Source organism: Meles meles, chromosome 4 (assembly GCF_922984935.1).
Source record: "Meles meles chromosome 4, mMelMel3.1 paternal haplotype, whole genome shotgun sequence".
NCBI classification, from domain to species: Eukaryota; Metazoa; Chordata; class Mammalia; order Carnivora; family Mustelidae; genus Meles; species Meles meles.
Window position 1 is genome coordinate 77720618 of NC_060069.1, and position 72089 is coordinate 77792706.

Here is a 72089-nt window from a genome sequence, read left to right on the forward strand (position 1 = left end):
GAAATTGGGGGCTCGGAGCAGAGGGGAGTGTGTCAGGGACCATGTGACAATTTCGGTTTTTCACTATCCATTCCTATTTCCTTCAAGAATTCCCTATCCTCTTGCAGCATGAGGAATTTGAGAGGCAGGGCAGAGGGGCGTGGCGGGTAGGGAGTGAAAAAAGAAACAAGATGAAACCAGAGAAGGAGACAAACCATAAGAGACTCTTAATCTCAGGAAACAAACTGAGGGTTGCTGGTGGGTGGTGGGGGGGAAGTGATGGGGTGCCTGGGTTATGGACATTGGGGAGGGTATGTGCTATGGTGAGTGCTGTGAATTGTGTTAAGACTGATGATTCACAGACCTGTACGCCTGAAGCAAATAATACATTGTGTGTTAATAAAACATAAAATAAAATAAAATCTTAAAAAAGATTCCTCTCTTAGCACGGGCTTCGCTGGCAGCGAGCCATAGGGAGGTCCATCTCATTGGTCTGGTGGGATTTAGGTAAAGAAATGGTTTACCTCTTACCTGCCCCAAGAGCTGACTTCTGGGCAGAGATCTTTGGGTAAATTTGTTTCCCCAAGACCCTGTAGGAAAGAAAGCCTATTTGTTGGGAGGAGCTTCTCAAAGATAGAGAATGTATTTAAAATTACAAAATTGGGGCCCCAGTGTGGTTCAGTGGGTTAAGCCTCTGCCTTCAGCTCAGGTCATAATCTCAGAATCCTGGGATGGAGTCCTGCATCAGGCTCTCTGCTCAGCGGGGAGCCTGCTTCGCCCTCTCCCACCCATACCCCCGATGCCGCCTGCCTCTCTGCCTACTTGTGATCTCTCTCTGTCAAATAAATAAATAAAATCTTAAAGAAAAAAAGAACCACAGACTTATTTCTATAAAAAAATAAATAATAAAATTACAAAATCTTTCCTGCTTCTCAATGAAACCAAATTGGAAGAAATCCTGATTGAGTTCGACTGGTTTTCCATTTTTGTTTCTGTCAGCAACTACATGCAATTGAGCTTCTAGACAGGACATAGGAAAATGAACCGTGCTGAATAATTGTATTATTTTGGAGCAGTCCCGTGGGCAAAAATAGTAAAGAGCATCAGAACATTAGCTCTAATGGCTTTCCAGAGCAAAGTGCAATGGCTATGAAGACACACAATTAGTAAAGTCATTTGCTCTGACAGATACTGGTGACCAGTACTTTGTATAGCACCAGAGCTGTCATTGACTTCTTCTCCATATGAAGTTACTGTTATCACTGAAAGTTCTCACAAGCACACTGTGTGCCTCTAATCACAAAGAACCCAAGGAGGACTGATGGTTCCTTTACACCAACGGCCCTGTCTCCTTCAATTCAATTACAAGCCTCCTGAGAGAATGCTGGGCACTTGGGATCTGGGCCTCATTTCCCATTCAACTCTCAACTCCCTGACAGCTTGACCCTCTCCTCCTCCAGCCTCCCTAATTTTTCCATTGAGCTCATTTCACTTGGGAATTTGCTTGACCTCAGGAGCATTTGTCATTGTCTACTACTCCCTTATTTCGGGATTTTCTCTTTCTCTTTGTCTTCTGATTTTCCTCAGCCTCTCTGCCTTTCCCCTTTGCACTAACTTTTCTTTTCATTTTCGCTTCCCCTTAAATTCTGATTTGCTTTTTGGTTCTTTCCTTGGCTATTGAATCTCCTCCCTTAGCACCCTCTCTATATTCAGTTTCCATGACCTTATCTTCTAGTCTTTACCCAGTAGCCACACTTGAAGGCATCCAATCTCTAGCCCTGGTCTCCCTCTTGTTGTTCCAGGTCCATATAGATACCCAGCTTCCTTCAGGATGTAGAAGACATTATTGATGTTCTGCCCAGACTCCCTTGGGTCCTTTTAGTATTTCTGTGTGTCACAGGTTCATGCCCCACTCTTCAAGCCTGGCTTGTGGCTTTTTCCGAGGGCTATCTTAGATTATCAGAGCAGCTCTGCCGACACACTTTCTAGGTGTTTATGTGCATGCCCACCCTTTCCCCTAATCTGCCTCATTGTCACCCTTTAAAATGACTCTTAATCTCACAAAACAAACTGGGGGTTGCTGGGGGGAGGTGGGATTGGGAGAGGGGGAGCGGGCTATGGACATTGGGGAGGGGAGGGGAACCATAAGAGACTATGGACTCTGAAAAACAACCTGAGGGTTTTGAAGGGTCAGGGGTGGGAGGTTGGGGGAACAGGTGGTGGGTAATGGGGAGGGCACGTTTTGCATGGAGCACTGGGTGTTGTGCAAAAAGAATGAATACTGTTACGCTGAAAAAATAAATAAAATGGAAAAAAAATTCTTTATTTAAATTCAATTTAATTTTTTTCCCCATTTTATTTATTTTTTTCAGCATAACAGTATTCATTGTTTTTGCACAACACCCAGTGCTCCATGCAAAACGTGCCCTCCCTATTACCCACCACCTGTTCCCCCAACCTCCCACCCCTGACCCTTCAAAACCCTCAGGTTGTTTTTCAGAGTCCATAGTCTCTTATGGTTCGCCTCACCTCCCCAATGTCCATAGCCCCCTCCCCCTCTCCCAATCCCACCTCCCCCCAGCAACCCCCAGTTTGTTTTGTGAGATTAAGAGTCCTTTATGGTTTGTCTCCCTCCCAATCCCATCTTGTTTCATTTATTCTTCTCCTATCCCCCTAACCCCCCATGTTGCTTCTCCATGTCAATTTAATTAACATACAGTTTATTGTTAGGTATCGGGGTAGAATTTAGTGATTCATTAGTTTTTTTTTAAATTGTTATGTTAGTCACATACAGTACATCAACTAATGTTTTTTGGTTTTTTTTAAAGATTTTATTTATTTGACAGAGAGAAATCACAAGAGAGGCAGGCAGAGCTGAGCAGAGAGCCCAATGTGGGACTCGATCCCAGGATCCTGAGATCATGACCCGAGCCGAAGGCAGCGGCTTAACCCACTGAACCACCCAGGCGCCCCACAACTAATGTTTTTGATGTAGTGTTCCATGATTCATTGTTGCACAAAACGCCAGTGCTCATTACATCAAGTGCCCTCCTTAATGCCCATCACCCAGCTACCCCAACCACTCCCCCAATATCCCCTCCAGCAACTCTGTTTGTTTCCTAGAGTTCAGCATCTTTTATGGTTTGCCTCCCTCTCTGATTTCATCTATTTTATTTTTCCTTCTGCCCCATTGTCCCTTTTAGCCAAGGATGGGTGGGTAGAGTATGAAAGCCCAGCTCCCTTGTATTGAGTGGTACGTTGGGTTTGCCAGGAAGTGGATGTCAAGGTGAACTTAAAAGTGGAAGTAATTCTTGGAGGGTAACACCAATGAATGTAAAGGACAGAGGAAGTGAGAGTAGGCAGAGAAAACCTTCACAGGTATGACATCTGGGAAATGAGAGAAAAGAAGATTAGATAGAATGAGCCTCAGACTTCAGTGTGGTGCTGAGAAAGTCTCAGCTAGTCCAGTGGGATGCTCTACTGCAAGGTCTGTAGAGGAGTCCCAGAAATGCTGAGTCACTGTAATGATTCCTCTGCGCTCAGTTGGCTAGAGGCTGCTTGGGAGGCATATGGCTTCTCTGCTGGAAAGCGCAGGCTGAAAACACCAATAATCGATTGCTAACAGCTACTTGCTTTCTTGAAAAGAGGACTTAGTTGCTTGTTCAGCTGGTTGCCCCAGGTGGGGGAGCTGTGAGATATATCTGACCCATCAGAATTTAGGCTAAAGCCTGTGTTGCCTCCTCCATGCCCTTATTAATCTCCCCTGGGAGCAATTCCTTTATAAATAACTTGCACATGAATTCTTGACTCATAAGCTGTTGGGGAGAACCCAACCTAAGACATAGACAAATCCAGTGTGATATTCTACAGACTCTTAAAATACAACATTATCAAAACTGAACACCTTGTCTTTTTATCTAGATTTTTCCTTCTCTGCAGTCAGTGGCACCTCTGCCCACCCAGTTACCCAAGCCTGAAACCCGGGCACCACCTTTTGATTTCTATCCTTATTCCGCACATACAATACATGACTAAATCGTATTTCTTTTCACCCATTAATATTTCTCAGGTCCGTATCTCCTCTCCAATCCTACTGACATGGATGCCACATCATGATCTTTTTGCTGGAATATGGAAACAGCTCCCTCACTAGTTTTGGCCTCCAAGATACCCTGCTCTAATCTATCCTCCATATTGCAGCCAGAATGAGCTACCTAAAAGTACAGGTGGTATCTGGTGGAGGCAGAATCTGTAAATTGTGGGAAGAGCACAGTGGTCATTCTGAAGGTTGCAAGCAGTCTTTTTATTCTACAGTGCAAAATAAAATTTACTTTGAGAGTAGTCTATCCCTTGTTCTGAGTTTGAGTTGTTTCTTTTGCTGTGTAGATAAGTCTTTTTTTTTTTTTTTTAAAGATTTTGTTTATACGAGAGAGAGGGAGGGAGAGAGAGCACGTGCCTGCACACAAGCCAGGGCAGGTGAGGATGGGCAGAGGCAGAGGGAGAAGCAGATCCCCACAGAACAGGAAGCCCATGTGGGGCTCAACCCCAGGACCCTGGGATCATGACCTGAGCCAAAGGCAGTCGCTTCACTGACTGAGCTACCCAGGAGCCACTGCCTGTGTGGATATAAGGCAAAAGCCGACTCACTGTTTTTTGAAAAACTCAATGTGATGGGTACTTGCTTCTTGGCTCACCAAGATCCTATGGCAAGGAAACTGCTGGTGAGTATAACAGACAGCATTCCATGTTTCAGATAAGTCTGATCAGAGAGTCAAGCTTGGGTGGCAGTGGGGGTAGGGTATTAATTGGAAGGATCTGTTTCAACTTCACAACTGAGTCATGGATTTTCCAACTCTGGCCTGTATGAATTGTCCTATTCTCTTAAGAATTTCTAAAAATGAAAACTGGCCCTTTTTCTCCATTAGAATAGTGATTTGTTAGATTAAACAGAAAACAATATCAAGTTATATGTATGTTTTTAGTTAAGATGGATGTTCTCTACTTCAAACTTTTGGGGGTTGCTGGCCTAGCTATGCTTTGGGGATCAGTCATTGGGTGGGGGGGTACAAAAATTAAGCTCAACAGTTTCATTACAATCTTCTTCCCAACTAGAGTGTTAGCTTCTAGGGAACAAAATTTTTGTCTGCTTCAGTTTTTATTACCTTAAATTCCTAGCATACAGTAGTTGTTCAATATTTTTGTCTTGATGATAATCTGATTCTTACTACTCCCTGTTGCAGAATGCTTATATTCCAAGTATCACAAGATAAATACAGAACTTGAAAAAGTAAGGGAAAGATAATCTTGTGATTTTATAAAATGATGAAGTTAGCTTTTAATCTGAATTTAGTGAGCATAATTCAGTCTGCAGAATTGTGTTCTACTTTGTTTATTTTGGAGCAATAAGTACCTTTACAGACCCATTTATTGATCAGTGTGAGAGGAGCTAATCTTATTTCAATCCTTCTGTGGTCACCAGTGCCAAAGAAAAATGGCTCAGACACAGCTCCAAATGGATAAAGAGAAAAAGATCAAGAAGGAATGTGGCTGATGCCTTTGTATCACACTAGCATTACTGATAGCCCAAATAAAGCACAGAAAATAATCATTTGTAGAATATCAGTCTATAATGTGTACCCCAGTATTTACACAATTCCTGATTAATAACAAACCAGTTTCAACATGTTTGGTAGGCTGTAATGATGGGCCAAAGCATGCAAAATGAAATTTAATTGGAACAAATGAAAAATACCAATCAAAAGCTTGAGATATGTAGATTAACTTAAAAAGACAATTTTAGAGAGTTTATCCGAAGCTCAAGATAAATTAACAATGCAAGTTTGCTGCTGAGAAAACAAATTCTATCTTAGGATACATTACTAGAATATAATACCCGAGAAAAATGAGTGGACAGGTTGTAGTTTCTGCAAGTGCATCAAACCATACTAGAAATACTGTGTTTGATTCCAGGTGTGACTTTTTGAGATGGCCACTGACAACCTAGAAATGTCCCTATGTTGAATGGGGAGAGGGAAGAGTTTAAATTCACTGCAACTGTTATTAGTAAAAGGGGGCTATGAGGCAGACTTTGCCCTGTTCATCTATTTCTGCCCATAGATAAAGTAGGGAAATCTAATAGAGCTCTTAGAGTCAAACCATAAAAGTTAACACAAATCGGATGAGAAGAGAGAGATCCTAGGCTTCATGAAATGGTATATAAAGTGCTATTTATACAGTATTAATATACAGTAAACAAGTCTGAGAAAGAAAGCATCTATTAGAGAGGTAGGAACATGGAAAAAATGAGTCATAAAGGAAACAATGAGTCATTCCTAGCCAAGCCCAGTTCAAGACAGAAGGGGTCTAAAGTTATGGAATTTTGCAGATAGTCAAGCATTTCTACTGTGGCTGAAGAATACAACCAGCTCTCGTAATCTGATGCCGTTAAACATTCAAATCATCTATTTCCTTGTGTTCTGATTCTGCGCTCACCAAGCTACCTTCTGACTACAAACTGACTTCCCAAATGGGTTTGCCTACAGGGAGGGAATGTGCCAGTGTGCCATCTGAGTATTCTGGGATGTGTGACAATAACGGGTCTCATTGTAAATGAGTCTGTTGGCATTCTGTATCTCATGCGCTTGGCTAATATGAGTCTGCCCTGGAGGGTCAGAGCCACTTTTGACATGCTCACAGGATCTGGTTTTAGAAATTGCCAAGCAGAGCCATAGACTCTGGATCACAGTATCTTCACTAAGGTAATAAATTCCACTTCACTGAGCGTTCTTGGGAAACAAGAAAGCCTTCTGGAAACCAGAACAATAACCTTCTTAGGAATACCCACAGCAGGTATTGTCATTTGATTTTTAGATAGTACTTCATTAAATCTTGACTTCTCTTCTTGAAGGGGCTAAATTTGATTCAATAGCCAGCACATAGAAGTTTCACCAACTAATAGTCCATCCTGACCGCCCTAGATCTGACCACCACTAATCTTCATGTTCAATGCTTATTCACCTTTCTATCCCTCTATTCCAGTAAAACAACTAGGACTAGCCCCTTCCTCAGCAATCTCCCCACCCCCACCCTAGAGCAGTTATTCTAGTTAGCGTTCCAGCCATTTCTCCATTCTCCTCCTATTTTACGCTACAAACCTCATACTTGCTTCTATTTTTTGTTTTGAGTTCTTGTATTCCATACCATCTCCCATCTGCCAAGTACCTTTGGTTTGCTGGCTTCTATAAGGTCCAAGAGGCCATTTCTCTCGTTGAGTCCATAACCTGATGCCTGTGGGAAAGTAGTGCTCCGTCCCTGTGTCTAATCTAATGTTTTACATTGCTAGATAAAGCATTTAGTTTTTAATTCCAGCCTGAACCTTACAACTTCTGAACCTCTGCTTGTCTGAGATAGGTGATCAGGCAGAGCTATCTTTAAGAGCCTTGCACGGGATAACCCTTCATTGAATGTTTGTTGACTGAATAACCATATCATTCGAGAAATTTATAAACACTCTGGAGAAAGTTAAAGAGATAAAAAGCCTTAAGAAGAAGGAGTTAAAGTCTTCATGCATGGAGTGTTATGTTGTGTGAATAAGGAATTCTGTTTGTTATGCACAGAACCAAATGGAGGTATAGACAGAAATCTCATGGAGGTGGAGGCAGGTGTATATATAGGGGCAGGGAGGTTTGAACACATTGCAGAAATCTTGGTACCAGTATTACTAGTATCCCTATTCATAGTAATATTACCACATTGACATTAAAGCTTGTTTAGCACTTTATAGTATATGAAGGGCTATTTACACATATTGTTTTATTTAATCCTCCTAATAAACAATGAAATAATTGTATTGTGCTTTGCTATTTTACATATAGGAAATAGAATCTCCATAAAAACCACTGATCATAGAGTCCGTAAACGGCAGAAACGGGATTCAACATCAGGTCCTTGGGTTTTAAATTTCCTCCTCCGCATTTCCCCTCAACTGCTTACGTGATAAAGCAGCAAGAATGAACTCTGTTTGGAGACCCAGCTCAAGTTGAGATCATACATGATAAAAATCGTTTAATATAAAAGTGTAACAAAATCATCCCCTTCTTTTGCTTTAAGGTGGACTTCCTTATGCTACAATAAAATGTCCATAAAGAATTTAGCACCGTATTTTCTTTCCTCAGACACTGCCATTTGTTTTTCTTCCTTGGCAGTCTATCCACTGTGTGGAGTGGGCCTCTGAGTATTTCCCAGCATGCTGCAAACTGCACACGTGCCACCCATTTGGGTGAATTACACTCACTTAGGAGCCAAGGCAAATGTCAGATGCTCATTCCGTAATCTACGCTTGCAATTTTTCTGAATTTCCTTTGAAACACTGCCTTATTTGGGTGTCATTTCTGAGATAGGTTATGGGTTATGGTTGCCATTTTCAAATGAAGATTTGAAAATAAAAAAAACACTATTCAGATCCAGCCACAGAAAACCATTTAAACTCATCTCCATGAAATTCATGTGGAAATTTAAGAGCATAACTGTATTAACTCTTGAACAAATGAGAAAATAGAAAAGACTTTTGGAGAATATTGCTCTATGCAAATACAGGGGAAGGCATAATTGCTAAAACTTACACAGAGGTAAATCTTCAAAATCTAGCTTTGCAGCAGCAAAAATCATTAATGCTAAATAACTAGTTATCCAAGAGAATATAAATCCAAATTAGTGACAAATGATTCTAAAAGCAAATTCTGTCAAAATTCCCGGCTGAGAGGATACAGTAGATCTAGGAATATCAACCAAAACAGGAAACTTGATTCCATGATATGGCTGGTGCAGATTCAACAACACCTATTGAATGGCTACCATCTAGACATTTCTTACATTTGTTCTCTCAATCAGGTCTTCCAATAAATCTATGAGGTAGGTATTATTTCTTCCATTTTACATATAAGACAATTGGAGCTCATATGTTAGGCTCTTACTTAATGTCACATCAGTAGTAAGTGAAAGGCACCAGGATCTGATTCTAAGTCAGGTGTCTATCTACTTGCCACTTTCCAAACAGACCACACACAATTTAACCGTTGTCTTTCTAATGTTCCAAAGAACTGCTTCAGAACTCATTAACCTTATATGTATTTCTGTTCAGAGGGAGCTACCAGCTGGAGAGGCTGCTCTTTGGAAGGCATTTCTGTCCCCACAGGGGTGCGGAGTGTGGGTCTCCCTGGCCATTCAATGGGAATGCAAACAACAGCCAGGGTGGACCTCGCATTTCAGGGAGACATTTCAGCCATGTCAGATTGCAAGGCTGTACTTTTTTTTCTATCTGACATTTTTGAGGAATCTGATTTCTTGTGTTGGGACTAAAGATTAAAATTCAGGCCCAGGTTTCTTACAGATGAAGGCAGAGAGTTGCAGAGGAGTGAGTTGACCATCTTTGCTTTTCGTTCATGCATGCATGCACGCTCTCACACAGAATCTATCTGGCCCCATATGGAGAGAAAAACAAGCTCCTTGCTTCCCTCTCAAGAAAAAGATAAGGTTTATCCCCAAAGATGAAGGCCAGAGGATTACCCAAATCACCAAATGGAGAAGATTAGACTTGACCCCCAGATGCAGAGACCTGCATTGTGGAACTGACCTGAGAAAGGATTTGCCGGTCTGTTGTACACAGTCACTAGTATAATCAGGATTAGAGCACCTCCATTTCTCATTTGTACCTCAGAACTCAAGATAACTTCAGACCCTGGGAATCGATGTTCTATATGCTGGAAAAGTGGACAGGACTGCACAAACGGACTTTTTGTTGTTATTGTTATATTGTTGTCAAACTATGTTATCTTTAACCTCCAAAATAAAAGAAGCATTACAGTATCATTTACTTCTATGAAGGTAAATAAAATTATCAAAGTGTAGGAGATTATCTGTATTAGTCAATGGATAACTATTGAATACTTACTCCAGAGAAGATATTATGCTAGGTACTAAAAGGGAAGGAGAAAGAAAGAAAGTTGGGACGGGGGGAGGAGTGAGAGAGAGAGAGAGAATCTTTAAGGATTTAAAAGTGTAGCCCAAACATTCGCCATTTATTGAATGTCTGCTGTATTCTAGGAACTGTACTAAGAGATTTATAGACATGCCACCTCCACAACTTGTTGTGGAGTATCCTATTTTGCAGAATATGAAAGTAAGACTCAGATTAAGCAAGTCAATTGTTCAGGGTCACACAGACAGCTAATGATGGGGTGGAGGCTGGAACTCTGGTTTAAAGTCCTCTGAAGGCTGTGGCCAGCACACCGCACTACTTTCCAACCTAGGGGGAGAGATCTATGATGAGGGTCTATGATGAAATAAAACAGATTTTTTAAAACCATAGGCTTACGTTTCCCTTCAATATGTAAAGTGTTATACACTGATCATAAAGACGCCCTCAGTCCTCTTTGGGTTTACTGTCAGAATTCCAGAACACATCAATTTAAATAGTCTCAGGGATGGTAAATCTTTGATCTTTTCTCTTTAGACAAAAACTTCATTTCTTTTTTGTATGTGTCTGATTTTTGGAAGTAGTCAAGTTATTAATCCAGTAAAAGAATTTAACTAATAAGATAAAAAAGGAAAAAAAAAGGAAAGAAAATAAAGTGTGATCATAAAATAATGAGAATACAATTATATATACTTCTTGGAGTGTTTGTTTCTGAACCAGCACTACTGTCTTACCTCAAACACATGTAAAAAAAAAAAAGAGAGAGAGAGAGAGAAAGATTTTACAATAAGAAGGAGACCATATTCAAGATCCAATGAATGGTAGAGAAAAATGAGTGATGAGGGTGAGATTTTGGAGGGCTAGGATGGGTCAAGCTTCGTAGTAACAACTTGATCTGAAATTATTTGCCCCTGTGAACTTTTCCCTCAGTTACCTCTCCCCCCGGCCTAAAAAGGTGAAACTGACCACCTCACATAAACATATCAAAACTCATGATATAGTTTTCTAAATATTTTAATATTTTGAATAAGAGATTACTAAGAATCATAAAAGATTAGAAAGGAATAGACTTAAGATGTAAATGTGTGGTTCATTCAGAAGAGTTAGCACTTTTTTTTTTTTTTTTAAGATTTTATTTATTTGACAGAGAGAGCTCACAAGTAGACAGAGAGGCAGGCAGAGAGAGGGAGGAGGGAAGCGGGCTCCCTGCTGAGCAGAGAGCCCAATGTGGGGCTCGATCCCAGGACCCGGGGATCATGACCCGAGCCAAAAGCAGAGGTTTTAACACACTGAGCCACCCAGGCGCCCCAAGAGTTAGCATTTTAAAGCAATTGTCTCAAAGTAGGGCACTTAAAGTAACCCACAAGGGTTTAGAAAGAATATTGTAACTTCCACTTCTATTAATTTTTAAAAATCTCTTCCTTTTAAAGTTTCTATTTTATATATATATTTTATAATCTATATAACCTGTTAGTTCAATATTACATGAATATGATTGATAAAAAGGCAAACACAATACAGAAATATAAGAATATACTAAATCTATACTATCTGTACTGTATCAATAAACTATATTTATGGATGAGGTGGTATGTGATCAAAAATCTTTGAGGACCACTGCACTATATCCAGTCAAGAAAGACTGAATAGAGCAGGGACAATATACACGATATAGTGCTATCAAATGGTAGATCCAACGCCCCCTTTGTGTGATTATTTTTTCCTGAAATAGAGCCATAGACATTTTTCAATGCTTTGGCTGTTTACCATCTTAAGAGTCTTTCATGTTCTTTCTGCACTTGACTTGGACTTAGGCTGATGAAGTTCAACGAGCCACTCTTGTTGGGTGAAAGCCAATAAAAGAAAGCCTCAATCTAATGTGCTCCACTTGAGTACGGAAAAATATGATTATGATGGAAGTGAAACGGACAAAACAGGCTACAACTAATAAGACGTTTGATGTCCCTGGCTGAGATGCATGCTGAAGAAGTGGTTTCATTGACTGGTGTTGGGAAATCATTACGATGCCATGTTTGGTATTGTCAAGCATGAGATTAAAAGAAAAATTGTAAAATAACCATTGGAGCTGAAAGAGCTTAGAGGGTCATCTGGTCCCCCCTCTCATTTTATTATAAGGAAACTGAAATCCACAGAGTTAGAGTTAGGATGTTACATAAGATTATGTTATATGAGACTTTGTCTTGTTAATGCAAGAGGTCTTCTGGGCCAGCGCAACTCCTAGTTGGGCTTAGAGAAAGGAATTGGTACTTGAGAACAAGAGAATGTTTTACTTTATAAGGAATGAAAATTCCACATGACTTATGTTAGTATGTTTTTCACAATTTATATACGAAATTGTTATGAGGACACAATTTTGAAGAATCCACATTGTGATATATGGATGGACTATATACAATGCTCCAGAAAATATTCAAACAGCAAATCTTGGTTTTATTCTATTTTCCCAAGCATTTTTATGGCTAATCCTTGGGAAGTTTTTCCATATATATATATATATATATATGCATATATATATATATATATATATATTTTTTTTTTTATTGAAAGCAACTGAGAACATAATGCAATGATAATTCTCAAAAGGAAAGTGTTAATTATTTTACTCCGTATGACTTTTCTGGAAGAAGATTTTTAGCCTGTGTGTCCATTAATTTAAACATTTCCTCTGAGGATTTCCAGTCTAAGTTTTTGCTTCTGCAATATCGCATGCCTTTCCCATATTTCCATTCCCCCTGTCTAGAATGTCCTTCTTGCCTGGCTAATGTCTCTATTTCCTTTCAGATATAGCTCAGGGGTTGCTTTAGAGACTTTCCCTTGGCTACTCCTGCATCCCCCCGCTTAGCAAAGAAAATGAGTCTTTTTCTTTTGGAGTACTTATCAGGCTCTGCTGAAATTATCTGTGGAATTGTCTACTCCCTATGCTAACTCTTGAATTCCAGGATAAGAACAGAGAGTATCCTCTTTATTTCTTTTCCTCTTTTAAGATTTTATTTATTTGACAGAGAGAGACACAGTGAGAGAGGGAACACAAGCAAGGGTAGTGGAAGAGGGAGAAGCAGGCCTCCCTATTGAGAAGCAGGGAGCCCATTGCAGGACTGGATCCCAGGACCCTGGGATCATGACCTGAGCCGAAGGCAGACGATTAATGACTGAGCCACCCAGGTGCCCCTCCTCTTTATTTCTACATTTTCAGTGCCTAGCAGTAGTCTATCTAGGACATGGTACCTGCTGAAATATGTTATTAGAGAAACACAAATTATTTTCAGAATCTTATTAAAGAACAACTAAAAGTATCCTAAAGTCTAATGTAGACTAGTTATAGTAACTTACTATTTATTTCAAATGATCAACAGCTCTTACATTAAATAAACTATTCAGTTGCTTTGAAAGACACATCTTGCATTTGACTCATATCAACAGTATGTTTTTGATAACTTAAGTCTGCTTAGAGCTTTGGAGTGAGCTAAGAGAATTCTAGGTAATTATCTTTTGAGAACACGAGTTGTTAAAACTACAACTAATAAAGTACTAGAAAGGCAAGATGATACTCTGGTCTCTGTGTCTTCCTTGAAAATTGTTTATTTTGGTCTGTTTCTATCATCTTACATTAATACCTATAAATCAAAAGGAATTATTACTTTAATATACTAGTTGGGTTTTTTTTTTTTTTTTTTTTTTTTTTTTTTTGGCACTAGGCAGCCATGAAATGCATGCTTTAGAAATGTAGTCCCTTGATAAATGTATTTCATGCCAATTTCTCTCTGGATGTAAAATAAATGTTTTAACCTATGATTCCATGTTTTTGATCCTGATGGGTTGACACATTATAGATGCATATCACTTCTAATTGAAATTAAAGAAGGAAAATCGCTGTGAATTTTATGACCCAGATAAAATCATATTCTTTTACAATCTTTCATCCTTATAGCTTGATAACTTCTTAGGTTTTGAGAATTGATCTAAAAAAAATCTAATTTCCTTCTGACTATTTATGGATCTCTCTCCCTATTTTTCAATTAGCACTGGCAGGGAAAACAAAGACTTGCCAGTGTGATGCTTGAGATTTGATTTTCTTCTACTAATTTAAACTTAAACTACTGCAAAATTAAAATGTTGCCAAAGAAGTCCCCATTTTTCAAAAGAAAAAATTTTAGTATGACTCTTCCCCACTGTACTCCATATCCACCTAACAAAGCTAACAGACTAACAAAGGATATACTTTCATCTTTCTGCCAAATATCCTTTATGCCAATGATAACTTTTTTCAAGAAATAAGTCTGATCTGTGTATGTATGTTCCTAAGTCCCACTGTCCCCCCAAACGACTAGATTTGTGCTTATGAAAACCTACCTCCTTACCTAAATTTTAGCATGTTTAATTTCAACGGAGAACACTTTCTATGTCATGATTAAGGAAGCCAGACTTAGAAGGTATGTGCATGAGTAACTTACAGACAGGAAGTGAATCATGCGGGGGTGATATTTCAGAAAGCCCAGACACGGCCTTATCAGCTGTTCAAACATTTAAATACCCCCATACTGATTAATTATAGCTGCTTTCCTGGCTTCCCACACACTCTTCAAGTCCCTCAGCCCCCTGCCAGCGAGTCCCCTCCTATCATTTCTCTCATGGTCCAGTAGCTAAAGGTGGAAAGCAGGAGCCAACCAGGAGCTCCAGCTCTACTCTGCTCTGATTAGCCTTTGTCTGGGCATTTCCGGTTGTAAAATCTTTGGCTTTTTACCCTTAGACAAATGCTACAAAGAAGACAACAGATTCACTGGAAAACATGGAGTTCCCAACTGGATCTCAACTCCCTGCGAAGTCAGAATTGTAAAACATGGAGTAAGAAAAAATAGATGAGACTCCATTTTGGAGCCCAGGTAGGGGAATGGCTTCAGAAGATTCTTGTTCTTCTTATGCTACACAAACCAAGGTTGTGTGCTGGGCTCACTACTAAATCATGTGTGCTTTTATACATCAGGTGGAGCCTCTCGAAACACAGCCATGGAAGTTTAGTTTCTTTGTTTGCCACGCATAATTTTCAGTTTGTGTTGTCAAATTTGCATTTGAAGCCCCTATTAAACCACAACATCAAAATAATGATGACAGTCGCTGCAAAATATAAGAAATCAAAAGAAAAGAAAAAAGAATACCCAACCTCTGAAGAGAAGAATGGCTCCAAATGTGGTAATTATGCAGAGCTGTGAAGAGCCTCATTCTCATATAATGCATACTTGGCGTGAGAGAGGAAGTGCTGTACAAACAAATCTGAGCACAACCTACAATTCCCATCCGCCAAACACGGTGCAGGGGCCGCTCTTGCAGTCTAGACAAGAGGGACTCAGAAACTCAGAAAAATAAGTAATTTGTAGTGGAGCATAGGCACTCGCGGAAATCTGTCAAAATCAGTGTGGAATTTGGAACAAAAAGAAAATAAATTTGGTTTGTCTGTCTTTGTTAAACCAACCACTAAACTGAGAGAGGTGGGCCTCTGTTTCTAACTGTTCAGCATTTCCTGTTTGTTTATTCTGGCTGGGAAAGCTCTGATTCTTACAGATTTTGATGAAATCTATATGCTCGTTTAAAAATAAATATTTTAAATCCAAAATACTACATTTACATAGGTTTTCTTTTCTGTTTCTTATTTTTGTTGTACCAAACGGAATAAAAAGTAAATCAATCCTCTTTCCATTCCTCATTTCCATCTCCCAAGGGTATCCCATTTCGACTCTTTTCACTACTTTTTCTTTTGGAATATGCAATCTTTCCACCTTTCTACCTAGCATGCCTGGCCAATTTTCCTGTTACTAAGCAATCCAACTCACCTCCCAAACTCTTGAAAAACAAATTCTCCATCATCCCCATATCCTATCTCCTTCACATGTTGTAATAGTTAGATACATCTATATTTAGTGCTTATATTTTTTCAGTAAATATTACTCTACTGCTGAGCTAAGGAGTCTCCTAAAATTACAGATTTATTTTTTTCAGGAGTTAAGACTTACCCTAACCGCCCCCCAATTAGTCCCAAACGTACTTGGGACCACTATTATATTACTTTTCTCCCACTCTAAATTTTTCAGATCTGTCAAATCACCTATCACTAATATTTTCCAAATATTTAACAATGTCAGCTAATCTGATTGTCCCATCCTCCCTCTTTAACGGAAATTTTTCTTCCATAACCTTCTGTCGCTCTTCCAGCCTTGACTGCTTCTCCGTCAGCCTGTTACATGCTGATGTCCAGGACTTCCCTACATCTTTCTTTGACTTAGATTCCCTCATTTCTTGCGCCTTGTGTCCCCCTCTTTTTTGGTTTACTCATTTATATTGCCAAGAATGGATTCTCCATATACTTCCTAATCAAAAATGCATAAGAAGTAAGGTTTTTTTTGTTTTCTTTTTTGGCCTTTTGAATAGGTTAAAAAAAAATCTTTTCTTGCCCTCACTCTTCAGTTTGGTATGCCTTGCTTCAGGTTTCATGCTAAAACTGTTCCCCTCAGAATTCTGAAAGCATTACTCCATTCTTTTCTAGTTTTCAAGAATGTTGTTGAGATGTCTGATGACATTATTATTTTTTTTTAATCCTTTGTAGCTTCTCTTTTTCCCTCTCTGGAAAACCACTGAGATTTTCATTTTTCTAGTGTTCTGGAATTTCCTGGTGGCATGCCTTATTGATGGGGTCTTGTTTTCACTTTCTCTTCCATTTATTATGCCGGTCATCAGTGGCACTTTCCAGTCTGAAGACTTGTACTGTGCAGGTCTGGGACATTTTCATGTATATACCTTTGATATATTTCCTCCTTTCATTTTTCCTCTGTTCTGTCTTTAGGGACCTTCTATTAGCCATATGTTGGGCTGCCTGACTTGGTCTTCTAACTTCTTTTTTTATCCTTTGCTTTTGGTGTTCTCTTTTCTGGGAGATACTCTCAATCTGACCCTCCAGTTCTTGCACTTAATGCTTTTATTTTTGGTTTTACATTTTCAGGATTTTCTTGTTCTCATTGTTCCTTTTCCATAGCAATTGTGGCAGACACATCCTATTTTGACCCAATGAGTTATCCTCTAATAAAATTTCCTCCTCTTGAATTCAGGCTTGCTTCTAGCCAATAGAATATGGCAAATGCAATGGGATAGTCATTCTCTTGATTTGGTTATGTCATACTGTAAAAGGTGGAAGTTAAACTCCTAGAACTATGTTATGTTGTATAAGACTGTCTTAGTACAGTGAGAGATTCTCCCTGGCCTTGAAGAAAGGAGCCATCATTAGTGAGAGGGCCTAGAAGAATGCCACTGGTAAAGAACTGCAGTCAGCTTCCAGGAGCCAAAAGCAGAGTCTCCTGCTGACAGCCAACAAAAGAACAGGGATGTATGTTATATGTGGACTGAACACAATCCTTTATTCTGCTATTAAGGTATTTAAAAATAAAAGATTAACAATTTGTTTAAAAAAGAGAAAGGGACCAACAACTCTTACAGCCACAAGAGACTGAATTCTGCCGACAACCACATGAGCTTGGGTGAGAATTCCAAGCTTCAGAAAAGAACACAGCTCAGCTGACTCCTCGGTTGCAGTCTGCTGAGACCACGAGCAGAGAAACCTGCTAAGCCATGCCTGGACTCTTGACCTACATAAACTATGAAATAAGCTTCTAAATTGTGGCGGTAATAATTACCATACAGCAACCTACTATTCTAACCTATAGTTGTAACATCACCTCTTATCTTTTTGACTATTTCTTTGTTTTCCTAATTTTTTTGTTTTCTCTACTTTAAAAAAATATATTTTTTGTGGCTTTCATGTCAGAAATTTTCCACAAATCTCTGATAAAAATTGGATGAAAGTTCACAGTTAAAGCAAGGAACAAAACAGCTCCTTGGGAAAAACAAACAAACAAACAAACAAACAAAAAAACAGCTACTTGAAAGTCCTGGGGAACTTACTGGCCAGAGTGATGCACCAGCTTTTTGTGTCTGTTTGTTAAGGAACCCCCAATTGTACTAACAATAGGTATTTATCTCTGGATTCATTTAGTTCTTAAGAGGGGAACTTCTAATCCCCTGCCTCGTGGTGAATGCCTGGTTCCTGCATTCTGGGGTCAAGGTAAAGGGAAGAAATTGGTTATGAGAGTCCTAAAATGCTGCTTTCAATTTAATCTTTCTATCTTTAGTTCTGAGCTTCACACTTGGTCTCCACAAACAAATAAACACTCACCCAGGTTTTTAGTTTTTGCTGATTTCTATATGTCAATAACCTCCCTTGGCTGATTTCAAGTTACCAATGTGACGTGAATATGTGAACAGAGTTGCAAAGAGATGCATACATTTGGCTGTTGAAAGCCCTTATGCACTGTCTCTAGCACAGCACCGGGTCCCAGAGTCCAAGGAGTCTCCATTTCAATTTCCCTAGAGAATAAACCTGTAAATATACTGTATGTGTGTTGGTCACTGCAACAGAGAGCTGGATATTGCAAGGGAGAAACTACATGGAAAATGATGGTTTGGAGTTAGAATTTCTCAGGTCCCAACTCTCAATTCAATTTTGAAATCACAGGACCTCAGGGTTTGAAAACAAAAGAATGAAATTCCAGGGTGTAGCCATGAGTTTTCTCTGACATAGGAGATATTCATACTGGAGCTTGTTCTCCCCTGTCATATTGGATGACTGGACTAAATCAAGATTCAGCCTTATAGGTATAACCCAAAAAGAAAAGACAACTTTTATCCTTACTGTCTTAATTAGAAGTCTCACATGTGTGCCCTTTAACATTTAAGGGGCTTTCATATTAAGGGTCCACATCTCCCTGACTTCTGGTTTAGACCTGTCTTCCTTTGTGAACATCATCTGCGTAAGTGACAGATTTCTTGGAGCTCATCACATCTCCCTCCTCCCCTAGCAGTTCAGTTGGAACCCAAGTCAAATCACGTTAGAGCAAAATCCTGGACAAATTAGCAATGCCTCAGGTCCTTGCCGGATGATTCAATTCCAAAACAAGGCCCAGTTCCAAAACTTTTGTTGCAAGTTTGAGAGACAGGGCTATAATACAACAGAATACTGTTCCTGCTTTCTCTCTGACAAAGGAAAGGGCAGCAGGGCCAGAGGCCATTTTACTAAAACAACAAAACAAGCTTCTCTTCTTTCCCTAAAGTAAAAGTGGAGAAGATTTGACAGCACCCTGAGGGAGAAGGAGTCCTGGGAAGAAACTGGCTAGTGTCTCTATCCCTTCTCCTCTCTACCTGGGCGTTTCTGTCTGGCCCTTCTAATCTCTGCAGAGTCCAACAGGCCAACTGGGCAGTGGCACTCCAGAAAGAAGTGCCTCTTCGAAGTTGGATGCTGTAGATGTCTTGCCCTACGTCTTGCTAAAGCTCGGCAGAATAATCAAAATAATTGAGGCTTGGGGTGCCTTCCTTCCAGAAGAGGTTTCCTAGAGCAAGATGACACATGGCCACATTTTGTGAGTCCTCCAAACAAGCCAGTTGCAAGGTGGTTGTTTGGCCAAGTAAAATCTAGATGGCATCCTCTGCATTCCCAAGGTACTTTGTACATACACAGACAAAGCACAGCTTATTTTTTCTTACCATATTGGTTTTGTTTGCTCCTTTTTTGAAGGAGCTTTTTTTTGAAAAGTGAAAATTTGAGTTTGTTTCTTAATAAAAAGTAGAATATGTATGCGCTGGGGAAAATGTAGAGAATTCAAGTAAGTGCAGAGAGAGAGAGAAAGAGAGAATTAGGTTATGCCATACTCTAAAGGTGTATTGCTTAATCCTAAAAACATTTTTTCATTGTAGTAAAATACATGTAATGTAATGTAATGTAAAATTTACCAGCTTACCCATATTTGAGTATTGTAATTCAACAGCATTAGGTACATTCACAGTGTTATGTAACGATCACCACTATCTATTTCCAGAATTTTTTCATCATCCCAATCCTGGAAATCTCTATTCTACCTTCTGTCTCTATGAATTTGCCTATTTTAAATAGTTCATATAAGGGGAATCATATAGTATTTGTCCTTTTTTGTTTGACTTAGTTCACTGAGTTCACTACATTATACTCAGCATAGTATTTTCAAAGTATATCCATGATATAATATGTATAAAGACTTCATTCCTTTTTATGGATGAAAAACACTCCATTTTGTTTATCAAAATGTTTTGTTGGACAAAGTGTTTACCACATTTTGTTTATCCATTCATCTGCTGATTAAGCTTAGATTGTTGCCACCTTTTAGCTATTACATATGAACATTAGTCTGCAAGCATGTGTTTGAGTTCTTATTTTCAAGTCTTTTGCACCTATACCTAGGAGTGGAATTGGGTTGTATAGTAACTCTACACTTAGTGTTTTGAAAAGCCACCAAACTGTTTTCCAATAGCTGTTCCATTTTATATTCCTGCCAGCAATACACAAGCTTCCTTGAGGGCTCCAATTTCTTCACATCCTTACCAATACTTGCTATTTTTTTCTTTTCTTTTTCCTTTCTTTAAAAAATAATAACCGTTGTAGTGGATGTGAAGTGGTATTCCACTGTGGTTTTAATTTGCATTCCCCTAATGACTTATGATGTTGAGCAACTTTTCATGTGCTCATTAGCCATTTGGATGTTTTTTTTCAGAGAAGTAACTATTCATGTCCTTTGCCTATTTTTTAATTGGGTTGTTTTTCTTTTGTTTCCAGTCACTTTTATGTATTTTTTTAAAATTCCATAGATGAGATCATACACTATGTAATTTTGTACCCTGATTTTCCACAAAACTATTAAGATTACTTGTTTGTTTTTCTCCTTTATCACAGTAAGTCCTGGAAGGCCAGTGACCAAGATTATGTTCTGAACCTCATATTTTAATCAAAGAAGAATTATAATGCTTTTTCCTGCTTCTGGGTCTTTGCACTCCCTTTGGCTGTCATGGTCTTCACAACCTCCTTTATTTGCCTGATGATCTCCTACTTGTCCTTCAAAACCCAGACTTCCCTGACTTTTATTTATTTATTCATTTATAAAAGACTTTATTTATTTATTTGAGAGAGAATGAGAGAGAGAGACAGAGAGAGTGCATAAATGGGGGGAGGGTCAGAGAGAGAGGAAGAAGCCAGAGTGGAAGGCAGTCACTTAACCAACTGGGCCACCCCAGGAGCCACTGACTTCCCTGACTTTTAAAGGGGAGTTGATAAGTACCTATTTTGGTCTCACCACTTATTGCAATGTATTGTAATAATTTATTTACATGTATATCTTCCCTCCCAGTCTGTGCAGTCCTTAAGGGCAAAGTGATTGCTTTATTTTTTTAAAAAATTTTTAAGACTTTATTTATTTATTTGACAGACAGAGATCAGAGAGGCAGAGAGGCAGGCAGAGAGAGAGGAAGGGAGGCAGGCTCCCCGCTGAACAGAGAGGCCGATGCGGGGCTCGATCCCAGGACCCCAGGATCATAACCTGAGCCAAAAGCAGAGGCTTTAACCCACTGAGCCACCCAGGGGCCCCAAGTGATTGCTTTATTGATCTTTGCATCTTTAGTACCTGTCAGGGATCCTGGAACATCACAGATGTTTAATAAAAGCATGTTGAATGTTGTGTGAAGGAAATGTGGAAATTTATTTTTAAAACATACAGTATTTGTCTGCAAACATAAATGAGGTTCAATTCCTTCCTTCTCTAAGGTGATCAAAGAACAAAAGTAGCAAGGACTAACAATTAAAGAAAAGCTTTGTAGTTTATAAAGGGTTTTCATATGCTCTATTTAATCTCTATAACAACCTTATTCAGGAAGTGGAACTGACCCCACTTTATAGATACAGAGGCTCACGGAGGTTGTGACATGACCAGGGTTACACAACTGCTGAGTGTTATACTGTAGCAGGTTGTTCTCATTCAGGAAATCACACTCTGTTGCTGATTGTAAGTGCCAAGGCTGCTAATGGACAAGATTTATTCTTAAAGCTAATTTCCCAACCTCTGAACAACTAAGAGTTGGTGGGAATAAAATGTTAATTCAGAAGCTCAAAGATAAACTGTAAGTTTTTTTACAAAATGGAAGAGAGGCAACCAATCTCTTAAAAAAGCAAATCTCTGAAATAAGCAAATAGGGAAGATTTACCCAGAAAAGGGAAATTCAGTATCTTCTTAAAGATTAAATATTATTTGAAAAGCACAAAATCAGGTGCTGCATTGCGATATCTTTAATACTTCAAATTTTATGGCCATGTTATCGAGCCTTTATGTGATTTGTTATTTTTAACCCATCTTATTGCCTTTATTTTATATGGAGAAAATGCCTATTCATAGCTATGTCCACGTGTATTGGCTTTTCCTAAATTCTGAGTTTAAATGAATAGGTTTGCGTTCACGTATCTGTTATATTTTGTTCTTGTATTTTTCCATTTCTAGAATTTTCATGTGATTACTTTTTATAGAGTCCAATTCTCTGGTGAGAGTCTACATCTCATATATTTTTTGAACCTAATAATCATTTCTTTTAAAGTTAGTATCTGAAAAGTCCAGTATCTGCATCACCAATGCATCAGGTTTCATTGTCTTATTTTATTGACATGCATAGTAATTTTTTATTGAATGTTAGACACTGTCAATGAAGCATTGTAGAAGATCTGGATGATGTCATCTTTCTTCAGAGAGGATTTTATGTATACTCTGGCAGGCAGTAGCAAATCACCACAATCTAATCACTTGAGGCCGGGTTTCCAAATTTGTGAATTTTTTCTTATTTGGTCACTCACACTTCTTGAATGTAGTTCTCCATGTGCTTAGAGTATTTAACGGGGCTCCTCTTTGGTAGGACTTGAACTTCATTTTTTCTTTTTTCTTTTTTCTTTTTTTTGGTCTTTGGTATTATGACACTGCCAAAAATTCCACTCAATTTCTCAGTTATGTTCTGTTTGGCTTCTTAGCTTTTGCTCTGTGTACCTTAAGAATTAACAAATACCCTGAGATGAAAACTTGCATAGAATGTTGGGCTCAATTTTATGCGTTATCCTCCTTTCTTGGGACATTGGTTCCTGAAGTTCTGGCTATGTTAGTTAGCAAGACCTTTTTTGTAGTCCACTGAGCAGTATGGGTTTATCTACATTTTAGCAGCTGCATTTAGCCCTAAACTTCTTAATCTCAGGAAACAAACTGAGGGTTGCTGGAGGGGATGGGGATGGGAGGGATGGGGTAGCTGGGCGATGGACATTTGGGAGGGTATGTGCTATGTTGAGTGCTTAAATCAGAGACTGATGAATCACAGACCTGCACCCTTGAAACAAATAATACAGTATATGTTAATTAAAAAAAAAAAAAAAGAATGAGCAAATGCCCTAAGGACTATAGCAAAGCACACAATATTGGGATCATCTCAGTGAATTTCTTTTCTCTTTAGTACCTTTGATGAGGGAACAGAAGCCTGGCTGAGGACAAAGCAGAAACTGACACCCAGCAACCGTCCCCCACCCCCATGTATGGGACATATATGACATTCTTTAGGAATCTCCCAACTATCTTAATGTCAATACCTTGCTAAGAAGGGAAAAAACCTTCTCTGGTGTCTGGTATCTCTGCAGGTCCTCTTTAGCATATGAAAGTTCTACTGAAATCTCCCTTTTTCTTTACCTCCCCCAACCCCATCTCACATAAGCTGCCACCCCTCACAACCCTGGGGCAGCAGCTCTTTCTGCTCATAGGTCCTGTCCCCGTGCTATAATAAACCACCATTTTGCACCAAACATGTCTCAAGAATTCTTTCTTGGTCATCAGCTCCAGACTCCACCCCACTGAACCTCACCTATTTTCTAAAACTTCATCATCTTCGTTCTCAAGTCCTAGCAACAACCCTAGGTAATTAAAGTGTTGGAACTTTCAGTATCACCTCCCCCCACCTCCCAATCTCAGGGAAGGGGAGAGGGGCTGGAGTTTGAGTTTAACTGCCAATGGCCAATGATTTAACCAATCACGCCTATGTAATGAAGCCTCCATAAAACTCCAAAAGGACTGGGTTTAGAGTGTTTCCAGGCTGGTGAAAATGTGAAGGTGCAAGAAGAATGTCGTGCTCAGAGGTAGCCTGGAAGCTCTGTGCCCTTTCCTCCACACCTCACCCAATTTATGTCTTCCATCTGATTGTTCCTGTTATATCCTTTTATAATAAACTGGTAATCAAGTAAGTAAATTGTTTTCCTGAGTTCTGTGAGCCACCCTAGCAAATTAATAGAGCCCAAAGAGGGAGTCATGGGATCCTCGGAGTCATAGTTGGTTGGACAGAAGTTCAGGTGACAACCTGGATTTGCAACTGGTATCTGAAATCGAGAGCAGTCTAGTAGACCCGAACCTTTAATCTGTGGGATCTGATGCCATCCCCAGGTAGTTAGAGTCAGAATTGAGTTAAATTATAGGACACTAGCTGGTGTCAGAGAATTACATGATGTATGAAAAACCCACGCAGTGGTGCCTGGGTGGCTCAGAGGGTTAAGCCTCTGCCTTCGGCTCAGGTCATGATCTCAGGGTCCTGGGATCGAGCCCCTCATAGGGCTCTCTGCTTAGCAGGGAGCCTGCTTCCCCCTCTCTCTCTGCTTGCCTCTGCCTACTTGTGATCTCTCTGTCAAATGAATAAATAAAATCTTAAAAAAAAACAAACCCACACTTCTGGTGTCAGATTGTGAGAGTAAAGGAGACACACAGGAATGTATTTTTCCTTTAAATAGTATTTTCCTCATAAGGTTGCTGTAAGGTTTAAATGAGGTACTGTGCTAAGAACAGTGCCTGGCATACACTTAGTGCCAAGTAAATGTTGCTTCCTTGCTCTTTCCTTGCTTAAGGCCACTCCTAGGGGTTAAATAGATTTGCCTCACTGTATAGTTTGAGTTAAAAAAAGGACAAATAAATATTTTAGAAGAATTAAAAGATTCTTTCTTTTCACAGTGGCTCTGAAAAGCCCATGGTCTAAAATTTCACTAGTATTACAAAAATCCCACTGCTGAATGGCAGCTGACCACCAGCACTGTCTTCCCTCCAACATTTGGCAATCTCAAGGTGTATATAAAAGAGAGGGCAGGAATGCAATCTGGACCAGGTTTCTCAGGGCTTACCTTAGAAAAACCATACAGCAGCCTATAGAATAGCAGCATGAGAGGACCATATAGCATATAACATAACCACAGAGCAGTCTATAGAATACCAGCATGAGAGGAAATTTCTTGTAACTGGTTTGACCTGAGTGTGAAAAAGTCAACCACTACCTCTACTCTCAAGCACCATATTGCTTCCTAAGCTTTGTTTGGTGGAGAAATGTAATCTCTTAGATTTATTATTATATAATATAATGGGTCACTCATGTTCTGGTGGAACACCGATGGGAGTTGGTAAAATCATGTCTGGGTAGATCCTCCAAGAACATAGGCAGGAATCACGGATTCCAGGTCACATCTGATGCAGTAGCTGACAGGGCACACAGCCGCTGCTGTGAATGTGAAGATGGACTCAGCAAGGCTTCATTTCCAAAAGGAGTAAGTTGCTTCCTTTGACTTTTTTTTTTTTTTAGAGAGAGGAAGGAGAGGGTCAGAGGGAAAGAGATAGAGAATCTTAAGGTAGCCTGGAAGCTCTGTGCCCTTTCCTCCACACCACACCTCACCTCACTGGGCTTCATGCCCAGTGCAGGGCCCTATGTGGGGCTTGATCTCACAACCCTGAGATCATAACCTGAGCCAAAATCAAGAATTGGATGCCGAACCAGTTAAACCAACCAGATGACTGAACCTCCTTTAATTTTTTTAAGATAAAAAACTGTGGGCTGGGATCCAGAGTGGAAAACCCTTCAGTGCTAGTTTTAGAAAATGCTATAAGTTTGGTATAAAGTAACTATGATCATTGATGTCAAATCCTCCGGGGGTAACTACTATTAAACCAGATTGGTTTTGATAGCATCTCTCACCTATTCCACCAAAGACAGTCCTGCCTTTGCCAGCCTCGTTCTCTTCTGGTGCCAATGTCTGGTGAGAAGCACAGTGGGCCCACATGTTGAAGTGCTGAGGCGGAAGGGGGAGAGTGAAGGAAGGAAGGAATCTGTGAAGCCTGAGAGTGGAGGACGAGTTTCTTCGGGGGGTGGGTGGGAGGGGGAGAAATTGAGAGTCAAAGAGAAAGGCTTTGGAGCAGCTGTTTGGTTGAAGCCATGGTACACTGAGCCTGGGTGGCTCAGTGGTTTAAGCCGCTGCCTTCGGCTCGGGTCGTGATCTCGGGGTCCTGGGATCGAGTCCCGCGTCGGGCTCTCTGCTCGGCGGGGAGCCTGCTTCTCTCACTCTCTCTGCCTGCCTCTCTGCCTGCTTGTGATCTCTGTCTGTCAAATAAATAAAATCTTTAAAAAAAAAAAAAAAGAGCCCTGACTGGGAGCATTTGCCAAGTTCTACCGTGTAAAGAATCTGACCAGTGCAAAGTCAACAACATAGAAAAATTCAGCGTACCACCTGGTGGGAGGGAAGTAAACAGGAAGGAAAATATTTAGTATTTTAATTGCCTTTAATGTCTTTGAGAAATAGGATTGAAAAATCCTGTTACCTTGGACTCTTGAACTATGTGTTTAAAACACAATGCTATACTAACTGGTCCAAAGAGTCTCCTGGTTAATAAGGGTGACTCTCAGAAGGAAAGCAGGAAAGAGACCAAAATGTGCTGAGTCCTTATTGTGTGTCAGGTGGTTCATCTACTTTATGCCATTCACACCACACAATAACACGAGGAGGTGACAACATCAGGATTGGTCTCATTCGAAGACATGAGGAAATGGCAGGTTCAGAGATTCGAAGTAACTTTCTTAAGGTCATACTGCTAGGACGCGGGCAGTTCAGGGCCTGAACCTGGTCCTTCTTGGCTCTAGGACGCAAGGTGTGTTCAGCACATGCCCTTGCACAGACCTCTGTTCCAGTGGGTTCCAGTGCGAAGGTCCAGCTTGCAGGGGATTACTGTGTCATCTTCTGTTTCTCATTCATTTTTTTCCACTCAGGGGACACACTTTCTCCCTCAAACCCCAGTTCCCATGTCTTTTCCTTCTCAACTGCCTCCTCCTCTCTTGTAGCCTTCCTTTGATCCCGAAGTCCAATATATGGTGTTGGTTCAAGTGCACAGCTAACTTCCCTCCTGGTGTGAGGGGTTTAGAGGCACAAACCTTGTACCCAGCAGAAGCTTCAAGTTTAAACTTAGGCTACTCAGGGAACTTTGCCAAAGCCCCACATCTTAAACAAGTCCCTCACCTGCTGTGGGCTACAGGCTTTTCACCTAAGGGTTTTTCTGTCCCTTCCTTAAGGATCTGAGCCTCTAGATGGTGGTTCTTACGAGTTTAGCTCAAGAATGCTTCGTTGACCCAAACTGAGCTATTATTTGTAGCTGTCTTTTCAGTCTCTGGGTAAAGAGGTGCCTGTCTTCTACCTCTAATGTCCATGGCCTTAGGAATCATATTTTAAGTGTACAAGTTCATGGCCCATGAATTTTGGGTGAAACACATACCCCTGCATCCAGCTATTATTCTGTCCTCTGCCAGCTTCTTGTTTTCTGTGTAGTTTCTAATTATTCTGCAGGAGTTGTCTGCCCTGAAAACGGATCACTGCCACACTGGGAGGATCGAGACCCTCTTCTACAGTGTCCCCTGTTCATGGTTCATATTATCAACATCTCCAAGTTAAAGGAAATTGCTCATGTATCTAAGGAAAGTCTCATGAGCTTTAGTGTTGTAGAGAGTTACCTTCTTAGAAAAGTACTATAAGTTTAAAGTATCTGGATGAGTACTCGGGAAGGTAGAGAGTTTAAGTCTGTTAGAGGATGGCTTCAGAGTCAAAGACCACATAATTTTGGTTTCATTGAACAATGGATCTTCAAACCTCATGTTCTTAATCTATAATACAGGACTACAAAAGGAGCATATCGTAGAGGGTAGTTGTGAGGATCAAATGTAGTAACACATATCTAATGATTAGCGCAATGCCTGGTCAAATAAATATTAATCATGATTATAATTATTTCTTAAGATGTAGCACCATACATAATTTTCACAAGTGCCTCTGATGTATGAGACAATAACAGTTTGTGCCTCGATTATCTAGTACACATTAACTTGGAAACACCGACTTGCTGCCTCATAGGAGCATTCTGAGCTTCTTACAAGTGAGAAGTTAACACTCAGATGAGGGGAGACTCTACTGGGGGGAGGGGAGGATTTTTCTTACAGGCCTAAGCATTCCAAAGTTGTATGTCCTTGTGGGAGAGAGAGCATGGGGTGCGAGTAGAATAGATTCTTTTTAAATTAAGGCAGAGCTTAAACCTGTCCCCAGTACGGTTTTCTGGGATACATTATATTCTCTCTACAGGATTCTTTTACCCACAACCTTCCAAATTTTATGCCTTGGAAAAAACCAGAAGTTAACAGCACCCTACAGTGTGCACCTGAACATTTACATTTCCCACTAAAGATAATGTAGGAAGCAGTTGCCACAGAAAGTGGAAAACTATTGTTTTTACTTTCTCTTTCATCACTCAAACAACGTTATAATGACATTAAATAAATACTTGAAAGAAATATATACTTCTCAAGTTTCCCACTTCTTTATGTAAAGATTCCCTCTTCTGCCCCAACACGGAGCTTTATCGTATTTCTTTTCAAGTCTTATCCGTAAACATTATTTTGACACAATTACTATATAATAATAATTAGTATGTAATTGTGTAAAAATAGTATAAAACAGATAGCCTAAAATTTTTGCATTAAAAAAAATCTATTACATCATGAGCATTTCCAAGTCTCCTATAGCTTCAAATGTATTTCTTATCATGCCTAAACATTATTCAATGGAGAGAATTTAACTATGGTTCAATCAGTGTTTTCCTAAGAGGGTATTCAGGTTGTTTTTAACCTTCAGATGACACACACAGGGGTGCCTGGGTGGCTCAGTTGGGGAAGCGCCTGACTCTTGATCTCAGCTCCGATCTTGATCTCAGGGTTGTGAGTTCAAGCCTTGTGTGGAGCTTACATTAAAAAAAAAAAGGAGACTCTGTAATGGCAGAAGGAGAAATGAGTCCTGCATTTAGAAGATAGAGGAGGGACTATTAGCCAAGAAATATAACCAGCCACAAAGGCTGAAAAAGACAAAAACAGATGACACTATCAGGAACATCTTTTGGATGTATATGTATTTATACACACACACACACACACACACACACACACACACACACACACACACACACGTTTCCTCCATTTGCATTATTCCCTTGCAAAAAATTCTTATATTTGAGATTATTGAGTCAAAGGGCAGGAACATTTATATAGAAGCCAATGTTTTACAGCATTCACTTGCGAAGATTAATGAAATTACAAAGGTCTTTAAGATCTTGGATAAAGAAGATTCTAGCTATACTAGAGGCCTAATACATGACTCTCTGAATTCAATAAAGCTATATCTGGCTTGGATGAAAATCATCAGAAATAAACAGCGTTTCCTTTCAGATCAAACACCTTTTCTTTGGCTACAGAAGCTATCGTTTACATAATTACGTGAGCTGGAAATTGGCAGAGACCTTTGACCTGGCCTGGGACTCTACCAGGCAGACAGATGTGTTGACATTGCAGGCCTGGCTGTGCGCCTGGCGCGGCCCATTAGCGTCCAGTCAGCCGCGCTCCTGCCGTGTGTTCCAGGGCTGCACAGCCTGCTTCCTGCTTCCCAAGCACCACACTGGCTCCCAAGGCTGAAGCCTGAGGCGAAGCGGGGATCTGGGAAGGCTAACTGACACCCGAGCTGCTTTGGGGTGTTTTCAGAATCTCCAGAACTGCTCACTTTCCCACTCCTGCGATAGAGTGGGATGCTGCTGCAGCAGAAGGGGGGGTCAGAGTCTGTACTAAGAGACCGATGTGCCTGCGAAATATACACGCACACCCCTTCTGCTTCCGCTGCTTTTCAAAAAAGAAGCAAATAGAGCTGTTATCTTCTCAGAAAATGAAAGGATTAGCATTCTCCCAGGGGAACACAGTGGTTCCCTCTGAGCTGGCTCTATTCTAAGTTCCAGAGATGCCAACGAATACCACAAAAGAGCACGAACTGAAGGCAGCTGAGTTATATCAGAAAGTGGAATTCCAAAGATTAAGAACGGTCGGTGCCTGTGAATAGTTCTTCTGCACCTCAGAAGCCCCGAGTCCTTTCAGCTAAGGAAGCAGTCCTGCACTCCTGTTTCAAATTCCCCAGTCCTCTCACGTTATGGTATTCATTGTGCGCTCAGGACTGACACAGTAGTTGCTTCTCGGGGGCACGTAAACCCTTACGGATGGTGCTCGTCCTCTTGTCACCTTTCTATCTGCTATGGAAACTTCCTGCCACGAACCTGCCGTTTTTCAGGTGCCAGCGTGGGGCACACCTGGCAGTGACAGGCTGTTCCCACACCAGCTCGAGTTCCTCATCATGTCACCTGACTGTGCCTTTCCTCAGAACACACGGGGCAACAGATGACGTGGTGCGGATACATCAGAAAGGTGTTGAGTGTTTGCGCACTTCAAAGAGCATATTAAAATGTAATATATTTTATGTGCCTGACATAGTTGTGAAAATAGCAGAAAGTACAAGCTTAGGGTTATAATCGGATTGCTAGGTTAATTCCATGCTTAGATAGTTTAAAGAATGCCATGATAAGAAGGATTTTTTTTTTTTTTAACAAAACCTGAAACTACAATCATGGAAAGGAAAAGGCTTTGCTTCTCTGGTCCTGTCACTTTCTTGTCATGGCCAGCTGCTCTCTACACCCAGCAAGTCACCCACAGGCACACACACCCCACCGGGGTACAGATGTGCCAGGCACGAGGACATAGTCCACAGCATCCGCTCTGCCTCCAGCGGTCGGGTCACAACATCCTGCAAAGTGCATCATTTCCCAAGAATTACAGGGTCAGTTTACTTGAAAGAGTTGGGGCATGAAAGGAGAGAAGAGACATGGATGCTCTGTTACTTTTCCTCTACATCTTTCCAGCCAACACAAAACTCTGATGGTGCCATTGTCTGTTCCCTTCCCCAGCTGAAACTGGGCTTTACGCATGTCATAGTTTCCAGATGAATTAAATCTTCAAAGGAATAAGCTATGTCACAGAAGTAAGCATGACCTATCATTGTAGTTCTAAGTGTCATTTTTCTCCTCCTCGCAGTTATTCCATTCCTGTTTTGGACTAAAACAAAAAAGCATTTTGTCTGTATTGGCTTTCACATGAAGTATTTTGCTTCAAAATTAAATTAGTCTTGGGGCGCCTGTGACTCAGATGGTAAAGCATCTGCCTTCCGCTCAGGTCATGATCCCAAGGTTCTTCATGATTGTAGGGTCCTGGGATCAAACCCAGGACTGGACTCCTGGCTCAGCCAGGAGTCTGCTTCTCCACCACCCACCCTGCTCCACTCCTGCTCTCTCTCTTAAATAAATAAAATCTTTAAAAAAATTAAATTAATCTCTAATATCCTGTAAGTCAGGGAGCAAGCATAAGGGGCAAGAACTCTGGGACAGTGACAGGGATACTGATCCATCTCTAGCTAATTCTGATCTTAAAATGGGTGACCTTGGCACGGCTGAGTGCTATACACTCAAACAGTATACCCATCCATAAAATGGAATATACATATCTTTCACTTACTAGATAAAGTTCGTTATGAAGATCAGTTTGCTTTTATTAATGCCTTTGCAACTTGGCAAAGAACTGTTTTATCACCCTGGACTTCATGTTTTAGTATTCCCCCTTTTGTAAGATTTTATTTTGAAGACGATCAAGCCAATACCCGACATCAGAAAACTCTCATGTATAATGTTACACAGAGCACTGCTAGCTGTTTGCTTTTTTCCTGGCCAAACAAAACTAGAAAGCAGAGCATAATAGTTCACTCATGCTGCAAACTTTGGACTGCGGCCTGGGTTAAAAACAACAACAATAACAACTAACAAAAAGGGTACAGTTTCCTTAGCTACAGGAATTGTCTTACGGGCGCCAGTAAATTCTTGGCAAATGAAAAGTATGAAGCAATCCGCAGTCTTTGTTTGGCAGAGGTCAAAGTTCACCCATTTATGGGGATGGAAGACAGTTTTCCTTGAAAGAGATGGGTGCTGAGGTTTGGAAGAAAGAGGCATAAGCATGCCAAGCCCACTGATGCTGGCAGTTCAGCCAGGATCTGTCTCAGGCTTTGCTAATCCCTCAGTTTTCACAAGCAAGGGGGAAGGGACGGATGGATGTGCTTCACACCGCACCCCAGAGGTGAAGCCTGTCAGGCAGCACGTCTGCAGCCCAGAGCACAGGGGTCTGTGTGAGGCGATGTTGGCCACACTGAGGATTTCTCTATTTCCAGGCATTATAAAAAGAGGCTTGTAAACCAGGCTTCTGAAATCCTTCCGTCATTTGCTCTTCAGAGGCATCTTTTCCCTTTTCTTTTAAAAAAGGAGAGAGAAGAAATATTCACATTTTTTTAAAGAAAGGAAAAAAAAACCAAAAAAGAAAAAGACAAATGACACTTTTATCCAAAGGTGAATGTCAGTGGAAACTTTACTTTCTGTATTTTCTTTCTTCTTTTTTAATTGAAAGACTTTCCGTGGTTGACCTGGTATAAATTTATAGCTCAGCCTACCAACCCTGAAGTAAATCTACATACATATTTTATTGGAAGTCACCTTTAAAATTGCTGAAATGGCGCTGTTTACTCTGCTAAGGAATGCTGCAAAGGGACCGAGAGGAGGAGTACTTAGGAGAGAGGATGTGGTTTATCTGGCCAATCAGAGGAATGGAAGAGCTCTGGAGTGCTGCTTCTGGCTTCTGGGATGCCGTTGAGAGGCGACCAGCGCAGTAAAAATGAAAAAAGACTTGGAAAATAGTATATTCCATCTCCATAGATGGAATATACTGGTGCTTTGAAGTCAGATAGACATCTGTTGGTCAAGTAGCTTAACCTCTCTGAACCTGTTTCCTCATTTTGAAAGCAGGAATTATAAATGTATATGTGTATCTCTCTATATATATGTATATAGATATATATCTCTAAATGAATATCTACGTATATACCTATAGATGCATATATGTGTATACATATACACACACATGTACATCTATATTATATTTAGATATATATAATACATCTACAGAGGTCATTGTGAAGACAAAATAAGGTGTATAACCCAGAGGAAGAGCTCAGTGAAATGTCTTTGCTATAACTGTCATTCTTTTAATTCTGAACTCACAACTTGCTTGTGACATCTTGTTCTCTTTTCATATTTCCAAATTATGACTGTTTCTTTCCCTGTTCATATCTTGGATGATAACAAAGATAAGGGGGAAACTGGGAGCTCTTCTGAAGCCACAAATGAGTGGTTGTTTGGCTGCTCACTGAGTATTTCTGGCTCTCTCTTTTCTAGGTACATGGTGGAATTGCCACTTTTTAGATCTTAGTTATTAGATGGGATTACATGACATTTAGTTGTTGGCATAAGAACCCTAAGTCCCAGTGCTCTAACTCACCATGTCTGGTACAACTTTCTATAATGATGGGAATGTTCTCCACCCACATTATCCAGTCGTGTAGCTATTGGCCATGTGGGGTACTGAGCACTTGCAATATGGCAAGTGCAAATGAGAAATAAATTGTAATTAATTTTATTGAATTTTTGATTGATTTTAATTTAAATATGAGCAACCTATCTCATGTGGTGAAGGACTATGATGTTACATAGCATAGCCCCAGAGAGTGCTGCTCCATCAGCTTGGATCCAGGAGGGAGAACATCATGATGTAGGGAGGAGTCCCAACCAGCTGGCCAGGGACCTGTAGCAGGAATGAGAAACCAGCTCTTCTGTCCTAAGCCATTGAGATTTGGGGGTCATTTGTTACCACAGCATAGCCTATCTTATCCTGACTTATATACCATAATAATTCCCCAGCCACTATCCCCTCTGTACGACCTTGTGTCTAGTTCTGGAGCTCCTGAGAGGAATGATCCATAACCTCAGCCCTCAAATGGCTGATCATCTCCTTGGTAATTTCTGCTGTGGTTATTATGCTCTGTCCAAAGATGGATAGGCCTCCTCTGTCCTAGATGGATATGAGACAAAGTGTCAGAAATGTTACCTTGTCCCAGGGCTTGGGAGCCCCAGACTCTGGTCATAATATTCTAAGTTAGGTCTCAGGAAACAAGGAATGTGCCATTGGCTCTATGAGAGGGTTTGTCTTCTGCGTTTCCACATTCCCACAGCTTACTAGGGAAAAGGGAAATTAAGTCCAGATTTGATAGAGTAAAAGAAGGGATACTGACCTTCTCTGGAGCTTCAGGCAGCTATAGGTATAGAGGAAGCTCTATCCCAGAGGATTAGGCACTGCTGATCATCTAGAAGCCCCTCTCAAGAGACAATTGTATCTGGATGCCCTACCACACCTGAAAACATTAGTTCTGACATGGTTTTCTGTTCTTTAAAATCTACTTTTAAAAAAGATTTTATTTATTTATTTGACAGAGAGAGAGTTCACAAGTAGGCAGAGAGGCAGGCAGAGAGAGAGAGGAGGGGGAAGCAGACTCCCCGCTGAGCAGAGAGCCCGATGTGGGGCTCGATCCCAGGACCCTGGGATCATGACCTGAGCTGAAGGCAGAGGCTTAACCCACTGAGCCACCCAGGTCCCCCTCAAATCTATTTTTATTATGAAATTTTCTTTCTTGGTATATACTATCACCACTCACATATTCACCCAAACTAGAAATCTGGGAGGTATCCTGGACTCATTTTTCTCTCATCTCTCATGTCCCCTCCATCCTGTCATGTCACCTGCTTCCTCCTCATCTTTGTACCATTGCTGAGGCCAGTGCTGAGGCCTCACCATTGCTGAGGCCAGTGAGCAGTTTGTGCACTGTACAAGGGGCTTGGGGCCTGGCTGAGGGTGACGACGGTTATTTGCATCCCAGACAGTGAGATTTGTGGCCAGAAGGGAGCCTTTTTCTGAAAGTGTCTAGAGGGGGAACCATTTTCTAAACCTCATAAAGGTGCCAGGGAAGCCAACTGTAGCTCTCTCAGTTGCTTTAGATTCCCCTCAACATCTTTCAGTCTGACTAATGAGCCACCTCCCAATTGGCCTCCCTGTCCCTTAGTCTGCTTTTCCTCCTATCCAGGCTATAGCCTGAGTGATCATTCACAAACACAAATTTGACGTTGGTACTCTCTTGCTTAAAAACCTAAAGGACTGTCCTGTGCCTTTATAAACTATGTACTAACTGATGTGGCCTACGAGGCCTGCTGTGATGGGGGTTTGGTTATCTCTCCGGCCTCCTTCTCCCTGCACACTCCTCCCCACCTTACCAAACACTAGCTGAACTCCCTGGAGAACCCAGGACAGGCCCTGTGATCTCTGCCCCTCTCTACCTTCTGCCTCGAATATATCCACTCCCTGACCCCAATTCCTGGGATGCCTTGAAAACTCTTGGAGTCTCAGCCAAAGCATCCTATCACTGATGTAACTTTTCCTGACTATCAGCAAGGAGGATTGACTCGTCCTCTTTCATACCCTCACCGAACCTATCATGGCACCATTAGATTCTCACATTTGTCTGGCTGACCTCCTTGATGGGTCTCCTGCACTGAGCACACCCTGGCAGGGAGCAGGTTTTCTTAAATATCTGTTCAGTAAATGAACACATGGATAAAACTCTGTTCCACTTTATTCTTAGGGGTTGATTGCAGAGTTTTTCAGTGAAGCTTAATGGAAGTTGAACTTATTTTAATTTTAAGCATCTCCTTCACCTTTTTCATTTAAACACAGTGGTTTAAACTACAAAACTGCCTTTCTGAATCTGGGCTCTTTCAAAGCCTTTGTCTGAATTGTGAAGGGTTGAGCTGGGAGGAGTCGAGGATGGAGTCATAACTGAGTGTGCTGCTATTATTCCCTCACTTCTCCCACCCGATCTTCCTAAAATGCAGATGGAAAAATCAACACTGTGTTCTGTTTAAAGAGATAAGGCAGCTGTGACCCACAAATGGAATGAAGAAAACAAGATAAGGACATTCACCTAGAATTCTTGAGGGACACTGAACTGCAAACAGCAATTAAATTGTAGTCAAACAGGGAAATGTTAAGATGAGAATATAAAACCCCATGAAGGAAAGGGCATATTTTAACTTAACCTGAGAAATCACCGTCTTCAGATTTATAGTTACAGGTAGCTGTGTTCCACATGAAATAGAAAATTTCTGCCTAAAGTTCTCAATCAACTGCTATAGAAAAAGAATTTAAATTTCTACATGCAATCATCCTCCTCTCAAAACACACACTGTGTTGGGGAGGTTACACTGTATAGGTTTTGGAGCTATTCTACTTGTACTCAAATCCTGGGTGTGACATTTTCTAGCTCTATGATCCTAGGCAAATTCTACGACTTCTCTGAGCTCCAGTTTTCTCATTTGTAAAATGGGGAAAATAATGGCATCTATTCCATGATGTTTTAGTAAAGATCAAATACATACAAGCTTGGAATAGTGTCTCAGTAATTGTTAGCTGATATTATTACCATTATTAATTAATTTTTTTATTATTTGAAAGCAAAAATCATTAAAATCCGCAAAGCAATGCAGTTCCTGGTGGTCTCAGACTTTTTTTCTTTTCTTTTTTTTTTTTAAAGATTTTATTTATTTGACAGAGAGAAATCACAAGTAGATAGAGAGGCAGGCAGAGAGAGAGAGAGGGAAGCAGGCTCGCTGCTGAGCAGAGAGCCGGATGCGGGACTCGATCCCAGGACCCTGAGATCATGACCTGAGCAGAAGGCAGCGGCTTAACCCACTGAGCCACCCAGGCGCCCCTCTTTTCTAAGTGACTATCCATGAAATCCAAGTTATTGTTTGAAGGCTTACTTTTTCATAATCAAATATATTATTTACACAGAAAAGTGAGTAGAAATGGCCACTTTCACTTTTTTTAAAAGATTTTATTTATTTATTTGACAGACAGAGATCACAAGTAGGCAGAGAGGCAGGCAGAGAGAGAGAGGAGGAAACAGGCTGTCCGCAGAGCAGAGAGCCTGATGTGGGGCTCGATCCCAGAACCCTGAGATCATGATCTGAGCCAAAGGTAGAGGCTTTAACCCACTGAGCCACCCAGGCGCCCCCACTTTCACTTTTTTAAACTTCATTTTGATGGTTCACAACTCCATCCAGGCTGGGAATGGGAGGATTGGCCAGTAGTTATCTGAACCAGGACAGTAATCCTTCACTAGTGGGTCTTGTTGACTACTGTATCCTGACAGTTTGTTCCATGACAGCGACTTCTGAACGCATGCTCTTCGTACTCTGCTAGAGCCCTCAAGATGCACCTTAAGTTCAATGTGTTGGTCATGTCAATCATCTTGACAGAAAATGGAAGTTAAAGTAAATATTTTAAAATAGGAATATCTTCAATGATGCTTAATGTTTTAAGCAAAATTAGATGTACAGTAAATGACAAAACTGGAAGAAAAGTTTTACACAAAATGAGTTCATAAAGTACTGATTACTTAATTAACCTCATTTTATACTGATGATATAAAATTTTGTTTATGAATTGCCTCACTGATTTATTCTCTTATATTGCTTTGGATGAAGTGTCTAGTTTAGTATTAAGCATAACTTAAATATTCTCTCTGCTCAGCAGCACAAAATATGGAAAAATCAGATTTTCACATAGATCCTACAGTGTCTATTATTCCTACAGAATTTCAGAAATGAAAAAAAAAATTTTTTCTCAGCTCATAAAATAAATAAATTTTTATTATTTATTAAAGTGACAACGTATCTGTGGTTAACTATATCATTTATATGATTAATTGTCTAGCTTTTCATATTCTGTGTTCAAAAAGGAATCTTGCCTTGGTTTCTTTATGACTTACTTTCATGAACTTTTTATTTATGCTGACCTGGAATTTAGTTTAAAAATTTTAAAGAATTTAATACTTATCTGGTTAATCATAGAATTACAGAAAATAATCTATTCCAACATCTTCAACTGGAAGACAAAAAAACTTAAATCCAGAGAAGACATTTTCCTGGCTAAGGAAATAATTTCCAGGTTTTCAGACATACCATGTCACTGGTAGAGAGTTTTTAGTGTCTACTGTTTTAACCCAATATTTTGAACCCAAGGACATTTTTAGTCTGAACATTTCAATCAGAATTATACCAACATTGAATAATTTGGTTCAAGAAAGCATTTTCTGGATTGAAAGCCATTAGGCAAATTTAATGCCCTGATTAATTTTCTATAGAGGGCATTTTCTAGTTTTCATATTTTTCTACTTTCATTTATATTTTTCTAAAATTTTTTTCACCGAGATCAATTCTTTTCACTTAAATTTTATGTCAAGTATTCATTTTGTCATTGATATGTTATTTTTAAAATGATTATAGCTTTGGTCATAATGAGTTTTTCTCTTAATGGTCATTACTTCTACAAGGTGCAATTTTCTTGGGTCAATTTTTTCATGACTAAATTTTCTCAGGAGTATTTGATTTTTCCACTAATTTTTGTTAACACATTTTATTAAGTACACTTTTAGTGCTTGTAAAGTTTTGATGCTAACAGTAATATTAATCATTCCTACCAGGATTAATTCATAATGAATTTTATAAAGGACTGGTAGTATTTGTTTATTTCTTAGTTAATCCATGAGAAAAATTGTAAGGGATTTGGGGTGGGGGGAGAAAGAGAGCGAAAGAGACAATGATTCCGACATATACAGAGAGCTGAAGAGAAAGGCAGAAAGGAGGAGTGGAGAGAAGAGCAGAGAGAGGCCCAGTGGCAGAGATTAGAGAAGCAGTGGCTCTTCTGGTATATTGATGAGCATCCTCTTCAGTGCACTGCTGGGATCAAAATATTCATAGGTAAAACATTAGCGGGGATTCAGCTATGCTCTTTTGGCAAAATATTGGCAGAAGCACATAGTTTTCACCAGGTATTACTTGTAATCCCCCACACATTTAATGAGCACCTAGTGTCCAAAGTGCTAGAAATCTGAAGATGAAAAGATAGCGTCTGTATTCTAGAAAGACTGACCTTATAGAACTGTGCACTGAATGTGTCATACAACTTCCCCTGGTCTGATCGCTGACAAATGTAAGAACTGGGGCTGTCAGCTTAGCTCCCAGAACTTGACTGCGACAAAGGAGTTGAGATATTTTTCTAGTAGTTTGTGAAACAGTCTATCCAGAGTTAAAAATGAGAAGAAGCAATTTGCTTTTGAATTACACTTCTGCCCTGCCTATACAAGCTTTCTGCCATATAGCCCCTGGCCCATCATTGACGTTTCTTCCCTATAAACCAGCTTCTGGGATGAGAAACTCCAGCCTGGAAATACTATAACCTTTCTTATTATCTGAAAAGTGCTTTTCATTCCCATAAGTGTTTCTCTAATATTACAGGTGCTTTCATTTCTTGGGAAAAATGACATTTGTTTAAAAAATGATCTGGGATGCTTGAAGAAAGACAAATGTGTGAAGGCACAAAACATCATTTAAGAGTCTATATTTTTGGTTTCTCATATTACTAAATATTGTTCCATACTTATAGTAGGTTGTTATGAAAGTAAAGATCACACTGAGGAGATACGTGACCTTTGAGTCACTAGCCAGAAGGACTTGGACAAGTCACCTAAACACTTGAGCTTATTTCTTCTTCTATAAATGGGGATAATAATTCTTACCTTGCCTGCTTCTTAGAGTTCTTTAGAGAGTGAAATGTCATAAGAAATAAGAAATTATGCTGAAATTTGTGGAGTGCTAGATACATCATGAATGAGGTTTACTGTTAACAACATAAATACACATGCCATGAAAGGTTAAGCTTGTATCCAAACTTTTTCTCTGGGTGTTTCTCCATGCCCTTTGCTGACCAATGACCAGAATTTTATTATCTCAGTGTTATTGCATTATTTATAACACCAATCTCAATGAAAACTACCTTCCATATGAACGAGAACTAGCAAAAAATATTCTGAAATGCCTTCCATACCAGACCACTGGTCCAAACAAAGGATGAAATACTCCACTAATGATGGCCCAGAGTAAAATAAACTGTCTTCCAGCTTCCCCAAAGGCTGCCAATAGATTCAGTTGCAAGCTCCACATGGTATGTGTTTGATGTGGAAAAGGAGATGGGAGCATCCTAATGGAAATAGAGGGAGGTGAAAAGTCTTTGGAAACACCCACTGTAAGTGTCCCTGAATAATAAGAAACCAGACTCCTAGAAAGAGAAACAAAAATAAACCGAATAAGCCTTGAAAGGAATAACAACAAAAAACTGAAGCCAACTTAGAAAAAAAATAAGAACAGGTCATAAAATCCACAAAATCTTGGATTCATTCCTGGCTAATAAACCAGTGAATGGATAAATCTTGTTTTCTTAGAAATTCTTAATTTCTAAGTCAGTCACCAACGCTTATCAGTTTTATTTCTGAAATGTATTTCATATCATCTGCTGCTCCGCTTACCACTACTCTATCATCCCAGCCTGGACAACTCCACTCCCCGTGCCCACCACCATGTCATCTCTTACGCAGGGGCAGACAGGTGTAGAGGGGAGAATATCAGTTTTGGAGACAGACGAAACAAGATGTGAATTTCAACTTCAGCTAAGGAGACTTGGGGTATGCTTAACCTGCCTAAATTTGCGACCTCTCATCTCTAAACTGGAAATAATAATAGTATCTCTGAAAGTTATTATGAGGGTTAAATGAGACAATCTTTAGTAAATTGCCCAGTACAGTATCTGGCATAAAGCAGCCTCTCACAGTATAGGTCCCTCCATCCCTTGTCTCTCTCTTTCCAGTCTCTCTCCAGTTCAGTTTTCCCATTACATAGATGTGCTTGATCGGGTCGCTCTTCTTCCTATATTCTACAGTTTTGCCACTTTTTACCGAACAAATTCTTAACTTCAGAATGTGGCTGAATTAGGGAATAGGGTAATGTGCTGTAACAAAAAGTCTCAGAAGCACAGTAGCTTAAATGGGATAGATATTTCTGTCTCACATAACATTCAGGGGTGAGTGGTCAAGGGCTAGCAGGACAACTCTACCATTTCTAGGTTTTAAGTGGCTGTTCCTGTTGTTCCCATCTTCCAGTCAGTGGGAAGCAGACAGGGCCAGGAAAACTGATATACATGCTCTTAGTGGAACATTCTGGAGCTGGCATATACCACTTCTTATAATCTCATGGCTAGAACTTAGTCATACAACCACATCAAGCTGCCAGAAAGGCCAACAGAAATGTCACCCCTAGTACCTTTGCATGTGTGCTTCTCTTCTGCCTACCTGGTAGTCTCCTGCTCATTGAAGGATCACTTTAGCTCTTCCTTTATGGAGTCTTTTCTGATGCCCTCACTCTGCTGGAAAATTTTATCACTATACTTATCTTCCCATGGGCTTTATCTCTAACAAGTACTGAACTTTATTTACGGTTCACTCTTCTCTCTAGGCTGGAAGCTTCTCAAGATCAGGGGTATATTTATTCTAATTTTGAATCCCTAAAACCTGGTACTTGCTGGGCTCATATTTTGTCTAGATACGATGAATGGCTGAAGTTTAAATAAAAGTAGAACAATCAAGCCAGTGATTTGCACATTAACTGCTACAAAGGTTAAGATGGTGGACCATCTTAATGGTTCCCCTCTGCCCCCCATCATTGCTGTTAAGTTGGCAGAGCAGATACAAGGAAGAAAGAAAAGAGAAGGAATCTGCAGTCTCAGTCATTCATGGACTTACATAGAACACCAGTTTTTTTGTTTTTGTTTTTGTTTTTGTTTTTTTTTTTGCTAACAGAGTCTTAGGCAATCAATTTGTTCATTTGCTGATGGGGAAGTTGAGGTCCAGATAGAAAACAAAACAAAAACTTAGCCTTGGTCATTCAGGTCTTCAAAGCAGAAGTAGACAAGATCTTGCTGAGCTCTCCAGATTTTCTTTGAAAAACTATTTCTATTATATCTCATAGCTCTAAAAAGAATTTCATATGTGATTGCAAATATTGAAATATTTAACAGGTTGATGGTAAAGTTAGGTGGGTTTATTTTAAAGGATTTTCAAAATCTTGAGTAAGTTAGTGAGGCTTTAAAACTCAACCATAATCTGACACACTACAGCTTGAAATCGAGAGCAAAAGGGAACAGTATGTTGTGTAGGCAAAATAGTATCTGTCTTAGTCCAAATAGTGTACTAGTTTTGTAGTTTAGTAAAAACTGAAAGATCACTATTTCTTTTTGCTAATGACTATCTCTATCTACTTATGTTAGGGGCTAATTTCTGGCAAATGTAAATTTAAATGATGTGCTTATAAAATGCAGAACATTAGCATTGTAGATAGCATAAAATTTTCTACAAATTTAGATTTTACAACAATTCCATAAAGGTAAGAAAATGAACTACTTGGGTTCTGTTGACCAATAGCAGATCCACATTCTTGAATTTCTGGAATTTAATGTTTAACTTAGATGGGCAATATAATTACTCTGTCTTGCTGAGACTTAAATAGCATAGGCTAGATGGAGTGCCTAGGTAGCTCAATCAGTTAAGTGTTCAGCTCTTGATTTTAGCTCAGGTTATGATCTCAGGTCATGAGATGGAGCCCCACGTCAGTCTGTGTGGGGGCTGCTTAAGATTCTCTCTTTCCCTCTCCCACAGCCCCTCCCCCCATCTCTCTACATACATACATACATACATACATACGTACATACATAGCATAGCATAGGCTTGAGTCACCATCTGACCCTCTGAGGGCAGTCCACTGGCTTCCGCAAGTGTTCTGTGAATTTCTGAGGGCTCATATTCTCTTGGTCACTTAGAGCTCCTAGTGTTTTCTGTCTGGATTCTCAATCATGCCAGGGTCTCTCCTTCCACAATTGTTGTCTTCCCCTACTTCCTGCTAAGCGACAAGTGCAACTCACCAATTTTTTTGGTTTGTCCTCACACCATCCTCAGAAGACATTTATATGTATATACGGCTTGAGTCAATGGAGTAAACATTACATCATAAAATATGAAACAGGTTAGAATTAGATAGCCCTCACCCCTGTTCTTCAGAGCCCTCTGTTTTTCCCAACACTGGTGGCTACTATTCAACTTTCTGCCATGTTGTTCACAGCCTCTTTCACTTAGTTTTCTTACATCTCTTTCCTCTGTTTTCTAATTCTTGACATCCTCTGAAAATTCAGTTTTTTTTTCACATCATTATGCACAACCATTGTGCACTTATTCTCTGTGGTCCTGGGTTCCTCTTTGGATACACAGAACCTCATTAATATGCTTAGAGAAAAGAAGAGCTTCTGCATTTTGTGAGGAGAACAGGTGACAGGGTCTTGACATCTGAAAGCTTCCTGTATCCCTCTCTCATCAGCCTCTGTTATGTTTTGGGGATTTAACTTTCTGCTGACATGATTTATGTTACCTACTTCCTTAGAAATAGCTAATATATGTTTCAGTTTTACATAAAAATTTTCCCTAAGATCACCATAGCTGATTTAAGAATAAGTCAATAAGACAAAGTGCATGAACAATTATTGGAACTGAATGACTAATAGTTAAACATCACAAACATCTTTGGGACAAAAAGTTTTATGAAACGAAGTTTATGTGTATCTAGAATTTGATTCATATATCACACTGAAATCTTCAATAGAAAAATGGCATTAGAAAGGAAACAGTGGGACAAGAAAGGGAACACTATGAAAATACCCTCACATCTGTTCTTTTAATGATTAGCCCATAAAATAAGTTTTAAGTTTCTGACAACTGAAGGACCTCAAAAGTAGAGGGATTATATTATATTATATTATATTATATTATATTATATTATATTCCTGGGATTGTTAGCTTTATGTTGCTTATTCTCCATTTCCTCCTTTCCCTCCACCACCAGACCCATTCTTTATTCTTTTTTCTACTTTTGGTCTCGGAGGCTGACCCCTGGGAGTCATACTACCCGGCCCTCCTACTTCCTGGCTTCCAGAGGTTTGGACCAGTAAAGGGCTCAGCAAGAACCCAGAGACAAGATAAGAAAGAGGTCAAGATACACCTTTTCAGCTCCTTCCCCACTCCTTTCCTTCCATTTTCTGGAAGTGACCATATTACTGCATGACTACAAGGTCTGCCTGCTCCTTCCTCCAGGGCCCCAGCTCTCCTGGGTCCTGGTAACACTACTGGCAGTCCTCAGGCCTGTGGGTTAGAACAGTTTTTCTTTAGGGCTTGTCATTGTCCCTGTGTCCTTAACTCTGCCCACACCTCTCTAAGTAGTACCGCAGGTAAAATCTCTCAATTCCTCTTTTTTGGGATCTGTTTCTTTTTGAAGAGGTGAATAGATATTCCGAATAAATGTATGTGGTGGTAGAGATATGTTCTAATGGAATAAGATCATGGTCTCCAAATGCCATTTGTGGACTTACTGGAGATAATCGTGATGAATTTTCATTGGTCTAGTATGAAATTGCAGAAAGAGGGGCAATATAGATTTTTCATAAAGTTGAACTTTATAGTACTATATTTTCTACTACACATTTCCTTTCTACTTTCTGGGGGTGTGAAATGATCCTTTTTGCATGATATGTATGTAAGCTTTTAAATGCCCTTACCTGGCAAAGCAGAAAGTTACCAATGAGTGGCTAGAATTGATATGAAAATGTACCAGTCCATAAAATGCCAAAGTTGAGGGACCACTGGACTCTGTGTCAGTAAAATGTTTATGAATGATATCCACCAGAAAGACATGTACAGAGACTGCCAATTCTGCAGCATTTCGTGAACAGAATTACCTGGGGAAGTTCGTATAAGAAAGCCCTGCTCCATCTGTCGCAGATCTAATGCTTCCCTGGCATAGGAGGCAGCTGCATCTTAGTTCAATATTTTCCTCCTGAAAAGCTGGGGCGGTGACTCGAGATTCCCAGAGATGAACCCTGTATGGTAGGGCCTGCATCTGAGTTTCTCACAAACCTGGAATAAGGACCTGGGGCAGAATCACTTTTCCTATTTTTCCTGGAGAGCGCTTTAGGCTGCTCGAGGCATCCTCTGGGGTCCTACAGCTACCCACTCATCTGAGGAGAATCTCTTTATATGATCAGAGTGGACAAGAATGGTTCTCCTCAAGTAAATGATTCTTATCGATTATTAAAATAAGCCTTACCCTTAATTCATCAGTTTGATTGACTCTACTTCCTTAACTTTAACACAGCTATTTTTTTCTACAAATGTGATTCCATTATTGGGCCCCTGTCATCTCGTGTCTTAACTTGTCAACTGTTTATACTTACCATCAAGTGTAGATTCTGTTTTCTAATGGCCACTGCAATGAACCATCTAGTGACCTTAACCCTTCAGATACTCAGTTTCCTCATCTTAGGGATGATGGGGTTGGTCAGAAAGATCTCTAAATTTTCTTGCTGTTCTAAAGTCTGTGAAATGAACCTCAATTACTTGCTAGTTCTGAGTTCATTCAGGAGTTCAAAACCAGTTCAGACCTATACATTAATTAGTGGGGTTTTAATTCATTTTTGCTAGCATTTTAATGCCTGTGCATGTGTCACTGTGAAATCTAATTTGGCAGGTTAGTAACATATCTGATTAAAATTCTTGTTAAAATGATGGTGCTTCCTGAAGGCCTATGTTCATTGTTTCCAGCCCACCCTCCTTCTAATGCTTCTGCTGTTTAAATCTTGTCTCTGACTGTGGAACTGAAGGTTTTAGCCTCATCTAAATGTTGGCTTCACCAGTTTGGCCTCCCTGCTTGCTGTTCTTCAGCAGCCCTATTGGGTGGATGTTCTGTTTACCCTGTGGCCCTTGATTATTTTTTTCTGGTAGAGGCAAAAAATTGATTAAATCAGTGACTCTGTCACTGAACATCACTGAAAATTTATTGGGTCAAGAAGTGGCTTGTTCTTATTTTATAATCTGATCATTTTAATGGTTTGAGGTTACTGGTCACCATCTATAGGAAATTAATTTCCTTGGGTTGTATTGATATATGTTCAAATAACCTCTTGGAACATTTTAATGTAAAAACCGCAGTGATTTGGATATGGATCCATGTCATGCCAAATATTCTAATGGTGAGAAACACCCGGGTTGTCAATAACACGTTAGCAAAATATGGCCCCAGGTCTGATATTTTTACCTTTAAATTGTGTTTAGGTACTGAAACCTCTTCAAATGTAGATGGAATTCATCTGCCTGTTTCTACCCCTGTCATGGTAAGATCATAATGAACCTTAGTTGTTGGTTTACTTGAATAACTTCCCCACTAAGCTGTGAGTGGGCTTCTCGGGCAGGCCATGGTCATCTGCCTTCACTTATCTCAGCATCTCCAGCCCCTGGCACAGTGCCAGGCACAGTGGAAGCACTCAGCAATGCTGGTTAAATGAGTCCTCTCATTGTTGGTACCTGCATTATTCTGTTGCCCTCTTGTGACGAAAGTCTTGCCATGAGGGGATCTCAGGGAGAGGGACATCTGAGCCTCACTTATCTAAATGATTTTCTTGGATCTCCACACAATATCTACTCAAAAGAAGATGCTACAGTAGCCACCAAGGAATTCTCTGGCTGCCTAGTACTTCATTAGGAAGATGAGGTTAAGGAAAGGCACGAGACAGAGAAAAGACAAAGATAGATGCTGACTTGTTATGGCATTTCACTCAGATGTATCGAGAAAATTGCCAAGAAATGAGCTCCAGTTATGTTCACATTTTAGGTGAATTTTTCCTTTTCAACCCTGTACTAGATCATGGGGACATGTGTACTGAATGGAGCTAGAAATGATTCAATTATCAGGAAATTTCTTAAAACATGATAGAGACTTCTCCAAACCCAACCTTTTGTTTTTGTTTTGGGCTGTATGTGTGTATTTAAGAAAGGTCTATATAATACAAAGATATTTTATATTTTACATATTTTATCATTGACAACAATGTTATTTGATTTCCACAATAAATCTGTACGGTGTGCACTGGATTGGTAACGTGTTCCCCCACTTTATAAGAGTAGAAAATAATTGATGGTGGGAGGAAGTTGAGGTAGGTTAGGAAATGACTTGTCAAGATCTCAACCCAGGTTTTGAATTCAAGCCTAGGGCTTGTTTTCACTCTGCCATGAAGCCAACTGGGTCCTTCGGTTCCATGTTATATTTTATTTAGTTTGTCCCAAGGACAACTGGATGCCAGGCATTTTCATGGCAGATACTAATCTTCATGCAAAGATACTCATTAATGTTTCTTTTTAGGTTAGGACAAAAGCAGTTTCTCTTTCCATATCTAACTCCTGGTATTCTTTCTTCAAATAGTAATGCTTTGGGGGAATAACATCTAGGCTTGAAAATCTGAAATTTCACCTTAAAGAACCTATTGACTATGTGTCTGATGGTGGAACTGTAACCACTGTTCAGTGCCTTGGGACCCAGGTTTGCAGAATTTTGAAAGGAAGTGGACCTCTCCAGAGCCAGGCTTGACACTCTGGTCTCCCCTTTTATATCTTTCCTCACCCTCTGTAGCTTCTACTCCCTGCATCCTGTCATTTCTCAGTATCTCCATATCTTTCCCTTCGCTTATGCCATCAGACATTCAGAGCTTTAGTGTGAATTTATGTCTGTCCTTCATCTCACTCAGAACCTCTGTTTTACTCAGTGGGTCAGCTGTGAGTCTGAATCCTGGTTAGTTAACTATGGATCTTATCTTCTGTGAGTCTCAGACTCTTCACCTGTGAAACAGGGATAATTATACACCTATGGTGCTGAGTGTCATCCAAGTGCTTCTTCAGATCCACTCCCCACTTTTCTCTGTTAGAAGACACATCAATAGGCCTCCCTGCCCTCCGGCTTCTGGTTGGATTTAGCCAGTGGAGAGCACTAGTGGTAGTTTGGAAGGTGGTCGGAGAGGGATAGGTTATTTATTCCCCTGACTCCCACTCCGGGTCACTCCTATTTGGCCATTTCTCTTGTCAGACAGCCCTCACAGTACATCTACTCTCTGGGTTCTAGTAATCACTCTGTACTCTTATCCCTCCAGGCCTCGGATGGAGGATACTCCTCAGTTTGGCTTCCTGCAGGACAGCACAGTTCTCAGTTTTCCTAAATCCTGCTCTACATGCTGGTAAATAATGTCTTTATGGTCTTTTTGGTACCAGTCTGAGTGTGTCAACTCTTTCCCATGTACAACTGTGATAATTCAATGAGACCACATTTGTATGATATATCACAGAATGCCTAGTCTCTATTCAATAGATGCTATATCTTTTCCTGGCCCATCCTCCTTTCAATCTTTCACCCTTTCAAATTTTGTCTCCGATGATAGAATGAAAGGTTCCAGTCTCACGCACATTTCCGGTATTATTGGAACAAGTTGATGGATCTCTCTGAAGTTGAAGAACCTTAATCAAGGTTCTGAAATGACTCACGTGGGGCTGTCTGCTAAGTCTGTGGTTGGCTTTGCCATCAAGGAAGGAGTAACACTCACCAAATAATGAAAGAACACTCCCAGACAATTAATATAGTGATACCCCGAATTTCTCCATTTGAGAGCCACGGACACATGTCCCTCCATTCTAAGGATAGCTAGAGAATAGAAAGAAGGTCAGTAGGCCTGAGACTTGTTCTCAGCAGTCACACTGGGTCAGCAGCACAGGGAGTGCTCTCCCTGGACCTGCATGTACAGCTGCTGCTGGATGCATGCAATTCTCATCACCAGCAGAGGATGCCCCAGGCAGCGACTAATTGAATCTTATTTGCTTCATTGCTCACTGAGTGATTGAAGTACTTTCCCTTAAATATATGACAAATGCTGGCCAAAAACATGTTCAGAAATTTGTAGATTTTTGGTATTTTAAGAGAATTAAGTTCTTGGGTTCCTTAGTAGACACAGGGGTGGAGATCTGACATCCTCCCCATTTTTTATCTCTGCAGATCCAACAACACAATAGCCAATTAAGTGAACAACCATGCTTCGTGCTTTATCAGACACTGTTTCCATCACTGAAGGACTGAACATACTGAACAATTTGTGTATTTGGGGTAAACATATTTCAGAAATGAATGCACTCAGCCATCTGAGTTTATATTGAGAAATAAAATTATGGTTAAATATAGAATCAATTGGCTTCCCTCTATGCTGAAGACATGGGTAATAAATTTTCTAGAAATGAGCACCATAGTTTTCTGTACTCCAGGGATGCTCAGGAGTCATGGTTTATAGATTCCCACACTGTTGTTTGTGATGGACACAGAACTCTGGGTGACTGAGAGCTGGTTTCTTAGCTGGTGTCTTCTAAAAAAGCTAAGCTTTTAGAAACATTATGTGTGACTGAGAAGAGTCCCTTTGGCTGTAATTTCAGGTGTCATATTCTACCTGGAATGGACAGAGCCCAATATTTTCATTACTAACTTTCCTCATTTAACTTTCCTTTATCTTAGCAGGCAAACATGTCTTATTGTCGCTCAGTGTCAGAAGGCAATTAACCCATTGACATAACATGAGAAATAAATGTTCAAAGACAAAGCAAACATGCCTGGGAAAAATTAATTGGTGATTTTCTCTTCTTAATTTATTTCCCAGCCTTCAGAGCCTGCCTTTTGTTTGACTACTTTCCTTTTTTATAAAGTTGCCATTTTTTTTTCCAGCCGTGTAAACACAGGAAGCCAACGAATTAATCTAACCCATACTGTAGCAAAAAGATGGAGGCAGCCGCATCCCGGGTTTCCGGAAATGTGTCAGAGTTCCTTTCCGCGTACTGAGAGCAGCCAGGGGTCAGTAGAGGGCATTCCTTGAGCAGCTCCAAGTGAGCAGAGGATTGGGGGTGGGGGTGGAGGTGGAAGGAGGGGGTTCCTCTATGTTGTACAGGTAAGGGACCAGGCCAGCGGGAGAGATGCCACAGAAGCAATCAAGAGAGAATCACATCTGCCAAGTTGAGCCAGGAGCTCTGGACATAGCCCTCTGGCCTGCGCCTTCCATTAGTGCAGGAAAATCCTGGAAAGAAATAAAAAGGGTGCCCAGAAACACTATCTATACGAATACTTTCACAGTACAACTCCTTGCCTTTTCCATCCTGATTCCTGCTGAGAAGGGCTCAGCATTTCCAATCATGGTCCTGCTCTTCTCTTTCAGATCTCTTTATCCACAGTTCTCTTTATCCTATCTTTTCCCCACATAGGTAGGGGAGAGAGTCAGTGTCTGTCTTTCCAGGATAGCCCTCGTTTATCTTTGCTTTGCATTGGGTCACCTGATCTGCTGAGGCAGACACCCTAAGGACTTCTCATTGCTTCATTATCTCTCCTGGAAGGAGCATCGAGGATGAGACCTGGGAGGCCCAGAAAGGTTGAGCTGCTTTTCAGGTTCACACAGTTGATTGGTGACAGAGGAAGCTTCCTCCAGAATCCTTACTCTTGCCCAAAGTCTGGGATATTCTGGGCTGTAGCAGTGGACCCTAGAGATAAAGGCCCTAAATCAGATTAGTCCTGCAGGCAGGGTGGGCTGGAGGAAATACTGTAAAGAGGGCAGCCTGCAAGTCCAAGCTTCCTTGTAGAGGCTTCTTTCAAAGGTCATGTCCTCTGGCATAATATCTCTGGATTCCAAAGTCAGGCAAAGTGCCTCCCTGTGATTCCATTTAGGCACCTACCTTGGTATGTTCAATTTTTGTGTTCTCCAATTCAATAATATTAATGGTTAATTTTTATTGAACATTTATTTTGTGCCAGGAACTCTTCTAAGGATTCTAAAATGGCATCTCCTTTAGTTTCACAACAATCCAATAAGGAAACTTCTATTATTATCCTTTTCTGTAGATGAAGAATATCAGGTAAGAATCTCACTCAAGGGCATATAGCTAAAAAGTGATAGACTTTGGGGGCATCTGGCTAGCTTAGTCAGTGAAGCATTCAACTCTTGATAGCAGGGTTGTGAGTGTGAGCACCATGTTGCATGTAGGGATTACTTAAAAATAAAATCTTAAAAAAAAAAAAAGTGACAGACTTGTCATCTCCTCCAGGGAAGGCCTTTCAGGGTAATACTAAAAAACTGTTCATTTGTTCCTTTTTTTTTTTCTTAAAGTAGTTCAGGTAAGATCCACTCTGGAATAGTAGAGGGGCCAGGAGGCCATTTTTGTTATTTAGATGAGCATAAATATCAACCTCCTATTATTTCATCTCAGCTCATTTAGTTTAGTGTATACTGAACATCACACAGGGACAACTGGCCATGACTTGGGTACCAAGTGTTAAGTAAACAAAGTGCAGGGAGCCATAATTGCCTGGGGAACAAGAGAGATTTCACAGAAAAAAACAACCTAGCACCTGAGTCCTGAGCAGGTGTAGGGGTCCTCCAAGTGCAGGAGGACACAGGCCCTGCAAGAGAGGAATAGCAAGTGCAAAGGTGTGGTGACAGGAAGGGCCTGATGTGTTTACAGAAAGGAGAGGCCTGGCGGTTCTGCCAGGTCAGGGATTTTGAAGACAAGGAGGGAAAGGAAAGTGAAAACCCAGTTGGGAAAGGACCTTAGACTATGTTAAGATGTGTGGAAGACTTGCCCAAGCTATTATTTAGAGTGTAGGATAAAATTATAATTATTTGAGAGGTTGAAACACTTTCTAACTTGAGGCTATTTGGATCCAGCACAGGGCCACTGAAATCAAGATATTTTCATGCTGATGATTGCACTATTACCCCGAGCTCCCCCAGTTGTCTTTTTCTATTATACTCTAGGCTTTTATGTTACAACGTATTAGGGGAAGGTCAGTTTAAAGTTTTTACTACTGTCCAACAGGGCACAGCCACGTATCTCTGTTTCCTGATTTACATCTATCTACCAAGGCAGATTATGCTTTTGTTGTTCCTGGTAATGGTTAAATTAATGCTACTCCAATGAATGAAGTTTCTTTATATAAAGTTGATTACATTAAAATAAAACAAGCTGAAATATTCTCAGAGTTTTGCTTTCACATGGAATCAGGTTAGCTTCCTCTGATTTGAAATGTCCATGAAGAACGCAAACTTATCAAAAGATGGAAAATCAGCATTACCAAAGTCAGGGTTAATCAGACAACCAGAATACAACCAAAAGGCCCAGAGAACTAAACTGAAAAATTCAACTGGGACCTCGGTCACGACTTGCTCAGTTGAAAGCTGAGGGGAAGGCCCTTCAACTCTCTTGTATTTGGAGTCTTTGGTTTTAGATATGAGAGAGCTCTATCAGTCTCTATACATACCAATAACTGGGTTTTTCTACATCTGAGTTCCCAGACATACTGAATTAGAATCTCCATGGGTAGTGCACCCGACAGAGACCAGGGAGTGAGGAAAATTCTGGAGCAAATGCACGTTGGGAAATATCCTGCCCACAAGTCAATCAGAGAGAAGAAAGGTCCTGGGAGCACAGCATATTGGAGATTACAGATTTTTATAGATTCCTTCTCTCCGGCAAGTCAAAACATCAGGAAGTAAAGGGATGAGAAGGTCCCATTTCAGTCTAGCAGAACCCATATAGGATGGAAGCCTATAGTGGGTAATGGGGACTGCAGCTAGCACATCTGCTTTTGCTCTGAGGTGAGCAAGGGATTTGACCAGCCCCCAAGCAGATAGAAAGCAGGCCAAGGGTAATCCACACTCAGTTTCTATAGGCAAATGCCCAGCCAGGCTCTAGGAACCAGAAGAAAGTTTTAGAGTACCATTTGCAGTCTTTGGTAGGGCACAATAAGCTACAGCCTCTAAGAAACAAGAGCAGAAACCATAATGAAAGGAAAAGTAAAAGCAGGATGAGAGCAAAAGGGAGATGGATAAGACGAGTCAGGATTTCAGGATGAAATCCATGCAGGACATGGTAAAGTCAGAACTGAAGTTACAAAGTCAAGCCCTGGGCAAATGTGGGAAGCTGCCCCATGACTCAGAAGAAGGGGAAAAAGAGAGAAAAATGATGAGAGAGACAATGATAAATGTGGAGGACAATACATGATTGGACACCATGCACATAGGAGGGGCTCTTAAGAATTCCAGATGGAATTTACCATCTGGGTTTTACCTCTGACCAAGTGGGTCAGAATTTCCAGAGCTAGGCCCAGAATCTATACATTTTTAAAAAGATTTTATTTATTCATGAGAGAGAAAGAGAGATGGAGGCAGAAGCAGGCTCCCTGAGGAGCAGGGGAGCCTGACGCAGAACTTGATCCCAGGACTCCGGGATCATAACCTGAGCTGAAGGCAGATGTTTAACCATCTGAGCCACCCAGGTGCCTCAGAATCTATTTTTTTAAGATTTTATTTATTTATTTGACAGAGAGAGAGATAACAAGTAGTCAGAGAGGCAGGCAGAGAGAGTGGGGAAGTAGGCTCCCTGCGGAGCAGAGAGCCTGATGCGGGACTTGATTCCAGGACCCTGAGATCATGACCTGAGCTGAAGGCAGAGGCTTTAACCCACTGAGCCACCCAGGTGGTGCCCCCAGAATCTATATTTTTGAAAAGATTCCCAAGTGGTTCTGATGCAGCCGAGTCGCATTTGCCCGTGGACTAGCATTTGGGACCCTGTGACTTACAAACAGCGCAGTGCAAGCTTAGACTCCCCAGGTGTGGAGAGATACTCCCTCTGTGTGCTGATTTGCAGGTAAGAACTGTAATGAGGATTAATAAACACCTTTCTAAAGTTAGCTGTTGCCCAGGAAATTTCCTAAATGCCAGTACCTGTAGTCACGCCGCTCTGCTTATTTCAAGAAGAGTTACTGAAGTGTTTTAAAAAGGATATTTGGAATCTGTGATGGAAGGGCTCCAAGCCTCGCCATCCCAGCTGAAGGCAGCAGCCCTGAGGTCTGCGGAGGAAGGCCTTGGACCAGCTGCAGGTCAAAGTGGGATCTGTCCTGGTTCCTACTAGACACCCCAGGAATGGAGGCTGGGTAGAAGGCATCCAGAAGAATTTTGCTGAGATGCTTTCCATTTGTAAGAATTTAGGTTTAAATGTTAACAAATGTCTTTGGAAGCAGCATTTTGTAAACTGAGACAGAGGCAAGAAGGAAGAACAGAGCTAGATGACTCACTAGGAAGCCAGGCAGCCAGGAGTGATTTGCATTCCCTCTGCATTCTTTCAGTTCTAGGCATAGTTTTTTAATTTACTTTTATCAGTGGGTCCTGATTACATATGCAAATCAGGGCCCAGTCAGGACTAAGCTGGCTCATCCCTCTAAGCTCATCCCTCTAAGCTCATCCCTCACATAGAGAGGAAAAGGGCACAACCCAGCAACCTTTTGCTTCCCCTGCTGTTGCTGCTCTTTATCTTCTGGGGCAGGAGGCAGGCTGGCTGGGGGAAACAGACACTTCTGTGGCCAAAAGCACCTGGAGACAAATGTCCTTATCATTCAGTTTCCCTTATCTGATCACCTACACATTTTTTCAATTACAAAACCTCAGGCTTATTTGACAGATTTAAGTTGAGAAAAAAACCAAAGCTGATTAATTCATTTCTGGAGTTTCAAGGGACTGTTTATCCTAGAGCTGAATGAAGCAGTCAGGCTCAAACTTCTATCCTTGTCCATTTGTCCATCCACCCATCCATCCATCCATCCATCCATCTGGTAACATTATGCTAAGCACTGGGTAAATAGAGACGATGCATAAGAAATGGTGCTCCTTTAAAGGTTGTTCAGCCTAGCAGAAAAGATAGAACTATAAAAATTATAATCAAACATTTTAAATGCTAACACATAAGTATAACTCATTAACTTTGGAAGGTTAAATTGATACAATACAGTTGTATGAGCTACACTCTCAAACCAGATCACTACATTCAAATCCTGTCTTCTCCATATAACTTCTGTATAAACTTGGGCAAAATAATTAACTTTCTGTGTCCCAGTTTCTCATCTATAAAAGGAGGATAAGTGAGGCATCTACCTTCTAGGAGGATTAAATGAATTAATATATCTTTATTTTAAAAACTTAGGAATAATAACCTGTAAGGCAAAAATACAACCAAGCAGGGAGTTTGCACAAATATTTCTAACTTCTGCCCAACATCATTCTTTTTTTTTTGTTTTTAAAGATTTTATTTATTTATTTGACAGAGAGAGATCACAAGCAGGCAGAGAGGCAGACAGAGAGAGAGGGAGGGAAGAGGGCTCCCTGCTGAGCAGAGAGTCCCATGTGGAGCTGGATCCCAGCACCTGGAGATCATGACCTGAGCCGAAGGCAGAGGCTTAACCCACTGAGCCACCCAGGTGCCCCTGGCCAACATCATTCTTGAGTCTCCTCGACATCATTTTCCTCCAGCCTTCCCAAGTAGTGCACACCTACATTCATGCGCATGAAGATAGTGATGAACACATTGTTCTTTTTTTTTTTTTTAAAGATTTATTTATTTATTTATTTTTAGGGAGGAGGGGCAGAGGGAGAGGAGGAGAGAAACTCTAAGCAGAGTCTGAGCTGAATGCAGAATCCGATGTAGGGCTTGATCTCATGACTTTAGGTCATGACTTAAGATGAAACCAAGAGTTGGACGCTTAACGGAGTGCACCACCCAGGTGCCCTAACAGATTGGTTTTCCTCTGTGAAAGACTACCCAACTGCCTCTGGAACAGTCTTTTTATCCCTTTTCAAGGTCATGGATCCTTTTGAGTATTCGTTCGTTGATTTAATAATTACTTAGTGAGTATTTAATCTGTGCTGAACATTATTCTAGGCACTCAGGGAACAAAGCAAACTTTGCTGCCCTTGTGGGGCTTATATTCTGGGGCTTGGGGTAGACAATAAGCAAGAAATATAATATTCAAGTGAATTATCTAATATGTAAGAAGTGATACATGCTTTAGAAAAATAACAAGAGTGGATAGCAAGGAGGTTAGGAGTGTTGGTGGGGGTGGGGAGGTACCTAATTTAAAATAAGGTGATAGGAGTAGCCCTTACTGGTAAGGGAGCCAGCTGCAGAAACATATGAGGGAAGAGGGTTTGAGGCAGAGGGAAGAGTCAATGTCAAGGTCCCAAACCAGAACATGCCTCGGGTGTTGCAATGAGATCAGTGTGGCCGGAGCTGAGCAAGACAGAGAGGAGTAGGAGATGGGATCAGACTACATGAGGAAAGCTAGCCCTCCTTTCTCTGGAACAGTGATTCTCAAATGTTAGCATGCAACAGGGTTCATGAAAACACATGCTGTGGTCGTCCCATCCCAGACTTTCTAACTTTTCTAATAAATTCCCAGGTGATGTTGATGCTGCTGGTGTGGGAACCATGCCTTGAGAACTTCTCTCCTAGAACATTGTTACCGTATTTTATACATGTTCTAATGGTGTTCCTGCACTCCTAAAGTTTGCTCGGGATCACAGCTTAGGCATCCTGACCCTAGGGAATTTTGGACTGCATCACTCATCCACAGACCACCCAGGAGCCCTAAATCAATCTCATCTTTCCAAACAGGTGAAGAACATATTTGACCTCTGGCTCAAGTTAGGATAGGAAAACTTCTGATAATTTCTGATTTAACTTCTCAGCCACAGTGGTATCTCTTTAGCCCTGCCACAATCACACTTTATTCTATTCACTGAACAAGAATTTGTAGAGAACTTTGGCATGAACACAAATTTGGGCCTCTGAAAAGAAAATGCTAAGAGGCACTAAAGGCCTTTCTGTAGGGTACACAATTGGCTTGACTTAATACCTTCTGAAATAGCACACAGCTCTCTTTGTGTCTCAAGAGAGGAAGATTAAAGACCTAGAGGGCCAAAGTGTCTCCTCATTAGGATGGTACTCCGAAGTTAAGGAAAAGGAAGCAAGAAATCCTCTAGACTTCCAAGTAATAAAAGATTTTTATGACTGTTTTTAAAGAGAAGCTGAAGTAGTATTCAAAAAATCAAAATGACCTGGCAGTATTTGTTGTGAAGAGATAATGGGGAAAATACCAAAAGCAAAACAGGAAAATGTGAAAGCTAGAGTCAGATAACTTAATCATTGGAAGATGAGGTCTGAATTATGTGTAACCTACTTTGTATTTACTTGGTTTTGCAAATTAGATTGGAGTTTCATCTATTGGCTGGGATTGGGCAAGTATGCATCACTAGGACACCTTAGAGAAGAGGGACTCTGGGAGATAATAAAGAGGCAATTGGCATGTTAGGAATGCAAATAACGAGGACACAGACATGCTCTGATGGATGAGTGAGAACAACTGGGGAATGATTAAAAACATGCACAAACTAATGTAATCATTTCTTTATGACAAACACTCACTGTTCCTACCATGGAGAAGCCTACGCAGCCAAAAGCATTCATTGACTCAGAGATACTGATTTCCAAGTACAACTGATTAAGGAATACTAGGCCTTAGGGAGATTAAAATTAAAAATCAGTGTCTCATGTTTTGGAGCAATTACCAAGTCATTTTCAGATACGTGTGTGTGTTTTTTTTTTCTTTTCTTTTCATCTGTCTCTGCTTTGTTACGCTTTGGGTTTGGAGACAGTCCCCCTTTTCCAGCTGAAGTCAAAGGAACAATATGCTATCCATCTCAGCTAACCCCACGTCTCAAATAAGTGCCCATAATGTTTACTCATATTATACCTATCAAAAGAAATAGTGAAGGAGGACTACTTTTTAATTATTCATCTTTTGTGAAGGTATTGCTACAGGAGTATCAATTCCAAATGAAAGCATTCTTCAATCAACTGGACTACTTTGTAGATTTGAAATATTCACCTACAGAAAGTCAGTTTGGTGCCTGGGAAAATTTGCTTGATATGGGGCTATGGTGTGTGGGTTAGTCTTTTCCAAGGCTGTGTAACATTAGGAAAATCACTTACACTCTTTGGAAAGTGCATAATGATTCTAGTAAAGGGGTAGTCGGAAGTAAATGTTGGCTTGCGTAAATGTGTTTTTAAATCTTCAAATGTTGCACAAATGTTTGATATTCATATTATCTACATACGAAAATCTCAATTTCCAGTTTTGCAGAAATGTTGCAGAAGGACACACAGCTTTTAAATAAACTGATTGTTCACACATCAACAAATTATTGCATTCAGAGTAAAACTGAATTAACTAGTTGGATAGTGTGCTGACTGACTAAAACTGAATATAGCCCCCTCTATTAGAAAGGAACAATTACCAACTATATTAATTAATGTCAATTTGCATTTAGTGAACTGTCCTGAATTAAAATTAGTTCCCATGAGTTAAGAATGATGGCTGTGAATTTTGAGAGTATGCTTTTTCCCTTAAAAAAAAGTGTGCTATATATATTACATCTATATTTTTTAATGTAGCCCTGACCATCTTGATCTTATTATTTGTTGACACAGGTAATTCAGACACAGAGTTTCACTTAAAATACCATATGATTCATCTTCAGGGTACAACTAGAAATATAACTTTTATTTCTGATTTCACAATTTTTTCTTATTTGGTCATATTGCAAAATTATCTAGATAATCTAGTGTAGTTGAAGCTGTCTAGAGAGTTGACTAAATTTGGGCTTTGCATCTGGATTTTAACTTAACATTTCATATTCAAAATATTTAAAAACATAAGACTAAATGTTACATAAATATGATCCACAGTTCAGTTTTAATTCATCTTTACTACAACGTGTGAAGACTTTGTATAGGGAGAAAACCTCTCGACTCCCCGGGAGTATTTTTCATATAAACATAAGTTCATAAAAAACAGGAATAATGAGCCCTACATGAGTAAGTTGGTCACAACACAAATAATTATTCAAAACTTAAGTCTTTCATTTTTAAATAACTGTAGATTCACATCACTCATCTATATGTCTACCTCTCTGCCAATACTACAAAGTCTTGATTACTATAGCTAGCTAATAGTTCTTGAAATTAAGTAGATCGTTGTCACCCACTTTATTTTTTTTCTTCAAAATTGGTTTAGATAGTTGAGCTCTTTCTTCTTTCCATATGAATTTTAGGATGACTGCTATCATGAGGTGAGGGAGGGAAGTTCCACCTAACTGGGCCTCACGTAACCTGTTGGGGTGATGGTACTGGGTTCATCTCATAGTCTTAAGAGAGAAGACTGGACTCTTCCCTCTTTCTTTGCTGGTATGGGTGGGAATGGGGATCCAGTTTTTTCTATAGTGTCTATAGGGTAGAGGGGTTATTACCTTAAACTTTTCTGTCTTACAAAAGTTGCCTTTGCTGTTCCCTTGGGTAGAGAGAGCCAGCCTTTGCTGAGCTTTTTCTTGCTTGCACCCAACTGGTGTTCCTGGTTGCCTGTTTCTTCAGCTCCAAGTCTGGGATGTAAAAGGCAACAAGCAAACAGGGGAAATACAGCTGTGTTGTTTGTTCTGTGGGACCTAGCCATCCTGCCTTCTTTTCTCCTCTTCCAGCGTCTTCTTCTGTCTGTTTTATCTATAGCATTTAGAATTTTTAGTTGCACTTTCAGAGAAGATTAGGGATAAGTATGTCGACTCCATACTCCCAGAAGCAGAGGTCCTCCCCCTGATAATTTTAAATATTTATCTATAAGAAAGTGCTATCAACATTGCTTAGCCTTTAACATGAATTGTAAAATGAAGATAGTAAAGAGGGCTGAGCATACTCCATGGCAGGCTTTTCAGGGCAGGAGGCTGAAATTCTAAAAACAACAACAACAACAACAAAACCCCAAAAAACAGAAAAAAACAAACAAACCAGGTTTTCAGAATTCCCTGCCTTCCTTCCCATGAAATGTGGCACAGATGCTAACTTGGTTCACATTTCTGAGAAGTAACAAGGATCATGAAAAGTATAGGAGTTCCGGTTTTGACTCTCTTTTTGCCACTCATTTTTAATTCTGGAAAAGAAAACCATTTCTCCCAGAGGTTCAAACTAAGCCTGAGCCATTGATGAAGCCACTGGCTTCAGATGAGATCACTGGGCACTTACAACTTAGGTTTTAGTTCTTCGGTAAGGTGGCCAAATTCTGCTGCTCTCAGGAGAGAGGCTGAGGCTCTGACCTGACCAAAATGAATTTCCATGGCAGTGAGCATCTTTTCTTTTAGCCTTATTTTATTGTTATTTTTTGTTGAAAATATTTGATAACGTTCGTGGAACTTTCTGTATTTCTATCCAGTAAATAGTTTATGAGACAATAGCCTTGTAAAGAGACAGTAGTTATTATGCTACCTTGGAGTGTTGGGAGCAGCTCCACCTCCCTGGGTCAGCCCTCTCTATCACAGCTCAGTATGAGCACTGTCCTCATCTACTCCTTCTTCCAGTTGGGACCAACTGCTGTCCACTCATATAAGCTCTAGTACAAGCCAGAGTGAGAGACCTTATGTTAGTGCAGGTTCTGGAAATGCCTAGCCGTATGGATGCTAAATAAATAACCATGATAAAATAGGGCTTTGGATTTTCGGGCTGTTCCCCACAGGTTCTTCAAATTGGAATCCTGGTAGTGCCCTCGGGGCATAGTTGCTATTTAATATATGGAGGGATGAATACATAGATAGGATGATAATGTGGTTCTATGTATAATTTATGAATATGGAAATTTGCTGCACAAGTGGTATATTTAGGCCATAGCAGAATCTTAAATGTTTTGAAATGTATAGTAAGTAAGACTGTATGCCTTCAATATCCTAAAACTATTGGCCAGTTTCTGTTATTCTGACAAGTTAGTTTATGGTTGTATTCCTCAAATCTAAGCACGAGTTATTTTGTATTGTAGACAGGAAGTATGTGGAGGAAACAACAGCAATAATTTCCATTTCTTTTTTTTTCTCCCTTGCCCTCATTTTCTGTGTCCTTCACTTCATTGATCTAACCTCCAAGGTTAATTTTTAAGAAATGGGAGAAAAAGGAAACTCAATACTATCAACTCCAGTGTTTAAAAATGTGCCTTTTAAACAAAATAGAAGAGTCACAAAATTGTTTGGAATTAATGTCTAAGGTAACCAGATTAATTTCTATTCTTAAAGACCCAGGCCATAGTCTACTTCTCCCAAGGAATTTTCCCTGATCATTTTGAGCTAAGAGGACCTTACCAGACTACAGTTATTCCTCCCTCTTAAATGCTTATTGTGGTTTTCAGACACATTACACTATCACTGGATTTTAAGTCATCTACCCAGACTTTATCCTTTACATTTATTAATTCTTTATATTCATTACTCTTTGTGTGACAATTAAGGGGGGGACTAACTGAGGGCCATGAAAATCTCTTGAATTAGGAAAATCCAGAAATCTGGATTTTTTGCCAATATTTACAACCACAAAACCTATTTATATGACATTGAATCCATGCTGAAATCAGAAGTACTCCACTTAAAAATAAACCTGACTTAACCTAATGTTTGACATTGTAATACCAAGATAATAAAATCTTTTATTTTATATTCCTGACTCCATTTGTATAGTGGTTAAATCGGTGCACATCTAGCTATTGTTTAGTGCAAAACTAGTGAATTATGTAGAACAGTGCTGTCCAGTAGAAATGCGGTAGACAAAATGATGCCCCCTCCCCCGAGATGTCCATGTACTAATCTCTGAAATCTGTGAATAGGTTATCTTATGTGGCAAATGGGACTTTGCAGATATGGTTAAAAATCTTGGATCAGAGATTATCCTGGTCTATCTGGGTGGGGCCAGTGTCATCACAGTGTCTTTATAAGGAGGAGGTAGGAGAATCAAGATGAGAGGAGATGCGATGACAAAATCAGAAGTGTGGGTGCGCACATGTCAGAGAGATAGACAGAGACAGACACACCAAGATAGAGAGAGATTTGAAGATACTGTGCTGTTGGTTTTAGGCAAGGGCCATTAGCCAAGGAATTCAAGTGTCTTTAAGAAGCCAGAAGAGGTTACGCTGAAAATAAACAAATAAAAAAAATAAACAAACAAACAAAAAAAGAAGCCAGAAGAGGGGCACCTGGGTGGCTCAGTGCGTTAAGCCTCTGCCTTCTGCTCAGGTCATGATCTCAGGGTCCTGGGATCCAGTTTCTGATCCGGCTCTCTGCTCAGCAGGGAGCCTGTTTCCTCGTCTCTGTCTACCTGCCTCTCTGGCTACTTGTGATCTCCCTCTGTTTGTCACATAAATAAATAAAATCTTAAAAAAAAAAAGAAGCCAGAAAAGGCAAGGAAAGAAAGCCTCCCTTAGATCTCTGCTAACACCTTGATTTTTAGGACTTTTGTCCTCCAGAACCTTATGTAAGACAGTAAATTTGTTTTAAGTCACTATGTTTGTGATACTTTGTTCAGCAACAATAGAAAATGAATACAGAAACAATGGGAGCTACAAATATAAGCCACATATGGAATTTTCAATTTTCTAGTAGTCCCATTAAATACAGTAAAAAATAAAAAGTGAGATTAATTTTTTGAGAGAGAGAAAAAAATCGAGCATGTTCAAGTGGTGGTGGGAGGGGCAATGGGAGAGGGAGAGAGAGAATCTTTTTATTTTAATTTTTTTAAGATTTTATTTATTTATTTGAGAGAGAGAGAGTGAGAGAGAGCATGAGGGGGGAGAAGGTCAGAGGGAGAAGCAGACTCCCCATGGAGCTGGGAACCTGATGCAGGACTCAATCCCGAGACTCCAGGATCATGAACTGAGCTGAAGGCAGTTGCTTAACCAACTGAGCCACCCAGGCACCCGAGAGAGAGAATCTTAAGTAGGCTCCACACCCAGCACAAGCCTGACAAGGGGCTCGGGGCTCGACCTCATGACCCTGAGGTTTTGACCTGAGCTGAAATCAACAGTATGTCACTTCACCGACTGAGCCACCCAGGCACCCTGAGATTAATTTAATAATATTTTTAAGTTAACCCATATTAAAATAATTAACATGTAGTGAAAATTTAAAGTTAACATTTTATAAATATTTTTCTTACTAACTCATCAAAATTCAGTGTGTATTTTATAGTTATAGCGCATCTCAATTAGGATTAGCCATATTTCAAGTGCTCAATCACATGTGGTTGGTGGCTATTGTATTGCACAGCCTAGTCCCAGACTGTTCAAGTATAACCCATTTTATCTCAGTCATTTAGGTCCTTATCTCTCAAACTGAGGATAACTAACAAGTTTGTTAAGTAAATTCTCCGTGATCCCCTTCCCATTACCCATCTATGGAAGCAGAATATTCATTTTAACAAGAACCCTGGGTGATTCGTATGCTTATTAAATTTTGAGAAGCAATGCTCAAGATGTTGGATAATGTCTTTTTTTTTTTGCTTGAATTATCCATGTGAAAAGTTGCTTAAATATTATTTTAATCAGCTCTTTCTCAATTGGTCAGTACTTCCTGATCATTTCTTTGTAACATTTTAACTTGGGAAAATGCAGGATTTTCTGTGGAGAATTCTGCTGTTTATTTGGTCCTTCACAGTGAAGGACCACTATTAAGGTAATCACTTGCAAAAGGATGAGATTTGCTCTCTTGTCTAACTGCCTTCTAAGTAGAATAGTGAATGAATCCATTCAAGAACTGCTATGACACAGTGAGTAGATTTGCAGTCCCAAGTGAGAATGGATGAGAACAAATCCCCCTAGTTTTTCATAATGGTCTGGGAGGTACTCCATGAGAAATCTGTGATAGAGTGTCATCATTCAACCCTACTATTCATTCATAAAAGGAATGTCAATAACGTTGAAGGCTCAATAGTTATACTTTTTCTATGTTCCTTAGAATAGACAGCATCTTTTCTCTGGAATTTTATTATTTTCACACTTTAAGATGAGTGGTTCATCACCAAATTGAATATAATAAATTTGGGTGCTTAGAAATGTTCATGGAATTATTTGACAAAATGAGTGCCATTTAAAACTTCAAGTGAACTTCAGTAACTAGGCAAAAGAAGGCACTTAGTGTAATCCCTCAGGGCTCACACTTCATCTTTTGTCTGATAATTTGTCTTTTTTTTTCCCCTCCTTGGTTGAGAGGAGAAAAGTTGAGAAATAAATCCTTAGCTAACAGTAGGGAAGAACAAGTTCTATAACCTTTTGTAATACTTGAAAAGTGTTTTTGGAATAATGACAATGTTATTACTTAATCATGTGTCCAGAACAAGGGAAAGGGATGAGGGAATTTTAAAATTATAATTTAAAAACTGGAGTTCTGTTTTTGGCGATATTGTAGTCTAGATTTTATATGTACACATTCCAACTACAAAGGACTTATACGTGTAAAATAAAAACGGAAGAAATATCTCCTCAAATGTATACTTAAGGTCATAGGAATATAAGGGGAACTCCAGGGGCAAAACCAGAATCAAAATGGTGTCTAGAGGAAGCTGCCCTGCTCTCAGGGTGTATGCCTATGGTAGTAGAGTAGGTCTTTAAACAGATACCTGCAGAATGTGGGGGTAGATAGGGAAAAAGAGGCAAAGCTTTGGTCCACTTGAAATCAGAAGTTGAAACTGAGACCCCTTCATAAAGCCATGATCACAGAAGGGCCACACTTCAATGAAAGGTAGACTAACAAATTCTGCAGGCCAAAAGAGGTGACAAAGTCTCTCACTAGGATGCCAGATGGAGAAAATAAAAAGAATGGGGGGTAATTAGCACATTCAAAAAGATGCTGGCTGACAGTTTTGCAGAACTGATAAACAAACTGGACCCTCAGAAGCAGGAGCCATAGTGAATCCGAGCAGATAAATAACAATGAGTCCACATATAGACACATTAAAGTGTAACTTGAATAAAAGGACAGAAGTGCATATTTACTAAAAGAACATAAGAGACAAAAGGAGAGAGCAAAAAAGCAGCTGGGAGAAAAGATAAATTATTTCAAAGGAATCACAATTAGATTGATAACAGAATTCTCCACCATTAACAGGAGTAAGAAGACTGTGAAGAGTGCAAAGAGAAAATATCTATCAATCTATCATTCAAGTAAAATGATGTAGTCATTTTAAAATGAAATAGTCATTTTATGGAAAAAAAATCATGAACCAAACATTGAATGAACCCCCCAAAAATGTACAGTCTAAAAAATTAAATTGAATCTATAAGAATAATTGTAGGTATAGAAAGGACAAAAGGCCAGAGTAATTGGAAAACATGAGGTTATATATAACCAAATACTGATTGTATAAAACAATAACAAAAATTATATTAATGACTAACTTGTGGTAAAGAAACATAGTGGCAAAATACTAAAAATTTAATATGATATGGAAGGGAGAAGGATGATCAAGGTTGATTTTACTAGGTGGAGTGTAGAAGTATTGCTTAACTTAGATTTTATTTTATTTTTTTAAAGATTTATTTACTTATTTTAGAGGGTGTGAGAGAGGCAGTGAGTGAGTAGGGGGAGGGGCAGAGGGAGAGAGAGAATCCTGAAGAAGACTCCCCACTGAGTGTGAAGGCCTACATAGGGCTACAACTCAGGACCTGAGATCATGACCTGAGCCGAAATCAAGAATTGGCAACTTTAAATGACTGAGCCACGTGACCATTCTCAGCAAGGAGAGGAAAGAAGGAAAAATAGAATAAAAAGAATTCAATCTAACTAGCGAGGAAAGAAGCGGGAAAAAAACCAGAAAATTTCAGGGAAACTAGCACAAAATAAAATGGTAGAACTCAAATTTAGTGAAAACCACAATGAATTTACATAGTCCAATGCTGCTAGTGAAAAGACAGGTTGTCAGACTGGATTGCAAGAAGTCCACCGATAGTCCACTTTTGAGGGACACATTTAAAATATAGGGACACAGGAATGCTGAAAGGAAAAAGATACAAAATACGCTGGGTAAATTCAAACCAAAAAATGAGCTTTTGCTGTTAAATTAATACTAGATAAAATAGTTTTTAAGGCAAAAAGCATTATCAGAGCTAAGGAAAATCGTAACAAAGATAAAAGTTTCATCTCTGTAGAAAAGCATAACATCTCTAATTTGCATATGTGTAATAAGATAGGGATAAAATTTACCTGTTATAAGGAGAAACTGACAAATCCACAATTGTTAAGGCAGATCTAAATACATTAGAGTAATTGATAAATTAAACAGACAAAAACTTGGCAAGGATATAGAAAATTTTAACAACATAATTAACAGCCTTGATCTATCAGACACACACACACACACACACACACACACACAGACTTGTACCCACTAATTGAAAGACACATTTCCCTCCCAAACAACATGGAATATTAAAAAAATTGACCACAAAATATTAACAAATCTATTCTAGCAATCCATTAGAAAGTACATAATGACAATTAAAATATTCACCAGTAAAATTTATCTTATAAAATTTAGAAAGTAAGACCATACACACACAAAAAAACCCCACCATACAATTATATCAAAATCAGAAGAGGCATTTGATAACATTCATCATCCATTCTTAATAAACATACAGTATCCTTTCTTCACAGTAATTACACAATGATGAAATGTTAGACTCATTCCTTTAAAAAATAGCAATGATAAAAAATAACCCCATTTTTGCTTTAAGATTGTACTGAGGGCCTAGTCAATGACTTAAAATGAGATAAAGCAATAGAATATATATGAACCATAAAGGAAGAAATAATATTGTTTTTATTCTCAGGTGATATGATTTTTTAAGAAATATTGATATGATTCATATCTATGATATGATTTTCATAGAAAACCCAAAAGCATCTGTAATAAAATTATTAAAATTAAAGAGAGAGTTCAGAAATCTTACTGGGTATTAGATCAATGTAAAAAAATTTGATTCCTTATTCATCAGGAATAAATGACAAAATATAAAAGCAGCACCATTTAAAATCAACAGCAAAAATGGCTCTTAAGAATAAATCTAACAATGGATGTGCAAATACATTGCAAAAATTACACAACTTGAATAAATGGCATTAAGAAGTACCTAAATAAATGAAAAGATATGCCACATTTGTATTAAATAGACTCAGTATCATAAAGACATCCATACCCGTATATTCAATGCAATTCCAATAAAAATGCCAAGAGGTTTTCCTATGGAACTTGAGAAAATAATTTTAAGTATTTCCATGGGAAAGAAAAAGGTCAAGAATAGCCAAGACAACTTTGAAGAAGAGCAAAAGAAATTGTCCACTTGTTCAAACATATTATCTCAAGATTTATTATAAAGCTGTAGCAACCAAAATAATACGCTACTACTGTAGAGAAAGAAAATTTGACCAATAAGAAGGCTAAAGTATCCAGAAAGATACCCACACTTGTATAGAAACTTACTAAATTATGAAAACTGCCATTTCTCTAAAAAGTGTGGTGGGACTAGGGCAGTTGGTTAACCATGTGACAAAAGAAAAAATCTCTACCACATACTATCCCAGAAAGACATAATTTCTAAAATTAAAAACTAAAATTTTAGATCATTAGGAAAAAGTACAGAGATAGCAAATATCTTATACATAGGAAATGATTTCTTAAACAAGACAAGAAGCATAAACCATAAAGGAAAAGATTGACAAAACTGAATATATTAAAATTTAAAACTTCTATGCATTTGGTACATACCATAAGGACAAAGTAGAGAAGCTACAGACATGGAGAATACAATAGCAGCATATTTAATTGACAAAGGATTTAATATTCAGAACGTATAAAGAAGTCCACGTCAATAGGAAAAAAATGAACTATTTAATAGAAAATTAGAATATGAACAAGATTTATTAAAGGAGGAATCTGGAGAAACAGATGAAAAGATCTTCAAACTCACTAGTTGTTAAGGAAGTATCTATTGAAACTATAACAGTATTTCATATGTCAGAAGACCAAAGATTCAAGTCTGAAAAAATCAAGAATTGGAAGGATGTAGAATAACAGGAACTCAAATAAAAGCTTGTGAAAGCATATACTTGTACACTTAGGAGCAATTTGGTAATATCTAGCAAAATTACATATACTTATATGTTACATCCCAGCAGTACCACTTCTGGGTTATATACCCTAAAGAAACTCTTGCACATGGACTCATGGAGACATGGCCCTCTGGTATACTCCTGGTTACCTCTCTGATGGTATTTTCTACTATTCCTCCTCTAACTCAGCATCAACCATGCAGGCTTCCCTAATCCTAGAAAACACAGGTACATTCCTACCTCAGGGCCTTTGCACTTGCTGTTTACTCTGCCTGCATTGCTCTTTCTTAAGGTATCTCCATGTCTCCTTTTGCATTTTCTTTCAGTTTTGACTTGAATGTCAACTACTCATTAAAGTCCTTCTATCTCCTCTAATCTCTATTTCTTTCCCCAATTTAATTTTTTTACCTTAGTAATTATGAACATAATATAAATTTTGTTTATTTACTTATTTTTGGAATGGAAGTTCATAGAGGCAGGATTTTGTTTTGTTTTTGTTCACTGCAGTATCCCCAGTACTTAGAATAATACCTGGCCCATAGTAGATGCTCAATATACTTGTTGTATGAATAAATGTGCACAAAATATCTATTACAGTATTGTTTGTAATCCTCCCAACACTTTGTGAAATAGAGTAGGACAAATAACATTCCCATTTGTACACTGAAATGAAACTGAAATACGGATGAGAGGAGCTTATCCAAAGTTAAAAGGCAAGTGTCCAGCAGAGTCTCAAGCATAGGAAGCTGCCCTATCTTTGACTTGAATAAATTCCACATTTCAATATATACTAGTAAGAAAAATATTAGAATGGCAAATAGGTTTGTTCCCTTAAATATTATGTAATCTCCAGAAAATGTATTACTTTGGAGGAAATTTTCTATATATTTTAAATTCTAATTAATTACTTCAAGCAAAATCGAATGAAAAAGCCTCTCAGTCATGCTTGGTCTCATGTATATAAGGTAAGTGGTTAGCTTACTGTGAATTTTACTGTGAGAATTTTAACAGTAAGATGTTCATTATATGAGGCATGTGAAGAATGTTGAGAGTATAAATGTGTACATTACATTCATTTACTATAACCACATAATATGGTATCATTTCATCAAAGAGAACTTTTATTCCACTTTGTTTAAAGCCTAAAGTGAAGACAAGAAAAATGCATTTTAAGGAAGATTATAATTGAGCTTTTCCTTATAAAATACAGAGGCCTGCATACTCCATGAAAAACACTGAATGGTTTTTAGTGTCAATAGAACTAATAAGCCCATGTAAAGATGAAGAAGCCCCTGTAGTGTAAGAACATTTATTAAACACAGTCTATCTGTATCCACAATTGTTGTCTGTCTTTGTGGAGAAAAAGGGAGGGAAGGAAAGAAAGACAGAATTGACATGTTTCTATCATGGCAGAACATAGGAATATGGGCAGCTAGTAAGTTAGGAACACACCAACGCCCAAGGCAGAAGTCCATAGTCAGGTTAGCTGTTAATATCATATTATAAACATCTAAACCTGGATTCTTCAAGGGAGGTAGAAGGTGGGATGGATGAGTTGAGAAATTCTAAAAAGTAAAGTAGTTTAAAATTCTTGGTCTCAATGGGCTTGTGGCTGGTTATGAGTATACTACATGGACAAAAAGATTTGCCTTTTCCCTAGCTGAGGTTGATGAGATAAATAAGCTATACTAACCCTTAGGACATGGGAATTACATTCCCTAAAGAAACTCTTCCACATGCACTCACAGAGACATGAGTGGGTGGCTACAGACCCATAGGCTGAGCAGTGGGAGTTGGGTGTGATGTGGTTGTCCACCAGGCTGGATGTCAACACTGACTGCCTACTCATGACTGACCAGTGGGGAACTCCAAATTGTGAAAATTCAAAAATCAACATAACATGCTTTAAGAATTATTTGGAATTATCTATTAATGCTGAACATATGCACATATGTGATCCAACAATCTGACTCCTAGATATGCCTAAAAGAAAAATGTTCTTATGTTCTCCAAAAGACATATATAAGACTGTTCATGTCAGCACCACTCATAATAGCTCCAAACTGGCTAAACCAAATGTCCATCAAAATTCAAATGGACAAGAACAACTGTTCAAGAAAATACTATATAGCAATGAAAATGAACAAAATACTGCTATATGGAACAGCATGGATTAATCTTGATATTATAATGTTGGGTGTAAGAAGGCAGACATAAAAAATATACACTGTAGAGCTGACAATAATCTATGGCATTAAATTTCAAGATAGTGGTTCCTCTTGGTGAAGATGGGAGAAAAGCAACTGGAATGGAACATGATGAGGGCTTCTGGGTTGCTGATGGTGCTCTGTTTCCTGATCTGGATTTCACCTCATGAAAATTCATCTTGCTGTACACTTAGAATTTATGCACTTGTCTGTGAATTATACTTTAGTAAAATTTTTATATTCAAAAACAACATATGGGCAAGTATATGTGAATGCACAGTACAGAAGTTTGGCAAAGTGAATTTTGGGATGGGGCTGATAAAGAAAGATTGGTTGAGGAAGGTGAATTTTGAGATTCAGCTAAAGAATGTGGGTGGCTTAAAGCAGTAGGAGTAAACGTATGTTGCATATTGAGAAGGGGGAAAATGGGGCATGCAGAGGGCATGTAATTTCTGCTTTGTTGAGGCAGAAATCCAACAATGATACATAAAGAGAATTGTATATGATGAGACACAATGAGGAGGAAATTTAGATTTTGAATTGCAATAGGGAACTTGTGTTCCTCCTTTCACCATTTTTAATTTTTAAAAAATAATTTTATAGGTAGCATATGCTATATTTTTATTTGCACATAAATATAATTATTAAGTACTTCTATGTCAATATAAGTAAATATGTACATATATACATAATTATATAGGTAACATATGCTAACTATGTATGGAAAACTTTTTAAAAAATAGAGAAGTATAAAGGAAAAAAAAATCACTTAAAAGTCCATGGAGCCTCTGAGTTTCTACATTGAAAATTATGGAGATAATCTGAGGATTAATATTAATCCTATGGAAGTTTAAGATAAAAGGAATTTAAGCAATAAATTCAAATGAGTCAAGAGACCTTTAAGCTTTGCATACTTCCCAACTCCGGCTTGCTGCCATGGAGCGGATATTATGTTAAGAACAGCATCTGCATGATGCAATCCCTTTTTTCTTTTCCCTTCCAACAAACTGAGTTATAATATCTCTAGTAAAACAAAATGTCTAAAGATCTCTCACCCAGTTACAAATCACACCCCTCCCAAATAAAGGATATGGGAAAGGTGAAGAACTTTTGCTTTTTCCTATACATCTTACTAAGTCCAGAGTTAGGGATTTTGGAGTTGTGGCATGGGGGACAAAGGATTTTGGCCATGGTCTAGCTTCAATACCAAAGACTGGTTTCTGTCACAGAACAAGATAGGATGAAAGAATTCCTATGAAAAAAGGTAAAAATTGCAGCAATTGTATGATCACATTCATTAATTTTGTCTCTCTTGGTATAATTTCCGTATCTTCTGCCATGTGGTTGCTTTTGGCAGGGAGGAAACTAGGAGCAAACTTGTGAAGTTATTCCAAGTTGAGAACTTATAAAATCCTCATGAAAGTATCTCCTGGGCATGGACTAAGGCACTACTTAACTCTCAAAGTATAGGGTACAACTCAGAATAGCCAACAAAATCTCCTAATACCTGGACACTCGAGGTCTGTCTCGATATATTTTTCCATAGGAATCAGATAGCATAGCTCCAAAGGATCCTGAGAACTGAGAGAAATTTACTCTATTCTCAGTATGTTTCCATACACAACTGATGGATTATGAGTGGGTTCTTTCTTTCCTCAAGAACAGCTTCCTCTAACACCCTTGAGGTTGGCTCCTTGGGAAGGACACTCACTTACATTGGAAATGGTACAAACTTTGCAAAACAATTTGGCTATGTGCTATATTTTCCTCAGCAGTGAGCATTTTAGAAATAATTTTCACAGCAAGGATGGTGTTTGTTTATTATACAGATAGGAAATTCTTTAATGAAAGTGGAATATGGCATAAGTTGTTGAAAACGAAGAGGAAGTAAATAATCCAAGGGCATGACAGCTGTTTGTCCATGAACTGGAAATAAGAACAAAGAATTGAGGGAATTTAGAGTTGAGTCCAAGGTTGTAAATTAGGAAATGCAAAGCCTGCTTAAGGAGCATTCAGAGACTAGAGGTAACATTTTGAACCTCATCTCAGGAAATGCAAGGAAAGCACTTGTGTACCCTTGTATGCTTAGTTCAAGGATATCTGATGCTCATGTGGTTTGCTAGGAAAGAATTCTGGTGCTTTTCACAAATATAAAGCTCAAGTTTACTCTGAGGAAACAATTA